The sequence below is a fragment of the Pagrus pagrus genome (assembly GCF_965226575.1).
Source record: "Pagrus pagrus genome assembly, chromosome: 15".
Classification (NCBI taxonomy): domain Eukaryota; kingdom Metazoa; phylum Chordata; class Actinopteri; order Spariformes; family Sparidae; genus Pagrus; species Pagrus pagrus.
This window is the reverse complement of record NC_140199.1, coordinates 22,618,046-22,678,993: the sequence shown is the minus strand read 5'-3', so window position 1 is coordinate 22,678,993 and position 60,948 is coordinate 22,618,046. Positions and strand designations below refer to the sequence as shown.

General features: G+C 42.7%; 4 protein-coding genes across 5 annotated transcripts; all 4 read right to left on the bottom strand.

Annotated features, from left to right (window-relative positions):
• Positions 1–1,044: 1,044 nt before the first annotated feature.
• Positions 1,045–10,033, bottom strand: vstm4a (V-set and transmembrane domain containing 4a). The gene is made up of 8 exons (XM_084374751.1): positions 9,866–10,033; positions 8,198–8,650; positions 4,379–4,432; positions 4,192–4,299; positions 3,747–3,780; positions 3,254–3,402; positions 2,425–2,492; positions 1,045–1,648 (listed from the first exon to the last, which is right to left on the bottom strand). Exons 1-8 carry the CDS (start codon positions 9,912–9,914, stop codon positions 1,496–1,498), a joined length of 1,068 nt encoding a protein of 355 aa, XP_084230877.1. The 5' UTR covers positions 9,915–10,033; the 3' UTR covers positions 1,045–1,495.
• Positions 10,034–11,219: 1,186 nt separating this feature from the next.
• Positions 11,220–26,408, bottom strand: cUnh10orf71 (chromosome Un C10orf71 homolog). Its single transcript, XM_084375898.1, has 2 exons — positions 25,947–26,408; positions 11,220–23,902 (listed from the first exon to the last, which is right to left on the bottom strand). The coding sequence occupies exon 2, from the start codon at positions 23,691–23,693 to the stop codon at positions 12,168–12,170; it is 11,526 nt and encodes a 3,841-aa protein (XP_084232024.1). The 5' UTR covers positions 23,694–23,902; positions 25,947–26,408; the 3' UTR covers positions 11,220–12,167.
• A 2,540-nt stretch (positions 26,409–28,948) lies between these two features.
• On the bottom strand, positions 28,949–35,047 carry drgx (dorsal root ganglia homeobox). Its single transcript, XM_084375427.1, has 7 exons — positions 34,998–35,047; positions 34,750–34,838; positions 33,871–33,971; positions 33,057–33,158; positions 31,258–31,430; positions 30,804–30,916; positions 28,949–30,717 (listed from the first exon to the last, which is right to left on the bottom strand). Exons 2-7 carry the CDS (start codon positions 34,805–34,807, stop codon positions 30,365–30,367), a joined length of 900 nt encoding a protein of 299 aa, XP_084231553.1. The 5' UTR covers positions 34,808–34,838; positions 34,998–35,047; the 3' UTR covers positions 28,949–30,364.
• Positions 35,048–36,686: 1,639 nt separating this feature from the next.
• ercc6 (excision repair cross-complementation group 6) lies at positions 36,687–52,813 on the bottom strand. 2 transcript variants are annotated; one of them, XM_084374713.1, is made up of 22 exons: positions 52,743–52,813; positions 51,985–52,190; positions 51,658–51,886; positions 51,307–51,427; positions 51,009–51,123; positions 49,082–49,799; positions 47,539–47,670; positions 46,957–47,115; positions 45,899–46,034; positions 45,493–45,663; positions 45,025–45,201; positions 43,010–43,126; positions 42,447–42,542; positions 41,457–41,675; positions 40,959–41,069; positions 40,115–40,234; positions 39,759–39,853; positions 39,105–39,250; positions 38,411–39,013; positions 38,142–38,313; positions 37,969–38,047; positions 36,687–37,870 (listed from the first exon to the last, which is right to left on the bottom strand). In XM_084374713.1, the coding sequence occupies exons 2-22, from the start codon at positions 52,178–52,180 to the stop codon at positions 37,421–37,423; spliced, it is 4,362 nt and encodes a 1,453-aa protein (XP_084230839.1). In that variant the 5' UTR covers positions 52,181–52,190; positions 52,743–52,813; the 3' UTR covers positions 36,687–37,420. The 2 variants fall into 2 exon arrangements, with proteins under 2 accessions (XP_084230839.1, XP_084230840.1); XM_084374714.1 differs by lacking the exon at positions 52,743–52,813 and having other exon boundaries at positions 51,985–52,730.
• Between the last annotated feature and the right edge of the window lie 8,135 nt (positions 52,814–60,948).

The following is a 60,948-nucleotide window of genomic DNA, read 5'->3' as shown; positions in this document are numbered from 1 at the left end:
ATAATAAAGGAGACTTATTAGGCTTTTTTGGTATTTTCCGTTCCTTCAGCGTGTTGTATAGGTTCTTGTGCATGTAAAAGTTCTTGAAAGTTAAAAGCCAATAGTCCACGCCAGCAGGCGCTCCTCTCACTCACAAGAAACACTGCTCCTGAAACGCCTCATCAGTAGTCCCGCCTTTAATTCCGTGACTTCTTGACATCATATCACCATGTCAAACATTTGCATAATTTATGCATATATTCACGGTAGAAGTGAAGCTAAGTGCAGGGTGGTGCTGGCTCAGACATGTGTGAGCTGACCAGTCAGAGCAGACTTCATACTCAGGAGGCGGGCCTTAAAGAGACAGGAGCTAAAAACAGAATATCCCTGACAGGGGGTATACAGTGCTGCAGAATGAGAAAGCCGATGTGTTTTTTGAGCATTAAAACATGGAAACCTATTCTACTCGTAACCCAAAATAAAATTATGAACCTGGAAATGAGCATAATATGTCTCCTTTAACATATCAGTTAACTGGTGAGCTTGAGATGTGCCAGTAGGCAGAATATGTTACCTTTGGACAGAGCCAAGCTAGCTGATTCCATCTGCTTCTGGTTTTTGTGCTAAGCTAAGCTAACTGGCTGCAGATTGTATACTTATCTTTACCTGATAGATATGAAAGTGGTAGCAACCTCCTTATTGAACTCTCCACCAGAGAACAAAAAAAGTGGATTTTTGTCAATTTTGAGCTTTTAACATGTTAGAGAGCTAATTCATTTCTAATGATTTAATCTGTCGAATGTATTAAAAGAAACAGTCAGCTTCTCAATGGGCCAGAGAAGATGTGATGTTTGTGTTCTGCAACCTATGCTGCTATAATGTATCTCAGACACTGGATGCTTTGCAGCTGTTTGTAATACTCGGTTGGTTTTGACTTATGTCATGTAAAACAGATTTTGCATGGTACCCCAGAACAATTATAGACAAATCAATGCATTCCAATCCACTTTAAAGAGATAATTGGAAACAGTATGTTTCATAAATCAAAGACTGTATTCTTAAACGTCAGACCCAGGCATATATTTATTCATTTGGTGTATTAGTACTGAAATTATAAATGCAGTTGAAATGTGTTACAATGCCTTATGACACTGCAGTTTAGAGAGCCTGGACCACAGTTTCTTTCCACACACGGTCTCCTGAGTTTATACACAATAGTCAACAGTAAGAGCATTCTTATAAACATCTGGCTCACAGGCCGGCGATGCCAACAAACAAAACAAGAGAATTATAAGACCCAAAAACTGCTGTGCTGGAATGGAACCGCGCCGAGGAAACACAAAAACGCTCATTTACCAACAGTCGTAGCGTACTTACAGCCAAAAAACAAATGCTAAAGCCATACTGATAGTTCATAAATATAGTCCTTTGGATGCCACTCAGTACAGTCTGGAGAGCTGAATCTCTGCCCTCACCAGGAGGCACCATGACATCCAGGTGTCCAGAGCTGCTGTGTTTACAGCTGTTTTTCCTGGAAGAGGATCTGAGCGTACACAGTGTCCGGGCTGGAGGGTGCAGGGTCGGGAGTGGAGGAGGCTGGGGGCTCTGGCCTCGGTCTGACCAGCTCCAGCTCTGCATATGTCAGACTATCCTCATGTGATACTCGAGGCTGGAGGAGGGAGTGAAAGAGTGAGGCAAACTTGAAGGAATTTAGCCCGAAGATAAAGCAAGAGAGAAATGTATAAAAATATCTATAATGAACATGGACATCTCAGAAAAAAGAAGAATGCGAGTGGTGTCTGCTTTTAATTGTTTTCAGCAAACGGTAGTGTTCTTCCACAGTGCATGGTAAACACCCCTTCGTGCTTTTCAGCTGCAGAAAGTATGTGTTTACTGGATTTGCAGGACCTCTTGGAACATTCAGTTTACTCTGAAAAACATTCGGTACAACGGGAGGCTTATCCAGCATCCTCAGATCCTCCTAGTTGCACTAATCCAATCAGTATGTTTGTGCAAATAAACAAAACCTCACTTCTCCTGAGCTTCATTTCACTACAAAATCACAAGAACGCCATTAGTAGAAAATAGCGATGATCCTTAGTTTGAGTAGTTTTCTTCTGCGTGTACTTGTTTGACATTTTTATTGTAGGAATAAAACCAATGAAGCAGTCTAAATAAATAATTGTGTTTGAGAAGCAATAAAACTAAATAGAATTATCAAGCTCATAACTGAATGAAGAGACGGCAATAAACTCCTGTAGACAATCACGCAGTCGTGGGACAAATTCCCTCTTGCATGTGTCTCAATAACAACTCTGAGCGTGAAAGAAAACGATCTTTTCAAAATGTTAATAAATACCTTTGAACAGATATAAGTGCACTTGTTTGAGAAATGATTTAGATGAAGTGGATGTAGGTCTTGTGCTTGAGAATGAGGAGACTTACAGTGGCAGAGCTCCTTAGATGATGCTTTAACCGTCTGGGCTTCTGAGGTCTCTTTGCAGCAACAGGCACTGAAACAGAGTCATAATTGACTCAAACAGCCAGGAGGAATCATCACAGAAACGACCGTGTTGTTAAGAGAAAATCATCCTTCACAAACACTTTATAAACCCAGTCAAGGTGTAGTTTATAACAGAAGTAAGAGCTTTATTTGGTCATATTCAGACGAGACAGCCAAGACACTCATTCTCAGTTTCATTCTCAGACTGTTTCTGGTAGTCTCTCAAACGCTCCTGTTTGCGTCATGGAGATTGAATTATGCAAGAGATATCTTTTTCTGCTTTTGTACTGGCTGGATACCTTCATTTATGGTTGTTTTCGTTACCCACTAAATCCCTTTATTGGGGCTGGAGCCCATCTCCCTGAGTCTCTAATGTCTCCCGTGTGTCTGGAATTTGAGAGGAAACTCAGACTCAGACACATAAAGATGAGGACTGGGAATTCAACTCCATACTGTGCGATGACACTGAGCCCCTGTGCCTCCCCTCCACTATAAGATTAGACTGAAAAAATGTAGTTAGTGAAATTTGTTTGACACTTAAACACCTTTACCTCTCCGGACTATAAAACTCAAAATTTCAAATTAAACAATCTTGAAAAAAATAATCTTCAACAGCTCTTACTTCATGTCCACACTGAAGACTTAGCCTGAGGGATCACAAGTAGGCGCTGCTTTGTTTTTAAAGGTCATGAGCCAAAAAGGCCAAATAGAGCTTTCAAAGAATTTAACCTTTCCAAGAGGTGACATCCTGCCCTCCAAATATCACTTTACCTTTGGCTGGTATGTGTGGCGGAGGCTCCTCGGGTAGTTTAGGTGGTGTTACGATTACTCTTCTGTCAGTTTTCTGCCTTGTGTCTTTCCTTTGGGCTCTCGGGGAGGAACTGGAGGAGCTGCTGGAGCTGGTTACGGTCTCTCCTGAGCTGCATGGAACAGAGCAGAGTATTTTAAGGTCTAATTACAGGTGAAACTAGCGGTAATCTAGATTATTAATTAATCTTAATATAAAAGCATTATAATATTAGTTAACGTGGATTATTTTGCAAATGATCAATTGATAATTAACTGCATTGTCTGAAAGTAGTATAAAAAGTTAAACCAGCAATCCAAAACCAAAGAGTCAATGATATAAAACAGAAAAGTAGCAAATTCTCAAATTTGAGAAAATAGAACAAGCACATTTCCATCAGTGTTTTAGGATAAATTTTCTGTCAGTTAACTTATCTATTAATCAATTTCTTGTTTCAACACTAGTAAACTGCTGTACCTGCTCTCGGGACACTTCACCAGAAGGTAACTGCCTGTGGAGAAGGTAGCAGGAAACATCATGTTGACTTGACAGTGTAAAGGTTATCCAGGTGTTATTTTTTTAAAGGAAACTGAAAGTTAAAGGAGACCTATTATGCTCTTTACTTTTCTTCCTTGCCTTCAGCATTTACATACGTTCTTGTGCATGTAAAAGCTCTTAAAAGTTAAAAAGGTCAAAGTCCGCACCAACAGAAGCTCCTCTCTCCCACAGAAAACACTGCTCCTGAGCGCCACCTGCAAATGTATTTAGCACATCTGCTCTGTCTGAAAACTGATGTGTCTTTTGAGCACTGAAGCATGTAAACCCATTCTAGTAGTGACCAAAAATAAAAAATGATGAACCTGGAAATGAGCATAATACGTCTCCTTTAAAGTTACTGTCAGAAAACAAATGATTGTTTTACTTTTGAGCCTGTGTCTTCTGTGAAGGTACTGGCAAGTGAGAACCAGAGTGAACAGGAAGATGGACAGCAGGCCCAGTGAGCAAATCAGCACAGCGCACAGATACACATCTACAAAACAAACAGGCATCAGAAAAGTGGCATTATCAAAGTAAGACTTGTGGTAAAGGAGTAAAGACAAAAACAGTACCTGCAAATAAACGCCACAGTCCTTCACTGGTACCATCGTCAAGAGTTAAGTGCACTGGGGGAAAAAAGTTTAAAAAGTCAGCAAATGCAGTCGGAGGGAAGGAAACTGTGCCCAGACTGAGTATCTCTGTAAATTGCTGTTGTCTGAGGAAACTGACCGAATACAGCAGACAGCCTCAGTGGCTTCCAGAAATATCAAAACTGCTGTCAAGACAGGAGATTCTGCTGCTGCATCAGCCAAACCCACCACACACACACACACACACACACACACACACACACACACACACACACACACACACACACACACACACACACACACACACACACAGGCCTGGTTTGGCTGTATTGCTGTTCTTGGACAGTGTTTGGGGGTTCCCCTCTACTCTGCATCTCCTCTTCCTTTAGGTGGTCGCTTCTCAGCTGTTTAATGATACACTTTTCTTTGTGTGCTCATGAGTGTGAAAAGAGGAACGAGTAAGAAAGTTGTTGTCAGTCTGTGCCAGTGTCTGTGAATGATGGGTTGTGTGTAGGTCAGGGGTATTTAGCATGAGGTTGAGGAGAGTTAAAAAGAGGCTGTGTACATAAATTACTTAGTCTCTGCTCCACATAATGAGTTTTTAATATGTCTTTTAAACACAGGTTGATAAACATATTAATAAGAAATGATAAGATATTAACTCTAATTGACTTCTAGCCTGTTTCCAGACTGCTGAACTGCCTGCAATGTTGTCAAATCTGGTCTTGGCTGCTCGGTCTGAATATCACGGTAATTAATGTCAACACAACAGCGTTTGTGTTGTGACCAAACATGAAAAATGGCAGTAGATGTATCGGAAAGTAAAGGCAGGAGAAGATATGCTTTAGAAAACTTCACACAAGTGCGGGGTTGGACATTTATGGATGGATGTTGTTTTTCTTGGATGTTTAATCCAAGAAAAACAACTTAAAAAAAACAACTTTACAACAATGCAGTGCCCTGTATTATGCTATTTTTCTAAATCCTTAATGTACAGTATGAGTTTGCTGAAACCACGAAAAGTGTTAATTCAATGCTTTTGTAATTAATGAGTTCCAGTCTATGATGTTTTGTCAGACTGAATTTAATTGAATGGTGTTCCTGTTATTTTGTCCACCCACTGTTTAACAGAAAACGAAAAGTAACGACAGCCAGGGGAAAAAGACGTGTTTGGATGACATATTGTAGGTGTGACATGCTACATATAACAGGCATCTCTCATCAATGTGAGCAGTTAACAGTTAATGTAAGTAAACCACATATCTAACCTTCACGCTGTGGTTAACCACATGCTAAACCTCACGTCTGATCAGTGCACACAGCCCCAGGTTAACAGGTTGGCTGTTAGGGAGTTATTACAGTACACACTCTGTGCAGATGTGTTGAAGCTGTTGCACACCCAACAGAGCCAGATTTGTGGGGGGAGAAAAAAAACATACAGCTTAAAGCCAAAAACATCAGGTACAGATTTAGGCTCATCTGCTTTCCTTCAGTCCAGCTGTGAAGACGGGGCACAGAAAAACGAACCATCCGCTCAAAGTGTGAAGGTTAGAAACCCGAAGCCCTAACCCAGGGAGCAGCATTTGATCAAATTAAACCGTGCGGATTGTGTGCTCATTTTCTTTTTTAGAAGAGCAGCAGCAGCAGAAATCACTTAAGCTGAAGGTCTGACTTTGGGAGTTTAGAGACGTGGGAGAGGACAACATGCGTGCAAAATGTTTCGAAGAAAAGTAGTCAGATTATCTCAGTGGGGTGTAGCCTTTGTTCTGAAATCAGCAGGCTGAGGGGTTCCCCAGAATACAGTTACAACTTACTGTAGTTTTGTCTTTGTTTATCCTCATAATGTCAGCTCTTGTGTTTGTGGTTCTGTGGTCAATGCATGTCGGAGATGCCTGAGGTTGCGTGGCTTCCTTAGTGGGACATTGCCCTGAATATAGGGCAGGGCGTTGTCAGATGGCTCAGTCTGGCTCAAACCTCTACGCTTTTTTCTGCCCTGAAACTAGTGAAAGGTAAACTGTGCAACAGTGTCAGGTGTAGCCACACCTATAGCATGGAATAACAGCATTTTAAAGCCCTACTGAGCCCCTTTAACCAGCGCATCCCACACTGACTGACGGTGTCCCTGCTGATCAGTCCACCTAACTCTGACATCATGCTGTATTATTTATTCTTAACCTGATTTGTTCATGTTGTTTATTGTAGAATATTGGCATGGACTAAATTAGTTCCACTGCAACTGAATTCTCCAGTGGATTTTCTCCTGAGGCGTGCAGAAACTGTACTCGGTACTGACGTCATGAGTGTTTGAACGTAGCCAGCTCAGCAACACTCTACCTTTTTTACTCCTCACACTCACACACACACACAGAGTGATATTGTTGAGTGTGGTTTGGCTGTGTGAGCTCATTGTTTTGAGATGGAAATGCCAGAGGACTGGGGTCACGCTCAAACATACATCTGCACAACTTAAAGCAAATAGAGCAGCTGGAGTCAGAGAATACATGCATGCACATTTCTATTTGCCCTTTATCCTCTAATAAAAACTATTACCCCTCCTTTATTTGCTCATTTCCATCGCCAGATAACATGGACAGCATGTCTCAGTTGACTGTGTGCGGCTGGAAGGGAATTCCTTGGAAACGAATATTCCATGGAAACATTTCACAGTACTAACACCAGAAATCCCCTTTGTGTTTGATCCTCTCTTGTCAAAAAAAAAAAAAAATGCTTTCTTCGCCTCCTGTTTAAGGCCTAATAGATGCAGATTTGACTTTTTTTACCAGGTGGCGATGAGAGGTAGTTTTGTTTGATCTGCCGTTAATACTATCTGAATCCCAAGGCTGCTAGAAATGGTGTCCTTTTTTTAATGTTTTTTGAAACACTTTTGGATTCCTCTCCACCAGGGGATCGCTTAGGTGCTGTAGGGCATTCACATCTTGCTCAAAGGACACCTAGTCAAGGAGGATGCTTGCAAAGAAACGGTCTCACACCCCTAACCACTTGGCTAACATGCTTAAAGGGACAATTCACCCCAAAATCAAAAATACATATTTCTCCTCTTACATGCAGTGCTATTTACCCATTTAGATTATTTTGTTGTGAGTGTCCGATTTTTCGAGATTGACCATAGAGATGCCTGCCTTCTCTTAAATATAATGGAACTAGATGGCACTCAGGTTGTGGTGCTCAAAGTGTCAAAAAATACATTTGAAAAACTCAACAGCAATGTCTCTTTCCAGAAATTATGACCAAGTTACTCAAACTAATCAAGAGAACTTGTGGTGAGCAGTTTCATGTAGGGAATATTTTCTTTCACCGTGTAGAGGGAAGCATGCATCCACTTATGAACTAAAAAGGCTAGCTTACAGTAACAGCCGAGGAGGACGCCATTAATGTTTACATCTCCTGCTGTCACAAGCACCAGCATCTCGTCTATGAGTAGATGCTTCCGTCTGCGTGGTGATACGATTGGAGGGTGTAGTTTGGAAGAAAGAAAATAGTTCTACGTGAAACTGCTCACAACAAGGTCTGTGGATTACCTTGAGTCTTATCTAATTCCTTTGTATTTGAGAGAAGGGAGACATCCTTTACAGCCAGTATCTCAAAACATAGCTAATTACACCAATCTAGATGAATAAATATTACTACTTTCTTTGAATTTGGGATGAACTGTCACTTTAATTAAAAATGCATAAAAACAGCTGCTCAAAGGCCCTCTATATCTCAACTTTCAGCCAAAATGGGGCCCACAGACAGATGTGACATGAAGAGCAGAGTGTATTAAAGTCCAGCTTTAGTTACCTGTTAGCTGTGTGGTGCTGGTACCATTGGACGAGGCCCTCCATGTGTTCCTGTGTCTGCGGATCTCCTGAACTCTACAGCTGTAGAAACCCTGGTCCCTCCCTGACACATTGAGAATCCACAGCCGGTACATCTCTCCTTCCGTCTCCTCGAACAGACGAAACTTTGGCTGGGGGAAACCGCGGGTGTAGTTCCCGTATAGCTTCATTTTCTTTATGCCCATCTTCACAATGAGAAACTGAGAGGGCTCGAGTGCAGGAGGAGAGGGGGATGGAGAGGAGGGAGGAGGCGCGAGAGTGGGAGCAGCGAGAGGGGAGAAGAACCAGCGTAGGATGAGGACACTGCCGCTCCTCTTCCTCTGAGATACCAGGCAGGAGAGTGTCAAGTTGTCTCTCTCTGTTACCATGACGACAGGCCCAGGGGTCACTGTCACATTCAGGGCGTGACATACCTCTGATGACAAAAGACACAGACAGATGTTACATACAGCTGTCTTTTTTTTTTTTTGGCATACACAAATTGGTGAATATGTTCTGCATGTAGTCTTTTGTGACAGAAACGTCAAACCAAACCCTAAAATGTTTGAAAACATAAGAACACTGTCAGATCAGGAGGCTTGTGTGACTCCTCCCTGCTTTTTAAATTAGTCATTAACTGGAGCTGGTAATGCGCCCCACATGGAAAAAGTCTTCAGTTCATTTTTGCAAGATGTTTGATTTCCTGCCAATTAAACATAATTGTAGCATTTAGACAAAGTAAGTTTATTTGCACACCCACAGTGGCTGCTTGAATTTATGGTGTTAGAGCTCAGACTATCACTGGTTCTACTTATATCTGTCATTCCATCACTGGATGGGAATTCAGTCGGTAATGGCTAGAAAGCGTACTGAGAACACACTTCATGCGTCCCTATTTTGCTTCCCTGGAGGTACTTGTGTTTTATCCTGCTGCCAGCTGGGTCAGGTCTGTCTAGAGGAGACATGAAGTCTGGACACAAGATGTGTGATCAGACAGGCACAGAGTGTCTACAGGTGGGGAATGTTCATCTTCAGTACGCCCTGAACCAAGCAGAGAGAAACACGACAAGATAACGGAGACCATCTGGGATGCATTGCCTCTTTTTTTTTGTTGTTGTTGTTGCTGTGTTAGTTGGGGAATCTCCCCCAGGGTCCGTCCTACACTGTTTAATGTGACAACAAAAGCAGCAACAGGCACTCAAACCAAACACAAAACCGAACATAGTCAAAAGATTATAGGGCAAGAAATATGAAGTATGACTTGAGTTGTAAGTCTACTTTATGTCAGTTTATAGAATGCAAATTATACAGCGGTTTTTCTCTGGTCACAGAGAACTTGTTTAACTCTGCAACTGGTTTGATTTTTAACAATTTCAAGTTTACAAAACAGTTTTTGCTACTTTAGTATTAACTATAATGCAATAATGATTAATGCACTTGCAACTTTTGGTTGTTGTAGAAACAATAACTAAAATGCAGTGTGTTTCTTGCATGTTTGACCTTATTTTCATGCGAAGTTCCGTACTAAACTCAAAATGCATGGTTTCACAGTGGCATATGTTAGATGATAGATCAAGTTACAACTTTAGACGCATTCATTCCGTGCTCGCTTTCTTACTGGTTTATATTGCTGTAAACAAGGTAAACTTACCTGTGACCAGAGCCTTAGTCAGGACAAGGACCACTATAGAGAAGTACATTTTCCACAGTCAGCGAATCCATAAACCCAGACAACTGCACAGCACTCACATAAGCAGCTACATTGAAAACAGAGCCTGGCTGCACAACCCACCAGAGCCCTTACCCACCATTAACTCTTCTCCTCTTTCTCCTCTTTTCTGTGTAATATGAAACAGTAAATGCTCTGTTCCCACTTAGAAACTCCCACTCACTCTCCAAGCTCTCTCTCTCTCTCTCTCTCTCACTCTCTCTCCCTCTCTCCACCTCTCTCTCTCTTTTTCTCTGTGTGTCCTGCAAAACGTAGGAAATGTCATTTCCTGTGTTCCTGTGAGGAGTTTTGGACCGTGGCCCAAAACCCCAGACCTCTAAAGCGATGGTCAAGTCTCGTGGTTTGTGTGTGTCACACTGTGTGTCATTTTGAGAAGCATATACTACAAAGCGCTTAACATGCATTTCCATCGCCCAAGTTGCTCTAAAAAACATAGGGGTTATCCTCATTTTGCATCACAAAGAGCAATCGTGTGTGAGCTCTGTGTTTCTGTGTCTGCATACATGTGTTGATGCATTTATGTGGATTTGCGTGTGTGTGTGCTGCGACCTCTCCCTGTCTGGCTGTTGGACAGAGTGGCATGGGCTTGTCTCTGGCTGTGGTTGTCAGACTGTCCCAGCGGTATGAAGCCTGCTGCTTTATTGGGCAGGCTAAACTGCTGAGGCAGGGCTTCTACTGGAGCTTCGAGCTCAGCCAAAGCCAAATGGAATTACACAACAGATTTAACCCTTCAGGTCTTATATGTCGATTCTCTTGAAAAGCATGGACGGATCAAGTGGAAAAAATATACTGCCCTGGTTGAAAGGTCGGTTTAATCTTTTCTAAAATATTTTATTTTGAAAATATGAGATAAGTTTGAGCCTTGGTGCAAGTTCTATCAATTGAGATGCATGTGTAGAAGTGCCAAAATTATAGTTCTGGTGACTGTGGAGAAGTATTCTGTCCTCTTAACTACATCTTTCACTTGGGGTTTCCCTCAACTTTTCCTTTACATAAGTCTTAAGTTCAAGTCTTTGCTCCAGTGGAGGATTCGCTCTCCTCTGCCCTGCAGTGGTCAAAGCAGGTTACTGCTTCTCAGGGGATCAACAATACCTCAGTTTACTATGAAACTGGGGAGTATAAGCAGGCACTCTCACCACAGCAGTGTACATTTAATCTGAATCAAGGAAAATAAAAAAGACATTTTCACACTGTATATAATCTCTATAATCATTGGATCCCATTGGTATAGTATGCATATTGATTCATACAGCAAAAAAGGACACAAAGACACAAATGTCATCAACAAAATGTAATTTTCTTTTTTTATGTTTATGAACTCTCTCAGGACACATTATTTTGCTCTTTCAATAACACATAATTGTCTTATGCACTCAGTGAAAAGACTCTTCATTTTGAGTCACTCAGACCCAGGGTGCATTTCAAGAGTCAGAACAGGATGCCAGTGACGTTAACTTTGTATTGTTATTGCAGTATTTTGAGTCATAAAATGAAATCAACCTTTTTTTTTCCCTTTTGTTTTTTCATTATGGTGAGAAATGATTTGGTTGAATGAAGTGTGGTTTTATTGTCCATGTCACACTAATCTGTTTCACAGCAACACAGAAACATTCTCATAAACTTCCAACTTTAAAAATGGACTACTATCTCATCACAATGTTTGCACTTTGACACAGTGGTTGAATAGACACACTATGTTTTCACCATCTGCAGATCTTTGGTTGACGCTGTGGGTTTAACAATACTTCATGCATCACAAAATGGCAAAAGTCTCCCAACAAGAAAAAAATAAATAAATTAAAACTTAAGCAGGACTGGCAGCGTTCATAGCAGAAACCAATTACTCCAAACTATTAAACACTATCGACATACTGTTGCTGTTTGTTTGTATGTTTAGGAGGCAATTATAATACTGTATACACAAGAAACATGTCTTAGCTTCTCACATTCAAAAGTCAAATGGAATGGTGAACTTCTCTGTAACACAATAAAAAGCTTTACAGTGAATCTTCAAAATCAACAGCAGCAATTTAACAGCACGTCACAGGGACTTTTGACACTACAAACCAAAAACATTCTGCGACTATTCAAACCCATTTACAAACACTTAAAGTACTGCATATTATGATCCATTCATACTGTGCTTTGTGACATCTTTATATCTCACTACTTTCAATTTTCAATTTTTCAACCCCTTTTGAGTCAAAGCTACCAGTCTTTGTTCTCACCAGTCAGACAAGTCCATAAAATCCTCCAGTTCACTCATGGTTATTATATCTCGGGGCTGACATCGTGAGTGGGCTGGGTTACCATTTTCACAAACTGAGCTTCCTGCAAGCTGGCTGTTTGTGTCACACTCATGTGTGTTGTAAACTGTGTCACATGTTTTGTCTTTATCATTAACCGTGTCCATGTATGGAGTCTTCTCTGGGCTGTAGCGATGCCCTTCAGAGTTCTGTCCCATTTCAGGGGCTGGATATCCGTAGATGTGGCTCTCCTGTTGGTCTGCGTGGAGGTTCACAGGGGCTGATGACCTGTTGTGGGAACCAGAGTTGACAGCCGCAGGTTGGTTGCCTTGAGGATAACCATGGAAGCCTTGACAAAGCACATGGGGCTTGCTGGCTGGAGAGTTCTGAGAGGGGGGTTGTTGTTGTTGTGGCTTGACATGAATTTGGGGTTGGAGCTGAGGCTGTAGGTATGTTTGCTGGGGCTGGGATCGTGATGTGGTCTTTGCAGACTCGCGCACATTCAGCTGAACATACTTTCCAGTCTCTGGGTCAAAGAAAGTCTTTGTTTTGACTTGAACTGGCACATCCACTACAAAATACTGCCCAGAGCCGAGGTCTTGCAGCACCTTACGCTGGGTCAGGGGGTAGGCCTGGGGATAGCCTGACTCTACATGGTACTGGGTCACTGGAGCTGGATGGTTGGCATGATGGAGAGTGGGAGAAGAAGGAACATCAGCAACTATCTTAGCAGAAGGGTGGGAAGCAGGGCCAGTCACATGAGGAGAGGCAACAGGGAGGGAAACGGGGGCAGTAGCATGAGGTGAGGCAACAGGGAGGGAGATAGGGCCAGTGGCATGAGGGGAAGCATAGAAAGAGCTGTGAGAAGACTGGTGCTCTGGCAAGCTAGACCCCAGTGCTGGAGCATGAGCAAGGGAGACAGGTGGGGAAAAATGTGGGGAAGCCACAGCATGGCGGTTGGAGGAGCATACCTCGGTGGAGGAGGAGGAAGGAGTACTTGAGACTTCTTGAAGTGGTTTCTTTATTCCAGCAGTGCTGTCTGCTACACCTTTGGACAACTCCTTCTTGATTCTCCGAGTAGTCAACCTCTGTGCCCTGCGCAATGCTTTCTCACTCTTTGGGGGAACAGCTGGAGGCTTGCCCAAAGAACGGGACACGTCACTGCTGAAGCTACAGGCTGACTCTGGCCTGTCATAGTCATACAGGCCTCGTAGCTCTGCCAGGTCTGCTGCACTGGTGGCAAAACTCTCTACATCTTCTGATATGTTGCTGATGATAGACCGGGAGTCGTCGTCATCCAGAGCTAAGCTCCTCCTGGAGTAAGGCCTATGATGTTGGGGAGGGGCTGAGTGATCCTGCAATGAAGATCCTGGCTGAAAAGTTGAGGATTCTTTGATAGCAGCAAGTCTGTTTAACCCTGTGTCAGGATGGACGGGAGTTCCAGCACTGCGTCTTATTGTCTCTTGCTCTTCCTCTCCCCTCTCTGACCCCATGGGTGAACCCACTCGGAAATCATCTCCAAAGTTCTTATGGAAGCGTGGTTTGACTGACTTGGTGAACGAACCTCTCATAGTGTTATCCTTCACCCTGAACATTAAGGGCTTGACTCCGAGAGCAGGTGAGGAGGTGTTGGAGCGGGGCAGAGATGGAGCTGGAGATACAGGGGCGTGTGGTCTATAAGACCTACTGTAGTGGTCCTCAGTTGCCTCAAGCCCTGGTGTATTGTTTCTTCGTTGGGAAGGTAAAGGGGAGCAAGGTGGTCTTTCTCTGGGTTTCCTTTCCGATTCTGTTGAGGTGATAGCATAGTACTGGAGAGCTTCCATCTTCTGTGCTTCTCTTTTCTGCTCCTCCATCTGAGCGACTCTTTCTTTCTCTCTGTAGGCTGCTAACTTTTCCTCCTCCTCTCTTTTTTTTGCCCTGATCTTATCCTCTCTTTGAGCAAGCATCCGTTCGTGTGCCACTCTCTTCTGCTCTATCAGTGCTACTCGACTCTCCTCGAGGAGCCTGGTACTCTCCTCTTTGGCTTGCTTTTCTTCTCTTTGGTTTGTGATTGTTTTCTCCCCTTGAACAATTTTCCTCTCTGCCTCTTCTCTCCGAGTTCTCATCCATTCTTCTCTCCTCTGTCTTTCGCCCCTCTGCTCTTCAATCAAGTGCTCTGCTTGCTTTTGCTCCTGGGTCTCTTTGATACTTTCTTTCTTGGAGAGTTGAGCAGCTTTCTCCTCCTCTTTCTGTTTTCTTTTCTTTTCCTCCTCAATATCAACGAGTATCTCCTCAATCTGTTTAGCCCGCCTTTGCTCCTCAATCAGAGCAGCTCTCCTTTGTTGCTCCTCTTGTGCAGCTCTCTTCTGCTGCTCCTCTTGAGCTGCTCTCCTCTGCTGCTCCTCTTGTGCAGCTCTCTTCTGCTGCTCCTCCTGTGCTGCTCTCCTCTGCTGCTCCTCCTGTGCTGCTCTCCTGTGCTGCTCCTCTTGTGCAGCTCTCATTTGCTGCTCCTCAATTAGAGCAGCACTCGTCTGTTGCTCCTCTTGGGCTGCTCTCCTTTGCTGCTCCTCTTGAGCTGCTTTCCTTTGCTGCTCCTCAATTAGAGCAGCTCTCCTCTGCTGCTCCTCTTGAGCTGCTCTCCTTTGCTGCTCCTCTTGAGCCGCTCTCCTTTGCTGCTCCTCTTGAGCTGCTCTCCTCTGCTGCTCCTCTTGTTCGGCCTGTCTTTGCTGCTCCTCTTGAGCTGCTCTCCTCTGCTGCTCCTCCTGTGCAGCTCTCCTTTGCTGCTCCTCTTGAGCCGCTCTCCTTTGCTTCTCCTCTTGAGCTGCTTTCTTTTGCTGCTCCTCAATTAGAGCAGCCCTCCTCTGCTGCTCCTCTTGTTCGGCCTGTCTTTGCTGCTCCTCTTGAGCTGCTCTCCTCTGCTGCTCCTCCTGTGCAGCTCTCCTCTGCTGCTCCTCCTGTGCAGCTCTCCTTTGCTGCTCCTCTTGTGCAGCTCTCCTCTGCTGCTCCTCTAGAGCAGCTCTCCTCTGCTGCTCCTCTTGAGCTGCTCTCCTCTGCTGCTCCTTACGGGCAGCTCTCTCGTCCTCTTTCTGCTTCTCCCTCCTCTTCTCCTCATCCTCTCTAATCCGCTCTTCCTCCTCTCGGAGTTTCACTCTCCTCTCCTCCTCCATCTTTATTCTCCTCTTCTCCTCAGTTTCTTTCATTCTCCTTTCTTCCTCTCTTTGCTTTGCTCTCCTCTCCTCTTCTTCTTGGGCAGCTCTCTCCTCCTCTATTTGTTTTGCTTTTCTTTCCTCCTCTGCTCTTCTCTCTGCTTCTCTCTGTTTTTGGCGCTTCTCCTTGATTTTACTAGCTATGGCCTCCCGCTCTCTTGCTCTCCTCTCCTCCTCTCTCTGAGCAGCTCTTCTCTCTTCTTCAGCCAGAGAAGCTCTGCTCTCTTCTAGCATGTGTCTTATTTTCATGCCTTCTGTCCTTTTCTTCACTTCTTTCCCCGAAGCTTGTTCTTCCTCCGGCTTTTTTGCTCTGCTCTGCTTTGCTGTGGTTTCTTCATGGCGAGGTGCAAGCCCTTCTTTTCTCAGTTTTTCTTGTTGTTGATTGTCCTCTATGTTATACATTTGCCCCAAAGTGGACCGTGGATGAGAGTTTTTATCCAAATATGGTAATTTTTCAGCTTTTGAGGAACAGTCTTCAACTCTTTCATGTGGATTGGAGTTATCGACTGGTTTTAGGTGTTGTGACCCAGGAGTGTTTCTTGGCCTGTTGACTGCAGAAGATGAAGTTGGTGCGTACAAGGAAGAGCTTGGCTGATGAAGACTTTGATCTACTTGAAGAAGTCTTTGGGTATCAGCTCCAGCCCCTTGTTCTTCACTTCCCTGGTTCTTGAGATGAGTTATTGGAGACTTGTTTCTTTCTTTGAGATCATCATTGGCTTTGGCGTCTAAAAGCATTTTCTCTTGTCTTTCTTTGTCCCCCAGTTTGAACATCCCAGTTCTTTGGTGTTCTTTCTCTGTAATAGGAAATACTAGGGGTTTGGGCTCTTTGTTCACTTTGGAGGTGACTTTTGTCTTATTTGGAAAGCTTTTCTCTTTCACAGAGAGGTCTTGAGGGTCAGCCGTGAACACTGGGCGTCTGCTATGACGAGTCTGTATGAGTGGAAAGAATCCTTCCTTTTTGTTGGGTGGGAATTCCTGAATTTCATTAGCTCGGTCTTCTGATACAATGACTTTTAACCTTGCATAGTCTGCAAGGGCTGATATTTCAGGTATTGTGGATGCTCTTTCTTGTGGTCTTGGTTTATCTTCAGGTTTTGTTTTAACAGTTATTTCCCCTGTTGGATGGGAATTTTTAGAGCTCTGTCTTTCCCTTGCTGATAAACTGAGCTGGTTCTCTGTATGTTGTTTTCTGATATGAATAGCCTGACCTGCCTCTGTCTTCTCATTTTTATTACTCTGTCTCTCTGTGGGAGCATTACTCTGTTTTGAAGCCAAATTATCTCCTGCTTCCCTGTTTTTCCTTTTCATGTTCTCATCTTGAACACTTCCTGTGCTTGATTCTGCTGTTTTACTTTGATCCAATACAAGGACTTCATTTCCCCCCTCATTGTGTGATCCATTGCTGGAAGCTGCCTTGTTCGGTAGTAATCCTGGAAGTTCCCCTCCCTTTGAAACAGCATCTGATGTATATGGGACATTTGCACTGTTGTCTGTTTCTGTTACTCCCTGTACTTGAAAGTAATCTGTCTCCATTTGTTGTATCTTTGATTCATCCGCTGATTTCCCACTTTGATTATCTTTTTCAAGCTTTTCAGTTGCAGCTTGAGTATTTTCACTGGTTGCCTTTGTGTCGCTCTTTTGATCGCTGATTTTCAATGAATCAGGCAGTTGTTTTCCCAATTTGTGATCTGAACTGTCTTTCGTCTGCAGGTTTTTGGTTCTGTCTTCATTGTTTAAAGTTTTCACCTTTTCACCATGACTAGTTGACGCATCCAATTTGTGTTCATTGGCTGTAATCTCATCAGAAGGGACAGTTGTGACATGATGTTTTTCCACCATTTTCAGGTTTTCCTTCTCAGTTACTGCTGGCACAACTCTGATGGCAATACTGTCTATATGCACATTATCGTCCACAAGTTTTAGAGACACATGCATGTTTTCATTCTCAGTTGAATGGTTAGATTTACTGGCTTTGTTGAATGGTTTTGGTGGTGTTGTGTCATGTCTCTTTTCCTCCACTAGGGGTGCATTCTTGCCATCTATGCTCTTGCTTTTGGATGAATTTATGACCGTTGTCATATCTTCTTTCATTGATGGCTGAGGGTCATGTTTTCTAAGAGTTTCAGCATGACTTCTGTTTGAATCATCTGTGCTGTAGACTCCTGTGTTTGCCATTTTGGCCACTGGGTTCCCATTGCTATGTGCTGTTTGCATGTTTTGTGGATTTTTCTCTTCTGTATCACTCTTCCCTTCATCTTTCCTTACGCTCTTTGCTGAGTTCTCATTTGTCGTTTTATTTGTGTAGTCTTTGGTTTCTCTTGCTATCGTGTCCCGTTTGTAGAGAAGGGGTTGAGTTTCAGCGGACATTTTATTTTTAGCAGGTACAGTGACTGTGGGGGGTTGTGTTTCCCTTTGGGATCTTGTATTTGTAGATGTGCACACCTGCTGGAAATTAGTCTTTTTCACAGTGACATCCCCAGACACATTGTTCTGTCTTGTCTCATGGGTTAAAGTTTCTTGCACATTTTCAGGATGATTATCCACACTAACTTTATTTTGATCCTCCTTCAGAGTGTTCTGTACAACTCTGTCCCCGGCCTTTACTCTGCTAACTTCCTTTGGAGATTTATTTCCTTCACTTATTTCTACACCTGAGCTGGGATGACATTTATCCAGCTCTGAATTACTGCACTCCTTCTCTTTTGCATTAATTTGTTCTTGAGTGCTCTTACAACTGCTCTCAGATGGCTCTCTCTCTCGTACAGTTACCATTATTCCCATGATCTGCAAATTGTCATCAGCCACAGGGGTCTCGTTCTGACCAAAGCAAAGACTTAGTGATGATGCTGAGTCCTCTGCTCCATGTTTACTCTCAGCCTTTTCTGTGGTCATAAGTTTGGAGCTTTGAGCCTCCACCAGAACTGTAGCCTGTGATGGATTCTCTTTCTTCTTGTTGAGATGATCTGTGTTTACAGCAGGGTTCTCTTTAAGTCTCTCTTTTTGTTTTCCAGAGATTTCTCCTTGATTTGCTTCCTGTTTTCCTTGCTTGTTCTTGAGTGCCAGCTCTTTACTTTGGATTTGGGACTCAATTCCAGACTTATTCTCTTTCTTTTGGTTTTCTTTCAAACCCTCATCTGTGCTCATGATATAACTTCCTGCCTGTTTTTCTTCTCTGGGTGGTTTTGGCTCGTTGTTGTTGCTCTTTTTTGGTTCTTTGGGAACTTGTTTCTGTGAATGATCTACTAAATGAGTGATGGTTGCTGCAGATTTAACTGGTATTGTAGCTGAACTGAGAGCTGAAACAGACTTGACTGGTTCGGTTTGTATTCCTGAAGGCTCTGTCTGATGCTTTGCTATAATATTACTGGAGCTTTCATGCTTTTTAGGCACTTCCTGAGATGGAGGCCGCTGTCGTATATTTATACTCTGACTACCTACTAATGACTTGGTAGCGGATTTAGACATGAAGCCATCTCGTATGACAAAACCCTTTTCTTTAATTGCTGAAATCTCCTTTTCAGCATGAGCTTTTATCTTGGAAGTCAGAATCTCTTGCTTGGTTTGAGCTCTCTCTTTATTGGTCAATGCTCTGGGAGGGGTAAAATGTGGATCTTTACCTTTGTTGTGCTCACTTGACTTGGTTTTTCTTTCAACGCTAAGTAGTTTAGTCAAATCAGAATCTCTGTGCTGTGAAACATCAGTGTGTTTTAGAGGATCACGTTTTCCCAAATGTTCAACTCTGTTATCCTTCACTTTAGCAGTAGCAGTGTCACCAGTTGCTCTATCTACATTGCTATGTAAATAATCAGCACCAGATAATTTGAATTCTTTGGATGACTCGCTGTAAACATAGTGACTTTCTGTCACCTCACTGGCTTTAAAGACACTTCCTTCCTTCCCATTGTCTGTGTTAGCTGTTGCCATTGTAGGACTACGTTTATCTTTTGATTTCTCGTCATTCGGTGGCTCCACTTTATCAAGAGGTAAAGCTGGTGTTTCACTGGCTGCAAGTGAAGAAATGTTTCCTGCAGCTGACAATTTGTTTCTGTTTGTTGAAGTTGTATCTATGAAACCATATTTCTCTCTGAGGCGCTCATACTCATTAGCTCCTATATTTGATAGATCTGTGTTCTGTCTGCTGACAACAGCTGATTCTTCCCTCTGCGTTGCCTGATCTTTGTGCTCTTCATTTTGATTTGTATCTGCCCTCGAAGGAACATCTTTCTTTTTCCCATCTTCTCTTGTGGGAATTGTACTTCTGGCTTTCTCTTTTTGCTCTCCCCTCATTTTCTCCTTGATTTTAGCTAACTCTGCTTTAGCTTTAGCTAACTCTGTCTTAACTTGCTCAACTTTATCTGGCTCAATTTTCACCTGTTGTGTTAGTTTTGCTGCAGGTTTAGCGAATCTTTCCTGCATGTTCTCTGTTTTTGCGCGCTCTGCTTTAGCTAGCTCCAATTTGGTTTGTTCCAACTTTGGGTGCTCTGCCTTTTTCTCGACAATGTTTTCCTCTTTGGCTTTACTGATCTGTGTTGTAGGTTGCTCTGCATTGACTTGACTCCCTTGAATTGAGATGTCCTCCACTACTTCAGTCTTCTCTTTTTCTGCTTTAGCTTGTTGCTCCTTCATCTGCTCCAGTTTAGCTTGTTCTGCCCTTCTATGCTCTGCTTCAGCCTGGTCTGCTTTAACCTTTTCTGTTCTGATTTGTTCAGCCTCCATCTGCTCTCTTTCAACTTGTGCTGCCCTTACCTTTTCTTCCTCAAGCTGCTCTGCTTTGAGCTTTTCTCTTCTGGCCTGTTCGGTTTCAGCTTGCTTAATTCTTGCCTGCTCGGCCTGCTCAGTCTCAGCCAGCTCAGTTTTTATGTGTTCTTCTTTTAGCCTCTCTGCTTCAGCTTGTTCTGCTTTGACCTGCTCACCCTGCACCTCTCTCATGGGCATGACTCCTGCTTCCTCTGTAATATTTTTTGGCTCTTCTGTTACCGTCTGTTTTCTGGTCTGCTCAGCCTTTGTCTGTTCCCGCTCTGATTGTTTTTCCCTGGGCGGTTCTGTCTCCTCCCCTTTTGTCGTCTTATCTTTAATATGTTCTGCGCTCGCCTGGTTTACTCGATCGTGCTCTGTTACTTCTGCTTTGGCCTGTTCTGCTTTGACTTTCTCTGAACCAGTCTGCCCTGCTAAAATTAACCTGGCCGACTCCACTTTGGGCTGCTCCACTTGAGCCCAGCGCTGAGCCTTTGCCAGCTCTGCTTGGGCGTGTTGTGCTTTCATATGTTCTGCGCTGGCCAGTTCGGCCTTGACCTCAGCAAACTGTCTACGCTCTACCTCGTTTCCCATTGTGGGGGCAGATGCATTGTTGGGGTTAGATAATGAATTTTTCTGTTTATTATGTTCAAACTGCGGCTTAGCTTCTATTGTCTGGAGACTTTGCAGTTCATGCCCCTTGGGAAGTGGCTTTCTCGAACCTGTTTCTTGCATTAGCATTGTTTTGTCTTTATTAGAGTAAAGGCAGTGTTGGTTTCCGTATTCTTGATCCGTGTATCTGTTAGAATTTTGTGTCAATTGATTGTCTTTAATTTCATTTTCCTTACTGTGTCCGTAATAATTGTGAGGTACATATTTGTCCTCAATTGCTCCAGGTTGATGCTGTCCATAGTATGCGGGACTTTGGACAGTGGCATTACTAAATGGAGCATATTGTGGCAGCTGGTTTGACATGTTAGGATTGACCAACTCAGCCTTTTTGTGAGAAAATGTTCCAACACCAAAACTTTCCCTCAGCTCTTTTTTCTCGAGTTCTTTATTTATACTTTGCTGATTTTCTCCTCTGTATCTGTCTCTCGTTAAATTTGGTTCCTCCTTTATTGTGGCTGCTCTTTGGTAAGCCTGTGCATGTTGGTCTTTTTCCATAGATGCAGTAATCTCTTGTTTCCATGGAGAGATAGCTGTTTTCAGACTGAGATTTTCTGTGTCTTGGCTGTTTGTCTGTCTCCACCTATCCGGCGAGGACACATTACTGTAATCATGTTTGTTGTCTGTGAGCTGCTGATATCTATCCACCTTTGTGGATTCCCTTCCCGCTGTTTCATTAAAATGTTGCTCAGTATTTGCCTTACTTATTAAATATTCTCTGGTTTGAGTGTTGTCAGCATTTAGCCTTGGTGTTTCTGCAGCTGTATACGATGGTTTAAGCCTGTGTGCATCTCCTCCCTGAGTTTCTACATAGTCTAACATGCCTTGCTTACAGGGAGTGAATGACGATAAGTCTTCATGGAGATACTGTCCATTAGCCAGCTGATTGGTGGGGTAATTTTCAGGTATGAAGCCAGTCCCAGAGTGATGAACCATCTCACCTTGCATCTTAGCTGTCTGATAATCACTTGAAGTGTATTCTGAATACTGGCCTGTATGTGTTGTTACGGGTTGAGAATTTACTGTTGTAAGTGGCAATCCAGGGTTATGATACTGGTTTACATATTGATGTGAGGCGGCTTCTACCTGGGTAAATTGAATGTCTTGATCTGGAAAATCAGGGATGTCTATCACAGTGTCTCTAGGCTCCTGCATAATGTGCTGCTTGTTTTTCTCAGGTGTCTCCAAGCCTTTAAATTTGGGAGGACTGTAGGTGCTTTTGACTCTTTTCCTGTTGTCTTTAAGATTGAAGAGCAGGCTTGTGGCTCTGGATTTGTAGCTGGACATCCTAATGTCAGGAGTGGCTCCCCTGCTCTCTGCTCGCACTGGAGGATGTTCAACAGGTTGAGGGGAAGCTGCATACTGCTGGACCTCTGATGTCTCTGCTTCTTGGTGTGCGTGGACTGAAGGTGTGAGCAGCTGGCTGATGTTGAAGGGAGTTGTGCTTGTGTTGCTGCTGACAATGTTTGGTGCCACTGTTGGTGCATTGTTGCCAAAGGGAACTGAATTATCGTTGCTATAAAGTACTCCTTGTTGATTTGCTGTCATCCCTGCTGAGATATTTTGCTCTGTCATCATTTTGATTTTTTGCTGGAGGGCTTTGACGGAGCTGATTGTTTCCTGGACACGTCGTGACATCTCGACGGTAGGCGATGCAGTTGACGGGCGTTGGGATGCGAACCTGTTAGCTCCTAGGCTCTGAGTCCGCTTCCTGTGAGGATAATGACCTATCAGCTCTGACTCACACCGCTTCTCCACAGACAAAGCTTTCTGCAACATTGTGGAAGTTGAGGTGGACCGTGAAGGAGTCGCCGGAACCATAGGCGCCATGGTATTCCTCTGGTGTCTGATACCCCTCTCATCAAACCTGTACGGACCCTGTGGTTGGGCCTCCAGTGAAAGCTCCTTGTACATTGGTGTCTCATACCATTTTGGGAACTCTGAACAGTGCATAAACCCTGAGACGTCTCCTTGTTGGAAGGGAAACCTGTTATGGTCCCTCCATACCTTGAAGGGACTGAACTCACTGTGTATAAAGAAGTTAGAGTTACAGTTGACCTGCGCGGACATGCTGTGTTTACTGTGGGAAGATCTCATAAAAGAAGATGAAGAATTCATGTTAGCCACTGCAGCGGAGTAGAAGTTGGTGTCTCGGGCAGGGAATGGACTAGCAGAGGGGAAATGACCACTGTTAAAGTTTGGCTGGTATGGTGTTGAGAATTCAGAAAGTTCCCTCTGGATGCTCATCAGAGCTGATTTGTCCCAGCTTGTCTCGTCATTCCACTCTCTGGGTTTACCATCCATCCCTGCTCCATCCCTTTGTCCCTCTGAGTTAAAAGCTCGGATGAGAGAGGAAACTCTCGATCGACTTCTGCGCTGCTGCGAACTCAACTCTGTGGCTCCATTGCTGAAGAAGGACAGCTGCTCTTCCCTCAGAGATTCCTCCTGTTGAGAGGTTTCCACAAAGGAGTGCTGGAATGTGGCAGAAACCCTCCCCTGTGTCCTTTCCCCATAAACCTCCCACTGTGGATCTCTGTGGATCTTCGCCCCGTACATTCCTCCATGGATCAAGTCTTGTCCATACTGCTGCACCCTGAGGCTGAAGCTCTCATGTGCAGCTCTCTTGAGTTCCTCCCTCTCTCTCTCCTCTCTGTCTCTGTCCTGTTCACTCTGGCTAAAGGCCAGCTGTCTGTCTCTCTGGATGCAGGGTGACGATGAACAGAGGTCTGAGTCATTATAAACAGCCTCATCTCCGATGCAGAGACTCCTGAATGCTCGATCTGTCAGATTGCTTACCTCGCGGTCAGTCTCGTCCAGAAAGGACCCACCGCTGGAGGTGTCGCTGTAGCCTCCATCGCTGTGCTTTCGATGCCCGCCGCTCTTTCGGCCTGAGCGGCGCTTCTCAACTGAGGTCATGATGCAGGCTCGCTAACAAAGAGCTCCGTCCTGGTTGTTTAGTCATTCATGCAAACGCAGACCTCAAAATTATAGACTCTGCCTGCTGCTGAAGTTACAGGCCCCAGAGTTTGGGGTCCAAGTCAGGATTTTGTACAGCCAGTAGCTCCTAAGGCATTATGCCTTTTAGTTGGTCTTTGTCTGAACAAATCCTGGATTTTGTTGACTTCCTAAAGGAGAAAAGAAACAAGAATTAGTGTTTATGTTACCATTCATCTTTAAAGAAACAGTTTTACAGAAGTGTTTGTAGGCTCTCGCATGTCTCATGTAACTAATCTGTTGTGTTGCTTAATTTATGATAGCAGCCGTGTAAGATGCTTTTTTTTCCCTTTTGCATTAAGCAGCAATGTACTGAATGTGTTTCTGAAAACAGCTCTGTAAAGCCTTCAGTCAATCACTATGACCTTCAGAGACATGTTGTGAATAAAAGTACACTGTTGCTAGGCACAGTAAGGACAGCCTCACGTGAGTTATTTTCGGAAAGCAGGACGCATCCACACAAACTTGACCACACACGGGCACAGACACACACACACACACACACACACACACACACACACACACACACACACGCACACACACACACATGCACACACACACACACACACACACACACACACACACACAGAGAGAGAGAGAGAGAGAGAGAGAGAGAGAGAGAGATATTAAAAACTTGAAAGTGAAATTGTTTAAACAAGTAACTAAAACATAATGTCACATTATCAGTTTGTTAATGTTGATAAGACAATTTAGCAAATTAGACTTTCATGAAGATGTTTCTCTTTGAATCAAAGTGTCAAAAAGTCAGAGTAGGACCGGTGAATTGAAACATTACACTGGCAACTAATCTTTTTTGGAAAACCCCCTTTGGTTTTACTACAGTACGGGAGAGCAGGTGGAAAGCAGATAATAATATCCTTACGTAGACATGCTGCTAAATTGAGATTTGAGAGATAAAATAAGGTTTATTGCTGGTTCAAGTACTTAATCCATCATCGCAGATGTTAAAATGTGACATTTAAGTTAATAAAAAAACTGTTTTTTTAACAAGAATATAAAAACATTTATGTTATAAAATGAGTCTGTACATTTTTTTAAAATAAATACAATTAGTTTTTTCTGATCTGTAAATCTGAAACAGGCAAGGCCAAGGGTGAGTGCTGTGACATATGTGTATCTGTTGACACCATAACTTCTCCTGGCCTCGTTACTCTCACTCATCACTCACAGTAAGCTGGCTGTTGTACATTGTCAGTGAAGGGCCTTTAAAACTGTGCTCGTAATTAACTGGATCTAAAATGCATGTTATATGATGCAAAACATCAACATCAAAAATAATAATTTCTTTCTTCCAACCTGGGGACGGAGCTGTCTTGTAGCCTTCTTATACTCGTACTCCCTCTGTTGTACTTGTTAAATAAAACAATCTGCACATTTAGATGCAACAAGGTAACGTCATGGTTATGTTCTGATTTAATTTACTGCAGCTGTCACCTCTCTCAGAATATCCAGTAGTTCATTAATATCTTCTGACCTGGAGGCCACCCATGTCATACGCATCCACAGATCAGCTACACACCAAAATGTTGTACTGACTGGCAAGGTCAGTGTCGGAAGAAACTGGTGCAGAAATGAAGGAAAGTTGAAACACCTTTTTCCTTAAAACAACAGCAATGCTTATGTCACTCTATTAACACCCAAGCAACACATTCTGTCCACCGGACAAATCTACATACATCAAGAAAGAAGCATCAAAAATCATGCACAATTATGGTAACTGTCCCTTAATTGTGTTCCTCTCATATCAAACTGTCATCGTGATTTCTCTTCATTCTTGCATGTGATGTGGTTTATTTTTGTCTAGTGACAGGCCCCCGGCTCTAAAACCTGACACCAAAGAGGCCTCGTTTTCAGAGGTCCAAAACGAAGACTGAGCAGCAGCAAATCTGTCACTTCTGAGAGCAGAAAGGATACGACTAAATGTTTATTAAATGTCAGCAACTGTGGAATAAAATACAGTCCTGTCAGTCAATACCTTTAGTAGGTGAATGTGTGTTTTCTCAGTTGGATATTGTTTGTCATGTCTTTTATTTATCTGCATGAAAATGTCCTCTCTTACTTGAGACAGCATGCATGTGTGGAAGGTTTAACTTTTATCGTTTTTAAGTGTCTCCTTCAACACGAACAAAAGTGAAGAACGAGCTCTTGTCTTACCTTCCAGTTTTGTAATCCATAATTTGGACCTTCTTCTAAACTCTTCAAAAGGCTCCGTCTCCCCTCTGCTGATCTGATCCTGCACCGTCACCTCATTCGATCCCTCTTTCTATTGACAACAATCCAAAGCAAAAACCTTTACGTAGTCCACAGTCAGATCTTTGAGCATCTGACCAGAGGCAGGCAGCGGGGCTCGGGGCTGGAGACCAGACAGAAATAGAGGAGTTGTCCCAGAGAGAGTCCACCATGGGGGTACAGAATGAGGGCTTGAGCTTGCATGCGGATCTGTGAGATCCTTCGGTGTCGAGTGTCAGACGGATGAAACAAACAGCCTCTAAACTATTTATAAATCTGGACAGCTAACTGCCTGCCATTAGCAGCTAGAACTAGCTGTCACAGATTGGGTTAAGTGTTACAACTGGTTAAGGAGGCTGTTGGGTTGAAGCCGGGAGAAAAACCTAATTTCCTGGAGATTGCTAGAGTGGTTGTGGTTCATGGGGGGGTCTGTAGTTTGTAGTTTGGATGCTCCTTTGGGAGACATAAATAACTCAATTTGCTCACACCCTCTTCGGTGTACAGCACTGACAAGCACTATATGGAGTGTCAACAAGTGGCTCTTGGTCACCACCCACCTGCTATCATCAACACACACTTGACAGTAGCTTTCGCTTGACTCTAAAACCAGAAACAGAAACTTTTTTGGCAGATTTGTCTTATTTCTCATTCATTTTCCTCCTGAGGAGGTTTTCATTTGATGTCACACGCCCAGACGGTTTGTTTCACTGTGAATTTTAGCACTCACTTATTACAGCAATACAAGTCTAATCTCCCTGGCTACAGCCTCACTCACCCCCCAGCAGAAAAGGCCATAAGGCAGGGGAAGGGGAGGAACTGTACCTCCCTCCTCGACCCCCCTCTCGCCCTCCCCTCCTGCAGCCTGCTGCTATAATAGGAGATTGCTGTAGCAGATAGTTTCCTGGGATTCTTGGCGGCGGGTGCAGGGCCGGCCTGGCAAGTTGATGGACACACACACATGGGCCTTAATGGAGACGCACTCCTCCACATATGCCCGCATACACACACACACACACACACACACACACACACACACACGGTTTTGTATACAGCTCACTTAACTATGAGAAAGGCTGAGGTAATCCCTTTTTAACTAATCTCTTTCCTCCCCTCTAAACAACCTCCACCCACACCCACACGGCCTTCACATCCACCATTTTTCCCTCCACGCCGGACTCTTGTCATTCAGCAACATCCGTCTTTGGAGTTCTTCCATGTAGATGAGATAATTATCTTCAGTGATCTCAATCATCCAGAATTTGCAGCTTGCTGCTACATCATCTTGTTTATCTTCTCACTTTTGGGCCTTCAATACTCAGCACTTATTAAAAAATGTTTTGATTAATGAAATTTAATTTGCAAAAGCCTCCCTCAGCAAGACTTGCTCAGTGTGAGTTTCTACAAAACGCTCAATTCTCCCACTGAAGTTTGAAGCCCTGCTGTGGGGAGTCAGGACAAGTTTCCTGCTCACTAAGTCCCTCTAGTGGACAAACTGAGAACAGGCGTTCAATTCCTTTTGATTTGTACTGAAATGTTTGCCTTTTTTGATACAAATCATTGTGTGATGCATTGTTTTTTGCACAGTGCAACTTTTCTTCATCATAGTTGTGTTGTGAAGCTACAGAGGGCTGTAAGCATTGATCACAAACGCTGAGGATGCTCTTCTTCCCTGTGCTGAGTAAGGAGGAGCAGAGCTGTGGTTATGTGGCAGACAGCAGACAGGCACATTACTCGCTGCATTAAGATATGCTTTGTTTGTATTATGTCCATTTAGAGATTCGCTTAATTGATTCTAATTGATTGGGTTATTGATCAGCTCTACTGCAGAGATGATACTGGCTGTTTTGGCTCTTCAGTGGACCGGCCTTGAATTCACTTTATGCCTGACTTTGGGAGCTAAGTCCATGAATAGTAAAAATTTTAGGTGTTGCTCCCAATGTCAAGCAAAAGAATTGTATGTATATGCCAGACTTTCTTGGGCATACTGTCTCTTTCTATGTGCCTTATATTGTCTGTGGATGGGTGCATGTGCACAGCGTCTCCCTGTTTCAGGACATATTTCCCCACATCCCTGCAAAATATTTCATTACCGCAACAAAAGAAGCCCATTAACTGCACTGTAAGAACAGAGTTCAACTGCTGTCCCCCATATTCACCATGTTTGTCTGCTTTTCTGGCTGCTCTCCAGCTAATTTGATATAACAATGCTCCACAAAACCGCCTCAGGACTTTTTTTAGGTGACAGAAAATTATCAATGATGCCACATGCACAGCTGAATGTCAACACCAACTTGACTTGTTTATCAAATATTAAAGCAGTGAATTATGGGCACCATGCAGAACTTAATGATGATCGGAGTCATTATAACTTCAGCATCCTTTGTTTTGGCTAATGATTAAATTCCACAACTACTGTATTCAATTTTGGAGAGATTGAATGTGTTTTTCCACGTCTTTTGTATGAGTTGGCTGGATTCCGTCGTCCATATTGGTACATTTTTGGAAAAGGAGCTGATTTGTATAAGGATATTGTGTTATCATTAGCTGCCATGTCAGGGGGCTTAACATCTTTGCTCTGGAGCTCTCTCATGCACTTAAAGCAAAATCATTATATTAGGACATGATGTTTTTGGTAATATTATTTAGGGCTTGAATGGATACAGTACCTGCTATACAACAATATTATGAGACACAATATATTATAAAAATAGGTTCTGATTTTCAAACTTTGTTTTGATTGCATTTGGACTTTTTTTTGTCTCCAATTTATTTGTATGGTAATGTTTGGGGTTTTTTTCCGTAAATATGTTCCAATAAAATAAAATCCCATCAAACCCTAAAAAGTGTTAATGTCACAAGAGGGTGGTTCATAGTCAGTGAAAGCATCACTTTATTGGAATATTTGTAGGGTATTTACAACATGCACACATAATGGTGTAAAAAAAAAAAAAAAGGAAAAAGAAAAGAGGATGTGAGTGCTGTGTACTCTGTGTACAACCTGGCACGACTTCTGACATTATCTCCCTCTTCTGTGTCACCGGGGTGTCGCCTCATCAATTATTGAACCAGTACTTCGTGGTAATACATAATTTCTTATCAATTATTCATGATAATGTGTGTGTAGTTTACTTAATTGTGTTATTGACTATCAAAAGTAATTTCCTGAAAATCCTCAAGGACGCAAATTGAATCAGGCCAACTACTGGTCGTGTGCTCGGCGGTTAAGTATTCTCAATCTGATCAGCTGATCCTTTATTCAGGAGTCATTCTGGTGAGGAGAGATATTTAGGAGCGATAAATCAACAAACGTATTGCCTACAGCGTGAGGAGCCCTGAGGTGATGAGAAGATGATGTTTTTTAAAATGGAAATTCAACATTAATAAATAGCATATATCATGTTTAATGGGGGTTTATTAAAATAATGCTCAGGGAGAGGAAGAGAAAAGAGGAAGAGCGTTCCTAAAAGTAAATAAATAATAAGAGCCACGGTTGCTCTCCTCTCCCGGCTTTAAGGGAAACTGATAAATAATGTATCAGAACAGATGGCTGGAGCGAGAGGCAACAGGAGAGGAACATGAGCGACTACATCTTTAATTGTTTTAAAGAACATGTCACAACAGGACCGGTGTGTTCCCTGTCTGCTGACGCTACAGATGTGCTAACAGAGTGGAAGGGACAACCAGCGCTCCGTCACTGGGTCTGCTTCAGCCTGCCTGGGCTTCACACATGAACATACTGTATTCTGGCACATGTACACATTTACACTGAAAATGGCTGATTAATATTAAAGTGCACTTTCACTCTAAAAATCAAAAAGAAGGAGAGATTGTTTGAGCCCATTTACTGACCTGACGGCATAAACATTATATTGCCAAAAATCCTCACAGCCCCGCCACCAGTTCTACACTTTACAGTTTACATGCATGAACGTTCACAATGTAAGCATCTGTCCTCTTTATGAAAAAATGTATCAGGATTATTTAAATTCACATTATCAAGTAGGTCTTTGTTGCACACACGTTGTAATCTATGTTAGTCCATCAAATAGAGTCCAAGAGTGCACGAAGACACATATAGATCCAAAACCACACTTGTGCTTCTATGGGGTTAACAAGGCCCCAAATATTCAGCATTTCTCACAAACAATAATAATTTACTGTCAAATAAATATTTCAATGTTTGCATCCATACATTGTCATATAAAGTCTCTCCAAGGCCTTTTCTGGAGTCAGTCAGTAGTTGTGCTTAGTTGCTCGTAGGACCAGAGTAGAGTAGAGTAGTAACGACAGGCACGATCACACAGATTTAGAGTATCAGTACATCCACGTTTGAGTCCGGCGCCTCACTTTTTCTCCAGTGGGTCCTTGGAGCAGTGAGGGTGTTTGTCAGGACTGCTGCCCAGCACCTTGCTGGCCGGGCTGGGACTGGAGCTGTCTCCTCCTCTTCCCACGGCGCCGGGCACCTCGATGGCAGGGCCCACAGCGGGCCTGGCCACCCCGGACAGGACTCCCACGCCGGTGCCGGGCCCGGTCGCCGCGCCGAGCAGGTTGGCGGACTGCAGCACGGCCTCCGAGTGCTCACGGGCCTTCATGCGCAGGGCGGCCACGCTGGCTGTGCGGTTACCCTGACAACCATAGGGCGGCAGGAAGGACAGGCCCATGGGGTCGGAGACGCAGCAGGAGCACAAACCATTACCTGGGAAATAATAAAAGAGGGTCCCGTCATCATCATCTTCATTAACACTATCTTTATTTGCAAAATGACTGAAAAATCGTATTTACCTTTCAGTGTGGCGACCTGTGAGAGGGCCTGGGCGTAGGTGGCAGAGTTGAGGAGGGTGCCTGGTATACAAGACGGGAAGAAGGGACCACTTGGACCCACTGTCCTGTTGATACTGGAAACAACAGACAAACTGTATCCAATCATCTAGTGAAATGTTAACAAATGGTTCTTTAGGTACACCTTTTCTAGAAATATCTATTTTCTAACTTTCTGCACTGCTGAGCTGGTTTTCTCTGTTGCTTTTATTGTTTCATAGTCAATTTATTTGAAAGCGTTTATTAAAGACAATTGGCAGAAATGATCTACGTGGCTGTCAGAGTTTTGTGGCGTCAGTTATTGACGGGAAGGATATTGCCTCTTATTTATTTCCGTCACAGTCTGCAAATCTGGACCAGCAACCTTTTCTGTCACAAATTTCTCCCACAGCTACAAAAATCATCCGTCTCCTCTCACCTCTGCTGCATCTCCAGCGGCTCTTTCTGTTTCCTGCTGTGGTCCACCGGGGACTGAGAGTTGATGCTGCGGGATGGAGGAGTGCCCTCGCTCATCTGCTCTTTGCCACCGTCAGGATCTGTGCTACCTCGCTCCGTCTTCCTCCACTTTGCTCTGCGGTTCTGAAACCAAACCTGCGTGAGAATAAAAAAAATGAAAAAAGGGAAGACAGAAAGAGAAAACAATTAAATTAAATGACTAATTAGATCTGGATATCGCGCACACATTAGCAGTTTGCAACCATTAGTTTTATGTATTGAAAGCAGCTTTATAACCGAGACAAATTTTCTGAATTTCTCTCCTTTTTGAGAAACAGACTCAAACTCAAGTTCCTCTGATTGCTTTGTTTTGTCTCCTACACCAAAAAGGTGTGTTGAACGCGTCACACCAGCGCTCTAACGTCCCACAGTCCCTGACTTATCCCCCCAAAAACTTCCCCATCCACCCAGCTGAGAACATATAGCCAAGTTCTGGTGTCTTAATCGAATGAAGGTCACTGCCTATAACAACATTTAATTGAGCAATTTTTCATTATCATATTTTAATGACTTCCCACTGACAGTTGTGCTGCCCGAGAGAGAGGCGGCCATGATGAAGTCGTTTATTTCCCTATTTAGTGATTGTTTGACAACATCAGATTCGATTAGGACTTGGTTCTAGCAGGCATTAATCATGATGTGTGAATGGAGGTTAGAGTCGGTGTGCATGTGCTCTGCATCCCTCCCATTGTACCCGAGGTACAAATGATGTCAACAGCCAAACAAAACACATGCATTCATTCGGCATAAAGAAAGGACAACATTTTGGTGGCAGGACAACAATACAACCAATGGACTTATCTCACCCCTGCACCTTCCAGCTAGAAGTCGCGCCCCCCCCATACACACACCCTCTCTGAATGGGCTATAATTGCTCCATTAATCTCAATTTGCGGCGTGCTCTTAATGCGGGGGAGGCCCATTGACACTTTACAAAAAGGGGGGCACCAACACTACAACAGAAAGGAAATTTATTTTCTAATAATAATGTAAGTTTAATATCCCTGCATACTGCGGTGGATTCATGTTCAGATTTAATAATAGGAATGTGGTAATCGGATTAGGAGGGGAATAATTTGTTTACAATCCCTAATTTACAGCGCCGGATTCCATTATCAACCCCGCCATTGGGTTTAAGCGATAGTAAGATGACCCTGGGGAACAAAAGGCAAACTATTATATTTCCCACAATTAGATCTGCGCGCACAACAAAACCCAAAAGCAAATCCGGAATGCAGGAAATTACATACAGGACACATAACTTAATTACATCTGGCCAAGTTTATAACGGCGCATATGTGCAGGGCAGGAGCGGAATATAAATTGCCAAATTTAAGGTGTGTGTTTCTTTTCGGTGTGTTTTAAAGTGTGTGCGTGTGACAGAGAGAGAGAGAGGTAGTGTGTGTGTGTGTGAGAGAGAGAGAGAGAGAGAGAGTGAGAGCTGCAGGCTTTGCCCTCTTTTAAAAGCACATATCGCTTTCTGTCTGCGTCACGGCGGAGGGATCTGCACGGATGATGTATTCCTACCTTTGAGACGCGGACAAATTAGTGAGGAACATTATCGCTGGTTAATTATGAATGACCGATTAATCAGGCTAATCTAATATTCACCATTATGTTGATGTTATTAAAGTGCATCGCCGGAATGACAGAGTGGCTTAATTTACCCTCTCTCCCGCCTGGTCAAACGTGCCCAGGACGCACGACGCTGCTGCAGCCTACCTGCACCCTGGCCTCCGTCAGGTTGATCTTCATGGCCAGCTCCTCCCGGGTGAACACGTCCGGGTAGTGAGTCTGAGCGAAGACAGCCTCCAAAGCCTCCAGCTGCATGGACACAACACACCAGTTAGGATGGACTGTCAATAAGTTTGTTTTGCACTGCTGGACTAATATGTTATTTTATATTTGCTTTCTTTGTCTTTCTTTCTTTCTTTCTTTCTTTCTTTCTTTTTGTCTGTCTCCCTTTGCTCTTCCGGTATGGGTTAAATGCAGGGAACCAGTTTCACTACATTATATAATTGTTGACTTCTTCATCACCTTTCTTTCTTTCTTTCTTTCTTTCTTTCTTTCTTTCTATTACCCTGATTAGTTCTATAAACTATAAAACGTATAGACTGAAACATTTAACAGGGATAACAGACTACAATAAATGGCCCCATTAGATTAAATAAGTAAAGTAAAGCCTGAAATAGGCGTAAATACTGGCCTAACATCAGAATGGCTGCTGCTCACAGAGGGCAATTTTACAGTTAAACCCACGCATGATCTTCAAAAGGATAAATGTTTATTCAAAGAGGTTTCCTAATCTTGTATGTTTATTTTCATATGTCTTTTCTTTAAGGTTGTTATCAATTATAAAGGCTTTTATTTTATTTTATTTTATTGTCTGGCACAACTCTCCGCCAAAGTCCTTTATTTTGAAAACTTCACCAATTGTTTTATTCTCTTCCTGGATATTAAACACGTGCCTGTTTCGCCCCTGAGCGAGGTCTCAGATATTTCTTGCTCTCTGTTTCTTCCCCTGTAAAATATTTACCTGTTGCAAAGTGAATGTTGTTCTGTTTCTGCGCTGTTTTCTGCGGAGAAATCCATCATCAAAATCAGCCGGGGCGTGGTTGCCAAACCCGCTTGAATTCACTGGAAAAATAGAAGGAAAATAAGTTTATTAGGGAAAATCATGTGTTCATTTAAATTAATTCAGTAAATGTGTTAGAAATAAAACTTGTAAGATTCCTTGTCTAGAATATAAACGCGGACAAAAAACCTACACATATTGGCCAAAGCAGAAATGATTAGGGAGTTTATTCTCTGGCACATTTTCTGTTTCCATTAGTTGCATGAAACATTGATGTCGGGTGTCTGAGGGGAACCATGACGGACTAAGAGGCATGACACCCAACATCTGTGCCCGGGACAAAACGCCCCTTCTGCCCCGGGGCCAAACCACCAGCGCTTTTCACCAAAACAGCCAGCAGATTGACATCGCAGAGGGGGAATCTGACTTAACCCTTTATATCCACCTTTGAGTGTGTGGGAAATAGAAAATACCCGCTGATTTAGACTGACAAATGTTGATTTATAATCACTCAGCGCCGAAGCTATTGAAGTTTTAATTCTTAAAGATTTTAAATATCTGTTTGGATGAGAATATATTTCAATTTATCACTGCATAAAAATAAGTTTCACTTTCGCTCTCATTTGAATGTGATCATAAAAAAAAAAACAGACGGAAGAAAACATCTGCTCGGGCCTTTTGTCGCTCCTCCGACAACGCAACACACACTTTGTGCGCGCAAGTGCGCAGCCCGAACATCGCCAAACTTTTCTTTAGCTTTAAATAACAGACACCTGATTAGCTCTATAAAATAATAACGGCAGCTAAAACTGAAATCTATGTGCGGAAGAGGAAACTTACATGTGTTGGAGCGACAGCACTCTCCGTCCAGCTGAGGCGGACAGTGAAAGTAGAACATCCTGGCGCGTCTCCGAGCTGCGAAACTGAACCTGGAACAGAGACAAAAGTTTCAGCGCGAAGCCTCGGATGTGTGTGGAGGGAACATTTTAACACATACAGTCGTCCTGAGAGGAGGCGGAAACGGTCCGACACTTGGAGAGATTCAAAGTTGATGCGAGAGATGGACAGACAGAGAGGGAGCATCCTACCTGCAGTGTGAGGATGCTGATGTGACTGACTTCCCGCTGGAGAGAGGAGGAGGCTGCTGCACTTCCTCTGACTCTCTGACTCTCTGTCTGGGAGTGTCCACATCTCCCTCCCTCCCTCCCTCCCTCTCCTGCACACACACACACACACACACACACACACACACACACACACCACTCACATCTCTCTGTCTCTCTCTGGGAGTGTCCAGATGTCTCTATAACTGTATAACTGTCTACAGAGTGTTAAGGCTTTCAGCTAGTGTCGCAGAATCTCACGCCTAATTGGTCCTAATCGGATTATCACGGCTTTGTCTCTCTCACCCCCAACCCCTGGTGTGTGTGTGTGTGTGTGTGTGTGTGTGTGTGTGTGTATGTGTGTGTGTCAGGGAAAGATAGAAAAAGAAAGAGATGGGGAGAGGGGAGATATACCCAGGGTGGCAAACGGCAACTCTGCTCTGGTGCCAAAAAAATTCATCACAAGTGATTGTTATTCCAGAGTCAAGCATATTCCCTAACCATAAACATGCACACATACCCGCTGCACTTTTTATTTGGTTCTTTCATATATTAAAAAAAGGAGGATGACTGCTTTTGGGTTTTAGATTGACTGTCGGGTGGGTTAATTGCTCGTCAGGGTGTGTTAGGGGGTCCACTTTACAAGGGGTTGCGCATGTAGAACACTCACAAGGCCAAATTTTTGATTTTGTTCACAGCAAGGGGTCCTGCGATTTATTTCGCTTCCTCAGATAAATGATCTGCTGCGGGACCCTTTCAATTAGTTTTAAAGCGCATCTGGGACGGCAGAGCGCAGACGCCATGCGTCTCTGAGGTGGAGGCAAAATGAGGCTTCGAGAAGCAGCTGAAATTTAGAAGAGGAGTGCGGGATTGGACTAAACCACATAAAGTGCAGAAAATCCCTTCTAATGGCGCGTAATTGGTTCTGTAATATCATTACAGGCGGATAATGGCCAGTTACAGGGCCCCGCGCTATTAAGGGTTTCCCTGGCGTGCAGCGTTTATGTTATTAAAGGGGGAATATAATGATATTTTAGTTATTAAATGCGCGTAATTAATTTATGCACCACTGAAAATAAAGTTGTTATTATGACCTCGGCGAGGTGCGTGGAGAAAATTGAAATCAAATAACGGTTGATAACTTTATCCCAATATTTGGTCTAGACAACTCTGACAAGAGTGCAGGCCTGAAGTGTGTGTCTGTGTGTGTGTGTGCTTCCTGTCAGCGACTTTCCTCTCCAGCCTCTCATGGTGGCTTAAATGGCTAAATGAAATTACACTCTCATCTGCGTTGGTGTGAAACAATTTTACAAGTAGATTGAACAAGGTTTTTACATTTGGGGACACATGTTCGCTTTATTTTTTTTCCCGTCGGACCACATTTCAGGACCCTGGTCAGCGACACACTTTTATACTCAAATAAAAACTTCATAGTGGTCCTTTTTCTGGGACAGTGAGCTTTATTATACCACATTTATATATATCAAATTATATCAAAACGTCCATATACAGCAGCATTAAGGGTTAATATGGAAAATTGAACATTTGTTTATGGGAAGATCATCCACTAAGTACGATTATTTTCTGGAATTATTTCAGAGTAATTCAATAAGTCATCCTTTATCATACGCACATTTCAAATAATCAAACAGAAAAACGCAGTTACAGACAATATACAACACATTCAGAGTTTTTTATTTTTATAAAATATAAAAAGAAATGACACAACTTTCCTTTTGTTCACAAATTACTGGAGGTAGATGTTTGAATCTTATTTTGAAGCTCTGCCCACCCTCCACCCCAACTATAATTGCACATAGTTTCAAAAAACGTCAACATTATAAAAATGTACCAAAATTGTGATTTGGCTTTATTTACAAAATGACAAACTACTCCCCATATTATATTTCACAGAATGTGACACAAGAGAGACTGTTCTGAGACATCCTGAAAGCAATACATCTCCGAGTAAGTCATTACTCACTGTAATATACAGTCTTAACTTTCAGGCAGAACAAGTGAATTCAAGTATAACCAAACAACAATGGAACAAAACAGAAGCAATGGCAACAACGCTTGAATGAGCACCAACGTTCCCCCTGCAGCTGAAACACATTATAAACTAGCTGCAATGGACTTTCCTTCAAGAGTTAGTTAACTCATAATTAACAGATAATCATGAGTTTATCAGCTAAGCCAATAGTCCATTGTAGAGACAAATGGCTTTCCTACAACATGGTCCTTTAATTACAAACTGTAATAATGTGAAGTTATCAATTTTGAGTGCGACAGATGTGTTTTTGTTAGAAATTCTCAGTTTGACAGTAAACATCATACAAAGTGATAAAAAACAAGCGGATATCACAGGCTCGAACACTGACGTATGTATCACGGTTCAGTCTGAGCACTCAGCGGAAGTGCTCCTTCAGTTTCCAGATGCCCTCCTGACCAGAAGTCCTGTGGAAGTCACAGATGCTCCTGAGCAGCTCTCTGAACACAGGCGCCTGCTCCTTGGTCAGTCTTGGCTTGAAATATTCCAGCACTTCGTGGGTGGAGGCCTGTCCGTCCACATGCGCCTGGAAGGCTACGAAGTTGCGCAGATCCACCAGCAGCTCGTCGTGCTCGGTGGGCGGAGCTGGGGAGGAGCTCCTTCCTGGAGCTCCAGAGCCAGCCTCCTCTTCCTCCACGTCTTCTCTTTGGCTGGAGGGCAGGCTGACGTAATTACGGGCTTTCATCTTGGCCAGCAGGGAGGAGGAGGAGAGTGGGGCGGAGTCTGGCTCAGTTTCGATTCCCTCCCCACTGAAATGAGCTAATGAGCCAGGCTTCTTTGACACGGACTTCTTAATAATAGCAGCATCCTAAAGAGACACAAATTAATTTACACAAAATGGCATCACACATGTAAAATAGTTTCTATAATTATACTGCATTTCTTTCACAACAACGATGCTGTTACCTTGCATTTGTTCGGAGTAGGGACAGTTTGAACAGCAGGCGCAACCAAGAGAGAATTCTTCTTTTGTCCAAACCGTTTCCTGAGAGAGCAAACGAGGGAAAAAGTAAGACATTTCTGTTTTAAATGAGATGAGTGAAGCTCTAAACCAGTCTAAATCTAGACCAAGTGTGTACCTTGCAGGCGGAGGAGGAGGAGGTCTATTGTAGGGCAGCCTGCACTGCTGGCGTGAAACCTTAAGGGCTTTCATGGCATCTTTGGCCACTCTGTTGGCCTCTGCCTCCACAAGAACATAGTCAGGGTTGGAGGACTCCATGATGGTGTCATGCTGCATCACGCTGTGGATACCTGGAGAAGACAGAGGAGGATGAGATGCAAAAACAGTCAACAAAGCAGCTCATTATTTTTTTACATAAACCACATCTGATATGGCTGACGGGCCTACCAGATTTCTTGAAGAGCTTTGCCAAGACGTAATCATCAGATTTCTTCTGCTGATCTCCCTCATTGTCTCCACTCTCCTCTTTATTAAAGCTCCTCTTTTTCACCAAGTGAGAGATGCGGTGGCCTTCAAACCGAGCATCCTTGGTGTGTTTGCGTTTCTTGTGTTTGTGTTTGTCTGAGTCAGATGTGTTGCAGTGCTTCCTCTTTTCCCTGTGTTTCTGTGGGCTCATCAGGGGAGAGTCTTTGTCTCTGTGTTGGTGAGAGCTGTTTGAGTTTTTCGCTGCTGGCCTGTCTGCATCCCAGTCTATATTATTTTGTCCTGTAGGTTGTGTATTTGCTGAAATATTTGGCTCTACGTCTACGCCATTTTGATTGGTGCTTTGACTGTCCGTCGGGACATTGGGTATACCCTGAGAGTTTTTACTGCACGGAGAGGTGTTTCCGTCACTTAATACAGGAATGTTTGTTGAGGAGTGTCTGCTGTCTGCACCAGTTTCATTCTGGTTTACAGTGGAGTGTTTATGTACACGGCTGCCGTGGTTTAATGTGTGTGGCGGCCTTGGCCTCTCAGGTTTCTTGGGTGCCTTGACATCAGAGCCTGTACCTGTATGAGAATCAAAACAAAACCTGGGATGAGATTCAGATAATCTAATGACAGAACAATGAAATGCTTCTCTGATGAGAACAAAACAGACCTGCAAATATGGCACTGGTCTCTGTTCCCTGAGCTCCATCAGGGTCAGACAGGGTGAAGAGCTCGTAAATGTCGTTAGATTTGAAGAAGCGTCTTTGTTTGGGGTCCTTCAGAACACGATTGGTCAAAAACTGTTTGAAGATTTGCCTAATTTGCAACAGATAAAATACAGAATTAGATACTTGTTTGTAATTCAGCATTTTACCTCAGCAGGCAACCCCAATCCTCTGTCACCACAGAGTAGTTTGGCTGATGGATGAGAAAATTAGTTAACCGCTCTACTGTAGGTACCAAAATAGAATCCCTGCAGTTCTTCCAACCTGCTTTTTTAAAGCACTTTACAGAGCCGAACCAAACAGAGCAACACTTTAGAAGTCCTAGATTGGCCATTTAATAATGCAGGAAAGCTTTTCAATTACTGAGAACTGGGATAGTGCAAGTGGTAATACAGCAGTGATGTGAGCAATTAGTCATGTTATTACCAACATTCATGAACACGTGAAGTCAATGGCAAGACAACTAAAATGCCAGACAATGCGAGAGAAAGCACTAAAGACAGTGCAGGATTTTCTAAATCTGTTTTTTATTGAGTTCTGTGATTGAATGTGACATGTAGAGAAGTGATTATGGTCGAAGATAAAAACGACGCTCCGACCTGTGGTAGATTTTCTCCTCGATGGTGCCGGCAGTCAGCAGCCTGTAGATCGTCACTTGCTGCGTCTGACCGATCCTCCATGCCCGCTCCCTCGCCTATGAACAACATAAGATTTAAATAAATTATTAAGGTTAATTATCTGAAATGCATAATCAAGGTTATAATAGATTTAAACTTAACAAGGTAAAAATAGTGAGAAGTAGGAAAAGTTGGTGTCCAACTACAATTTTCATTTTAAGTCGAAAACACATACAATAATACACATACATAAGTAGAAGAATAAAAATCCATGAGAAATAAAGCGCCTGGTAAATGTTTAATTTGAATTATTGAGTGTGTGTGTGTATCCGTCCAACCTGTGTGTCGGTACTGGGGTTCCAGTCTGGGTCATAGATGATGACTCTGTTGGCTCCAGTCAGATTGACTCCCAGACCTCCGACTTTAGTGGTCAACAAGAAGATAAAAATGGATTTGTCCTGTAAGAAAAATAACACGAGGGAAAAATATAAATGTCACTAATCCATGAAAATCATGTCCACAATTTAACAAATGTCTTGATAATCTCTTCAGGTTACAATTGAATGAATAAATATCATTAGTAAATTGTTAACTATTATTTAGTGTAATATTTAATGTGACAACAACATCCTGTTCTTTTAAATTAAATTTATAAATTTAAAAAGTTGGGATGTTTCGACTGATAGACTTTATTTATCATTAAGCATTAGATGCCTGCAAACACCAAAGTGAGATGTGAGAGTGCGACAGCATCCCAACATTTTTGGAACTGGGGTTGTATTTAAAGAGAATCAAACCGCTTAATCTAAACTGTGCTTTTGGTTACTTTATTCTCTGTGCAGAGAAGAAAACAATCATTTCAAGTCGCCTTAAAAAAATGTCAATCCTGATCACACTTTGCATTAGATATAAACAAATTAATTCTAAAGTACTGATATTGTTTTCTTTGGAATATAAAGAGAAACAGGTTTGATCACTTTTCATTAGCTATAGATTTTAAATTTCCTCTGAAGATACACCCACATTGACAGAGACAACACGCTACATCCAGTTTGAACAACAGATTGTCATCAATTAGTGTTTCCACCTCAGGGTGTGCAGAGTTCCACTGAAGCATTGTGTCCCCCAGGACGGGATTTTCATGGGAAACACTCAAAGCCATTAGGGATGACTAATCCTTACCTCGTTGTAGCGAGCGATGAGGGGCTGTCGGGAAGCTATTGTGGTAGTACCGTCCATTTTCAGGTATGAGTAGTTATTCTCCGTCACAAACGCCTCCAAGATGTGCAACATCTGGAAAGGGGGGAGAAGATAAAGACGCCAGAGAGGCAGTGAGAAACGGAAGACAGGGAGAGAAACACAGAGAGAGGGGAAAAGAGTGGCTGAGGTTTGGATTATCTCTAAAAGGATTAGAGCAGATTAATATTACATGGACAGAGATACCGACAGGGAGGGTCTCAGGTTCCCTCTGAGGTATAATCTCATTGGTATTGACTGCAACAGCTGGGGCCTCTCTCACATACACACTTTGTCTCTCTCTCACTCACACACATGCAATTTTACAAGCACAGGGGTTGTATGAACACAACAACAAATGCAGAGACGACATTTACAAGTTGGCAATTAATTGGAAAAGTGATCGGTCGGTGAATCTGACAGTCGGAGCGATGTGTTCCTCACCTGTCTAGACTGAGTGAAGAGCAGGACTCTATGGCCCTGTTTGTGCCAGAGACGCAGCAGAGACTCCACCACTATCAGCTTTCCTGAGCGTTTCCAAAAGCCAAAGTGTTCCTCCTCAGTGAGCTGGTCCTCTGGGATTCCCCTCAATAGCCGGGGGCCGCCAGAGAAAAGGTCCGGGTGGTTACAGATCTTACGCAGCGCTATCAAACCTGAGAACACCTAAATGACACAAGAACAGAAAGGTTTTTTAAATAGTTATTTCATTCAGGAACACAACATTGGTTGACAGGTGACAAAACTGGTGTACAAGGTTGGTAGAGTTCGCTGCAGTTTACAGCGTTGCACCTTTAAACAAATAAACACATTTACTTTAGTCTACAGGAATGAGTTACATAATTTATTTACGGACAATAAAGGCTGTGTTTCTTGATGAAGGCCCAACGGTCACTGCATTAGTAATGGTGGTTAATGGACCGAGAGTGACCACTGAATATGTCTATGAGAGCATATGTGTGTGTGTGTTTGTGTGTTTATGCACAATCTGCTGTGGTCACTCGTGGCTCTCCAACCACGTCCATTTGGTCAGTAGTGATAAATGGTCCAGTCTCTCTCTCCAGGGTCTGACTAATGTGAAAAGACCAACTGCACAGCATCCTTAAAGAAAGCATCTTAAAGAATGCTTGAGTCAAGCTATTAAGGGTTTAACAAAATTTACATGGCAAAAAAAAATTAATTCCACTGATGCCACTTCAAGGTGTTGTTCTTTAAGTACACAGGAGTGTATAAAAACCCACACAAGTGCCTGTGAGTGAGCAAAGTGAACTGATATTCATCAGTTAAGAGGTTAAATAATGAATAAGGAAAGTCTTGTTCCTGGAAGTCTCCACCGAGAGTTTTGCCCTCCTTCTCCTTATGTTGAGAGTGCCAACACAATGAAAAAGCATAAAACAAATGCAGTGATCCTGCTTAAACTATGGTAGCCAGGCTTACCTGCATGTCCCCGTTTAGTATCTGGTAGACCTCTTTGGAATCTAGGAAGCTCTGATACACCTGCCGCTGTTCCTGTGTTAATCTGCAAAACAGAACCTACACACACACGCACACACACACACACACACACACACACACACACACACACACGGCAGTGTAAGAGTGTGTAATGAGCAGTGAACATCCACTTTAAAGCCCCTTGATGAAGTGCAGTGTGTGAGAAGAGAAATTAGAGGGAAGCAAGGTGTTTTTTGGAGCCACTGCTGTCCTGAGGGACTGACTTAATGAGCTGAAGTGGACTGAGGAGTCAACCAGCGTCAGCCGCGAGGACAGACCAGGGACTGGCCACCTTAATGAATACCTGCTCCTTTTACTTTACCAAGACTTTATTAGCTGGCTTCACCTGACAAGGGCCATGCACATTCATCAAATACTCCTTAGACGTGGCACATACAGTCACATCCAATCAGATAAACACCTCCCCGGTTAAGAGATCAAGGCGTGAGAGGCTGTTCGATACTTCAACAGGAGAGGGTCAAATGTCTTGAGAGTATGATGAATACCTGTTCGTTTTTGTCAGGTAAGGAGAGGTTGTCCTTGACGTCTGCCTTCATTCTTCTGAGCAGGTAAGGATTTATGGTGTCCCTCAGTACGCTGGCGCACTTAAAAGCAGTCTGCACCTGAAAAACAAGAATTAAACCTTTCAGCACAAACAAAAGCAACACTCAGTTCACCGTGTCAACACTCACACCCGTCAGTGTTTCCTGAGGCATGGTCCTCATTCAGCCCCTCCCGCCCTCTCTCATCACCTCCCTCATGTTGCTGTCCCTCTCAGCAGTACGAGCCATTAAACATTGATCATAGTGCTGCTGGTCTCAGGAGACAGAGCCCTCCTCTTTCATCTACCACTACATCTACTACTGGCCAGCTCCACTGGAAACAGAGCGGAGAGCTTGAGAATCACTCGGTCCCACCCCGCACCAGGAACCCCACTGCAAATGTGCTGCTTCAACTCATCCAGAGTCGGTGCTAAAGGGCAGTTAACCTTTAAAACATTAACTCACTGGGGGTCCACTGAGGGATCAAAGACACTCTGCAAAGCTGGAGGGGACAATAACACGATGGGATTTAGGGCTGGATGGAGATGAGAGTGGAAAAGAAGAAGAGGAGGGAAGCAGATGATCCAGTGATCTATGCTCAAGCTGCTGAGTGGATTCACATGGGGGTGTCTTCAGTAACAGATCCCACATCCACATGCTCATCCAACCCCACCCCACGCTCATACATTTTTACATACATCTGTCTGTACGTACAAATGAACATCAGCTGAGGACCTGCTCAGCTGCTCCGAGAATTTCGAGAACAGGATAAGGCAGCAGAGCTTAGCCCTCTCTGACCATTTAATAACATTAATAATTAGTAAAGGTTTTTATTATCGACAGCGGAAGAAGCATCAATAGCAAGCTTAAATAATTAAATCCATACAGTCAGTGGGTTATTAACGACTGAACACTAATGACAAAGGGCTACAATTTAGCTCACTGGCTCTCCACTTTAGCCTCTCCCTCTCTCTCGCACACACTAGGGATGTACTGAAGTTCCTTTGCATGGACCTACATTATCCTGTACTGCACTTAAGGGCTCCATCGCTCCACTATCTCTCTTTCCGACTTGCTTCCATGTAGCTCTCCAAAATTGCACGTACATGCATGAGTGTGACTGATATTGTCAAATGACACTTAAGCCCTTCATCGGTCTCTCCCTATGCTATGGTTTCAGGCAGGGCAATATATCCATATTATATCTTTATCGTGATATGAGACTGTATATCATATTAAATTCATTATATACGATATGGCTAAAGTGTTGTCTTTTCCTGGTTTTAAAGGCTGCATTACGTTTAATAAATGTATTTTTTTTCAATTTACCAGACTAATTTACTTGTTCTGATACTTGCATAGTCATTATTTCCACATTACCGATGAATATTTATCAAAAATGTAATTTTACTTTGCTATTTTATGTACCAATAGTCATACCTACAATATTGTTGCAATATCGATAGAGGCATTTGGTCAGAATATTGTGATATATGATTTTGTTGGCAAGTTTCAGCATTTATGAAGTGATTTTAAGGAGATTTCAGAATATCTATCTATCTATCTATATATATATATATATATATATATATCACATAGCCCTACTACAGTTATAGGTTTATTTATCAGGTTGCAGGATTAACTGAGTACCTTTTTTTGTATGCATGCTTCCCATTCACTTTAAACCACAAGAGCAATAAGCCTTATGGCTTTGTGTTGTACTTATTCTATTTTCAAAGTAATTGTGCTCCTTTAAAAACTGAATCTGTTCTATAATTTTATGAAAACATTAAAAATCTCATTTTAAAAAAAACAGAAAAGTAGAATGACATCCCCTGGTCAGCCTTAACACCGGGTTTTATTCTGCTCTTATCTTCTCAAATGTGTTTTAAGACTCAAAAATGAGGAGAACGATCAAGGAGCAGAATTTAAACAAATTCTAACTGTGCATTTGTGTTTGTGTATGTTTGTTTCAGTACCTGTACAGGTGAGGCATTGCTGTATCCTCCCATGGTGATCGGCACAGAGAACTGCTCCATGAAGACAGGTAATGTCCCCAGCTTGCCGGGGAAGACAAAGTCAAACAGGGACCACAGCTCCTTCAAATTGTTCTGCATTGGAGAGCCTGACAGGATGAACCTGTGGGGAGTGCGAAACTAGAGAGAGGAAGGAGAAAATGAATGTTATGTATTCCTAAAGATCGATGTGAAGCTCTAAAACGCTTAATGTTGCTGTACAAGAATGAATGGAGGCATAGAGCTTCTTAAAAGGTCCGAACATAAACTCTGATGATGTTTAGGAAAGTGGAGAGGGAGAATCTAGATAACTGACACAGATTAAAAAGGCCTGTATTACTTTTTCAATCCTACAATGTTTAATTGTATTCAAGAAGAGCTCTGTATAGCCACTTTAAATGAGTGTGGTCATGAATGTGTCTGAAACAATACCTGTTTGCAGGCAGTAGTAACTCCAGCGTTTGGATTCCTGATCTTATGGCCCTCATCCAGTATAACGTAGTGCCAATCCCAGCGCTGCAAGGTGTCCTGCATATTCCTCACAGCTGAATATGAGGTTATCAGAATACCGTGACATGATGCTATCTCTGGAATAAGCTTTTCCTGCAACAGAGAAACAAAAAGGTTTTCATCAGTGCAATTCCTAACCATCTCTGGTCGCTTGAGCGTCGATGTAGGGCATCTCCTTTAATGTGGTTTGAGGAGAGAGGGGAGAAGGTTAGGAGATAATGCTGCATAAACAGACCTCTAGTGCCCCCCAGAGGAAAAAAGACCCTGTGGAAAACTTTCTAACTGAATTATGAATATGAAAAACCAACACACATTAACAAACAATTACCTTGTTGCTAGTGAAAGAGCCAGTTTCGTGTAGAACGGCCACCCTGAAAGGAGGCCACCAGGTGTGAAACTCCTTTACCCACTGGTGCATGACTGTAGCTGGGCACACGATGATGGTCGGACCCAAGCCGACATACCTGCAACCACACACACAGTACAGAGATGTTTAATCTCAAAACTACAATTAAGATGGGCAACACGGGAAATCGAGGTTCATTTAACTTTGGATAACCTCAGCAAATTTCATAAGCAAATTTTAGTCATCATTTCTATACCAAATTATAGAAAACTAAGGCTTTTTCCCATTAAGTGGGAAATTAATATGTGCTTTCATTAGTTTAGAATGTGTAATGCATTCAGGAATAAAGGAAATAGAGGAAGCCGAGTGTCCAGGTACGATGATGGAGCAGAATGATCTTACTACAAAGATCTACTCACTAGCTGCACCTTACAAATGAATGAAAAAAGGTGTGTGGGACACATGCTCAGCTCATCTGTGAAGACTTACAAGTGCTTTGTCAAACACACACACACACACACTCACACACAGACACACACAAAGATACACTAATGGGCTGGTATGAACCTCTGCCTGGTGGAAGCTATTGATACTTGGCCATAATTGAGTTTGCAAGCAATCAATTTGTGGGCGTCTATAGTAGACAGAGTATTGACCATCAGGGAAGCTCCACCCTCTAAATGCATGAGTGAAGTTTGTGCAGTAAAGCAGATTATCACCATGTTCTCCATGCTTGGTGTGTTGTCCCACACTAGTCCACACCCACTTCATGAGTCCAAAATTCATTTTAAGTGATCATAAAGACACTCCACTCTCACACACTCTCTCTCCAACACATGCACACACATACTGAGTGTCAGTGTTTTCTCTGATGTCTGCAGTAAGAAAGTGAAGAGTCTGATAATTGAAACATGTTTAATAATTCAGATGAACACTCTCAAGCAGAAATCCCCCTAATCAAATATTCATACAATACAGACACACAGTCTCTGGCCACAGTTTGCTTGTGTGTGTGTGTGTGTGTGTGTGTGTGTGCGTACCTGTAGTTGGATCCTCTGGTCCTCAGTTTGCTGTAGCTCAGCCCGGCCAGAAAGCTGATGACCTGGATGGTTTTACCCAATCCCATCTCGTCTCCCAGGATGCCACCTGCCTGCTGACAGTGGAGTTCCCACATCCACCGCACACCTGTCTGCTGGTACCTGATAATATGGTGTATATGTATGCAAAATCTTAAAACACCTGCCAAACGGCATATGAGAAGTTCTGAACAATAGAAATCAGATGTGAGCTTGTCAAACCTTTATTTATGAACACAGCTTGCCTGCCTAAGTGATGCCACACTTCCTCTTTAGTGTTAAGGTTTTTAAAACTGACATAACAATGAATAACAGTGACCTACAGTAGCATTGAATCAAGTTTATGGTGTCTTAATTAAATAATCTTTGGTTAATTATTATCATTTCAGGACAAAGGTTGTTAGGAGACAAAGTATTCAATGTTCACATATCTTTTAATACTCTAATTGTTTTATAGCTACTGGTCAAATGTTACTGCTGTCTAAGTTGAGGGTTAAAAACATTTGTAACAGTGGAGATGTTGAAATAACTCTCAACTGAACTTACTTGAAAAGTTTTTTCCAGAGGAAGCCAGGCATCTTGAAGCCTTCGTCAAATTCTTCATCACTGTCGTCTGTAAGCTCCTCACCCATTTCTCTCTTCTCCTCCCTTTCTCGAAGACGTTGCCGCTTCCATCTCCTAGTAAGAGAATGAGTAAAACACCAATGAGGTTCGAGTACATCTCATGGGAAAAAGCAGTTATCTATTTTACTGTGAAGATCTCAATTTTACTTAATGGTCAACTTACTGATTTAGAAGTCAGAGAATAAACCCTGCTTCACCTTTAAACTTTTAACACCGTCAGTTCAACCTTTGAGTGTTTGATATTCTGTTACACATCCTAAATGGTAATCATTTCATGATCCAAGATCAAAAATGAGCGAGATGTTTAAATTAATTCCTTTTCATTTTGGATTTCTCCGTCTCTGTATTGGCATGTGACAGACAAGTGACGTGTCCAGGTTGTATCCTGCCACCTCATGCATGCGGGGATAGTTTCAGCTACATTCAACACTAAACGGAGTGAGCCGGTACAGAGAATGGATGGATGGATGTTCCATTTGCACCTCGTGTACTCAGTGGTTTATTTAAAGACTTGCCTACACAGGTGTGTGGATAGCAAATGTTTTGAGTTGTGGGTATTTCCCTTGAGCGGTAGAACATCTACAGTAAAAAGGGAAATGTAAAGGAGAAGAGTTTTAATGGTGCAGGAGAGAGGGCAGTTAGAGGCACAGTCGTCGCACAGCAAATGAAGATTGATACAGACAATTAGTAGTGCGAGTTCCCCAGAAAGGTGTGAGGTGGAGAGGATAAGAATCCATCTTCATTTGGGCCTGGTCCTGTCACCCTGCCACAAAACTGGTCCTTTAGCTGGGCCTGGGAGACCACACTCTCTAATTAAGTCAAGACTAAGCATTGGTTCAGTTAATTACACTTTTCTGCCCCCACCCCACTACAAATACCGCCCGCTCTAATAATATCATTCCTCATATAAGCTAGCCTCACCATCCATGCCGTGTCTATGCTGTTGAATTGACATTCAATCACTGCAGTGTAGAAAAAGGACACATGCCAACACAATTTATTTGGCAGCTATAAATATGAAATCTCATTAGGGCTGCTCTTCCATTAATTTGAGCATTAGAGTGAGTGAGTGTATAAAACCATGTGCAGGAGGATAATTAGGCCAGTGTGAGAGCAGAGAGAGAAGAAGAGCAGGGAGTGAATTTGCTTAGTCAAGAAACAGCTGCCAATCTCATCTGGGATTAACTCTCCTTCTGCACTATGGAGCCAGCAGAAACCGACTGCTTTCTCCTTAACTAAAGGGAATAACAATAGCACATTTGCACCGCTGCCATCGCAAATGTGATGCAAAGTTAAAAGCTCAATCTGGTGTTTGTTGAGCATGTCATTTGCAGGCGCTGATGTAAAGACTTGCTGATGAAAACTTTCTTTTCACACCGTTGCATCCAACCTTAACCACAACAAATTGCAGGCCAAAATAATCAATAATCTATAAAAGTTTTTAGCAGCAAGTAGACAATCATACCTTATCCGCTGTCTGTAGTATTCCACATCTCCATCATCTTTGCATTTTTTGTCTTTAACCTTCTCTTCCACCTCTTCATCTGAACTCTCAGGGATGTATTCCTCCTCACTCTCCTCTTTTCTCTTTACTTTCTTCCTCCCCTTCCCTTCAGTTTTTCTCTTGTATGGTTTCAACTCATACTCCTCTCCATCATCCTCCCCGAAGCCCTCCTCCATGGCTTCTCTTTCCTCTTGGTCAAGATCTACACCTTCATCACTGGGCAAGTATTCTGACGCCTCGCTGTCAGTCTCCTCTCCCTCAGCGCGATGCCTCCTCTTGGGCTTAGGGAGCTGTGGCTCAGCCTTAGGCCGAGCCTTAGGATGGGCCTTAAGAGCAGTTATCTGGAGCTTTCGCATGCACTTCTTCATTTTTTTATCCTTGGAAGAGGATTTAGGTCTCTTTGCTTTTCCCCTGGCCTCCTCATCAGGGCTGAGTCCGGAGCCTCTCTTCTTCTTCAGAAGAGGGCCTCTCTTCCTCTCAGTAGCTAGCTTGGCCTGGTCATTCAAGTACTGGTCAAAAGCTGAGTTCTCAGCAAGCATCACTTTTCGAGGCTCCTTCTTTACCTCCTTCTGTGGGATTCGTGTTCCGAAAGGAGTCATTTGTCCTGTCCGGATGAGCTCCTCCCATTCAGTCTCCTGTGAGGGCATGAGCATGCTGCCCAGGGTGGACGGCCCAGCTTCTGGACAACATACAAGCACAGGGCAGGGTTAGATATAGAACTGAAGACAATTGGTTCTGAAAAGGTACCTTGTGGAGTTTTTTTTTTTTTTAACCACTTCTAGCACTATGGAGTAATGTTTTGATTTGGAGGATGAAGATGCATGAGTGCAAGCAGGTTTCTGCTTATGTTTTATAAGGAGGGGAATACACTGAACACATCTGTTAGGCCTAAAGGATGCAGTCAATAGATTTTGTTTAGAAACCACAAATGACAACATCACTGTTATGTTTAGAAGAAAACACAACAGGGTACCTTTAAGTGTGCAGCTACAATATATTTGCATATGTTTGCTCACGCTGACAGGAAGCAACTGCTGTTCTGCACCAAATCACACTCGGCAAGAGACACCTGCAACACTGCTCTTTTAGGCTAAAACTTTTAAATATGTTGCCCTAATAGATGTCAAGGTGGTTTTGATTTAGTCCACGCTCAGTTCTGCCAAAACAGAAACAATGTGCCCGTTTGAGAGAACGTTTAAAAATGCCTACTGACAGCTGTTTTGGTAGGTTTGATGTTTCACAGTTCTGTGGGTTTGCACAACAGATGTACCAAACCAGCCAATAATCAGAATCAGAAATGATTATTGATCCCTGTGGGCGAAATTGCGTGACAATAAATGAATAGGAACAAACCGATTTCAAAAGCTGCTGACAAGTAGTACACAGTGCTGAGTAGCAACAAATACACTGGAGAAAAAAAAGTTTCAACAATAAATATAACACAGCTGTGACAAGGAAAAAAAATCAGGGGAGAGTTCAATGTGAAAATGTGTCTCACAAATTTCTGGCATTTATCTAACTAGAGTTGACATCTGTAATCAGAAGATGTAACATATATTAACATCTTGATATTCCAAACAACCATCACAGCACCGTCGCGTGTATGTATTTGTATTTACCATCTTCTCTGACAATTTCTCAGTCAAGGAATGCCACAGAATCGCCTTCTTGGCGACAATAACTGCACTGGTATTAATGCTTTGCATTGTTCTTTGTGTGCTTTGTTTTGCTACACTTTGGCCAGCACTGAACATGACCCACATGACCCACCCAACACTTTTTTTTTTGCCTCATGTGACCCACTATTGATTCCCCCATTAACGAGTGGACAATGCTTTCATTCAATAAACTGTACAGGAATCACAGGTTAACAATAAAGACATCTCACCTTCCTCTCCATCATCCTCTGCCAAGAGCTCAGCCTCCACTCGTAGGGTGTCCTCTCCTCCCAGAATGGCCTGCAGTCGCTTTTGTTTGGCTCTGACTTTTTTCAGCTGTTTCTCCTGAAGTAAAATGCATTTTCATCATCACCACAGTCACTAATATTATGTTTAAATAACATTATACAGTGTACAAGGCAATTTATTGGTCATTACAAAATTCATGGGTTGCATAACGAAATGAAAGAAATTATCGTGTTTATCATATCATTTGAAATAAATGGTTTCACATGATGAATATTTTACCTTATTTTCTTTCTGGCGTTTGACTGATTCAATCTTCCGACTGACGTCTTTGCTAGAGGCAGCATATGGAGTCAGCTGTTCGATAATCTTGTTGATATGTTTCAGAGATGTTGTAACGGATCTGAAACACACATCATTAAAAAACAAAGTAAGATTTCTATCCCAATGCTATTGTAACATTTCATCAAACGCATATATAAAGCACATGTAAAATACTTATATCAGGACAAATTATGATGACTTGGATTGAAGGACTTTCACAGGAACCCTTTAACACAATACAATAATTTTGCCAAGAGGAAAACTCAGACCATCTCAGGCCTTTCTTTCATCGCAGCTATTGTCCTTTACCTGACATCATCGAGCACAGACTGGTATTCCTTCTCAGCCTCCGCTTTAGCAGCAGCCTGACCGGCCTCGTGGATTGCCTCGTCCACTTGCTGCAGGACACCTTGCTCAAGGACATCCTGGTCATACACAGCCACACCAAGACCCTGAAGTTCATCAGCTCCAGAACTGGCAGCTGAGGCTTGGATACGCTGTCGGTTGATCTGCAGCAAGGCTCCAGACCTCTTACCACCTGTACCACACCACAGATGACAACATGTGTACGTAGCCAGGAGTGACTCTTTATCATGTTTCCGTCTCTCTTTTAGTGTAAAGAGATGCATAGCTCACCAGTGCTGCCCTCCTCGGGTCCAGTGTTGGCAGGATACGCTGCCGCTGCCTCGGAGCCCTGGCTGTTTTCAGGGAAGGAGCTGACTGCTGAGCCTCCTGTAGCCCCATCTTCCTCTGTCCCTCCAGGGGTAAGGGCAGCACTGGTAGGGCTGGAGAGAGAGGAGGGCACCTGGTCCTCTGAACCGTCTACAGGCATGGTGATGCAGCTGCAAACAGAGCCAGTCAGTGTGTTATCCTTATGTAAGCAGGTGATGTAGTCCCCATGCTTCGTCTAAGCCCTGGCAGCATTTCAATAAAGGGGATAACGTTAACTAAACATTGCCACTGTGGGCTAACTTAATCTAGCTTCTAGAAAAGGAAACGCTGACTGTGAACTTAATCACCGTTAGCTTGCAGCTTATTAAACATACATCATGCTAATTAACGTGTGAAAGAGCAAGTGTGGAAAGGGAAAATGATACGTTTCAAAACCTGTCTCTAACCAAAGAATATACTATAAGAAGCGGCTATTTAGACCGTAATAACATTCATTGTCAAGACAAGTCTCTCTCAGCTGTCCATTGTTTACGTGGCTAGGCTTGCCTGCTAAGCTAACAGCCGAAAATCATCAGCTGTCTCCGAGACCGGCTTGAATGAAACTACCCCAAAATACAGATTAATACGACAGGCAGTTAACGTAACTACACTATTATTATTGTCTGAATGAGGCTGTGTACGTTAAACCGAGTGTTGAAGCAACAATGACAGACATTACTCACAAACCGTGCGGTTACACAACATCACTGGCTCGGTTTATGTCATGTTGCTGCTCCAGCCTCCTGGTTTCCGGTGCCAGGCAGAGAGCTGCTCTCTGTGTGATGATTAACTTGTGGGACAGCGCCCCCTGCTGGTTCACACACGCAGCCGCTCTGTACCTCTAGAGGGCGCCATGAAACCACTTATGCTCCTAGCGATTAACCATGGAGGATGTCATTGAACCACCCCCGATCCTATAAAAATGTGCAGCCGGACCACGTTTTGGCATGTTATCCATTGTATTTGAGTTTTGCATAACCAGCCTGGGAACTAGTTAGATGTATGACGAGCGACCAAGAAAGTTTGGGAGTTTTTGTGTTGCAATCAGGGTGCAATCCAGCCAAACCTTGCATAATGGCACCGTCCAGTAAACCAGACTCTCAGAACTTCTAGTCCTCTGCAAGGTATCGGATCCTTTTTTAAAGGTTAAGTTTACCGGAAAATTAAAATTCAGCCAATATCAACTTTCAAGCCAGTAGAAAGTCGTGGGAAGTTTTGTAGTCCACAAAACATTTTCTGCACCTTCACAGCAACACAGCATTGTAGCATTCCCCTGAACAACTTAAACAGATTACAGAATAGAATAGGGTTAGAGTTCAATACATAAAGAAAACAACTGAAAAGAACATTAATATTGAGCTAAAAGTGTTGGCATGCACCCCGTCTGAGGTGGGTGCATAAGCCCAATGTAATATCTTTTCAAATTAATTTTGGATCTATGGGGCTTTTGGAGACTTTGACTATGCAGGACAAGCTCTATGGAGACATTATATTTTTATTTACACTTTAAAATAAGTCCCCATCCACCTCTACATCTTTTTGGACTACAAAACTTCACTTGACTTTTCATCAGCATGAGGGTGAGTAGATTATGACTAATTTTTCATTTTTGGTTAAACTTAGACTTTTAATGTCATTTTCTTCCAAAGGTTTAGAAAGCCTGCACTTCATGGATGTCACAAACGTGAGCAGTGCCAAGTTCTTGCATCTCAGAGGAAGTTTATTTCCAGTGTCTTGCAACAATAAATGAAGGATTTAATTAAATAACCTCTCTGCCTCGCACCGCGGTGCCTGAGCAAAGGCCAGCAAGCTTTCCAAACAGTGTTATTTGTGTAAGCAGAAATATCTATATAGGGATAGATATTGCCGTCGCCCTCGGCTCAAAAACTGTAGAAAGATGGAGACACTGATCTATTTTATTTGCTTAACTAGCAAATGTGGGTCACCTTCAGTGAAACCTCTCCAGAGACACTGGAGGGGATTTGAATTTAAAAAGTTCTGAACCAAAAGGAAAGTGTGTCACAGTAAGAAGTAGGACTTTGCTTGTAGTTTAATTAGTAGAAGTCATGCAGGGTGCAGAGCGTGATCAGGTAGCCAAAAGACACAGTGTTGGATTTGTTGGTTTTCGTCTGGATAGTTGATATAAAGGCCCACAGATAGGAGTCAGAACAAGTTAAATAAACTATCAGGCTGCTGATGAATCACCTATGGTGGGAAATAAATGATATATTCACGCGATGTTGTGACTGTAAGGTTGAGCTGCAGAGAAGAATGTAAACCCTGTCTGTCTTCGACCTCCATCTTGTGTTTATTTAAGTAATACTTGACAAGTTTTATCACAGAGGAGGAGGAGGAGATAGTATGGATGTATACGGCCGTGTTTTCTGCACATCATAATTTAGGGGAAAGTTATTGACCATACCGAGCTCGCAGGATTTAGTGGGTGGCGAAGCTGTTCATCTTGACTTTATGTATAGGCATGACTTCATGTGTGATCATGAGCGTATGTTACGAACCCTGCTTCTTTGTATGCGAGGGGGTTAGAAGATTTATAGGGTGTAGGAGGGTAGAGTGCAAATCCCAGAGGGTGCGGCGGTGTGATGTTAACACTGCTGCTCTGTGCTGCTTTGCATTCTGACAGTAGCATAACAAGTGGAGTGAGATTTAAAAAGAAAACATTACACGTGCAAAGCATGGCGGTGCTTGCTTTTGAGAGACTTACTGCAGAGTTATGGTTCCACAGCACGAGTGTTTATGTGCATTAAGGGGTAAGTGAGGTAACATTAGGCAGTCTAGCACACTTCCACAGGTGGTGCGTGGTGTATGGAGTTGTGTTTCTTCCGTTATCTCCTGCATGCTGTCCTCCTCGCTATGATGAAGTGTGTTTTACTCTGAATGGCCTTCATCAGCTGCTTGTGACATGATGAATGTCTGGAGGATGAGATCATTTACAAATTATTTTGTGAGAGAGGAGTTGTTGTCCTTGCTTTTACAGGCTACAACAGGATTGTCTTTTGCCTGAGATGAACCAGCTGCATATTAGGTCCTAGTCAAAGACCGACTCCTCTCGTTGCTGCATTTCATTGTGGTAAACAGTTATGGGAGGGTCTTGTCTGATGTGGGCCGGCTCAGCACTGACCATTTTTAACTGCATTGTTTAATTTCATTTGTTCTTCGTCCCGATACTTTTACATTTTCAGCGTTCTATAAACACTTTTGTTTGCTGAAATTCTCTTGTGTTTTGTGGTGCGTGCCCCAGTAAAAAATGAAATGTGAGGATTTTTTATGGTCAATTTCTCCCTCAAAATTTGCATGTGCATTGTAATTCTTGTCAATTCTTGTAGCTGCACTGGATTTTATTTTTTTTCTGGCTCCATACTCCAAACAAAAAAATCCACTGCTGAAGGGCATCATTTTTCCCTCACAATCTGTTTCTCAAGTGAATTCAAGAGAGCTGTTACTGGGTTTTCTTCTCAGGGAAGGCATTTACACATGCAAATGATATAATTCAATGTTATTCGATGTTTGTAGAAAAAAATATTAAAAACTATTTTAAACTAGAATGACACTCAGTACATACCTCTGCCAAGGCCCAACATTCCCTTTTAATTCCATCAAGCTTAATCTAAAATCAAACCCATATCTGCTTAACCATAATTTACACTCACCAGATCTAGGATCCATATCAAACTGGACTTACTCATGGATACCAGCCACCTGAATATGCCCAATCCATGCATTATTCCCTGAGAAGTTAATGAAAATGTCTTATATGTCAAATATGATAATTTGCTGCTTTTTTCACTCTTTTATGTCAGTGTAAATTGAATCTCTTTGGTTTTGGACTGTTGGTCAGACAATACAAGCAACTTGAAGATGTCATCTCGCCTTTTTTCCACTATGTTTTCATGATTCATAGATGACAAATCAAAAAAATAAATGGCGGATTAAATAATAATACAAATGTTTATTTGTTCAATTGAATGCAAAACTAGATATAACTGTACGTATAGAAACATATGTATTCATTTAGGGTACAGAAAGAGATATGCATATCTTGCTTCCATGTTGTCACGTTACACACACACACACACACACACACACACACACACACACACACACACACACACACACACACACACACAATCAATCACTGCATTTCTACAGGTGATGGTACACTATTGTGCAGTCAAGTGGAACACTTGGTTCCTATTTCTTGGTTGAGTAAACCCTTTAGGGTCTAACTGGGAAGAGACAAGAACCATGATGTTTTCTTAAGCTGGTGACTGGTTAATAAATCAACATGAGTAAAGCATCATCACGTCTATATTAATGTATATCCAGGCCATATTCCACTTTACATGTGTGTGGCCATACTGTCAGTGCTAATGCCTCCCATGTGTTCCCCTGTCCCAGTTAGTACATGTCTGTGTGTGCGCCTGATAGTAATTACAGGGGTGGGCTGGGTTGTCATCCGGGTGCATCAGACCTCTGCCATGCTACAATAGATGTAATCCATCTGCTTGCGATTTCGCTCAGCAGCAGGTGTGTGTTAATGTACGTTTGCGGGCAAATAACAACAACAACTGTACACTACTGTGCTCCTATAAATATCTTGATGGAAACTAGTTTCGGAGGTGAACTGTTCAAAACGGTGAGCTCGATGGAATGGGCTTTTTTATCTCCCTATAAAGGTTTTAGAGCGATTCCTAGAGTGCACAGGAAAACACCTGCATGCAAACTGGTTCTGATCAGGACCGAGCACGTTTTCACATGTGCCTACCTGTTCTAGGTCAGGTTGTGCCGACACTGGGAGGTCACACAGAACTGTGTATTTAGCAGACCTCAAACTCAGCTGGAACCAACCACACCAGAAAGATTCAGGACGAGGTCTGTGTGGTACAGTGACACATCACACGAAACCGCCAGAACCGCAATGTGGGTTTAGTTTACTTGTGTGTACAGTACATGCATCTGACCTTGTGTATGTGTGTGTTTCAGTGTGAGAGCCAGCTCGGGTATGCAGTGACAAATATAGTCTTTTCTTTAGATGTGGCTTGGAGGACTCCAGCCATTGATAGTGTAGACCACAACAATGGGATCAGGGCTGTGTCGGTGATATACAGTGGCAGGAGTGTCCTGACACAGAGCCTGGCCTGTAACATGAGCAAACACAGACAGAGACAATACAATGCAACAGATGTAGAAATGACCAGATTGATATCTTAACATTCTAAATATTTACTCGGGGACTGTTTTGTCAGCGTTTGTTCACAAATTGTTAAAACGTACCAAACCAGTCGCCAAGCTGATGATCGATGCAGTGTGGGTATGTGTCCCCTGTGAAAACAGCAGTTCATCCGTGAGGTCTTGAAGACAGGGGGGTGATAGGTAGGTTCCATGGGAGAGAAGATGAATGGGCATCTAAGTAAGGAAAACTTCCTACCACAGGAAAACTTCCAGTGGACTAGGTTTTGTCGAACCTCCCCACAGTTTAAACTGAGTTATGTCTCTCCCTTGCCTTCCTACCTGACAGGCAGCAGAGCATTCAGCTTTTGTCAACCTAAATGATCACTATCAGTTATTATAGTTTCATTTTCATTCTTATTTCGTTTTTAAATTGTGTTTAGTTGCCAGATAGGGTTTGATCGTTCCAGTCTAGTTGTTATTGTTTTAGAAATGTTTAGTTTCAGTTGAACTTTTATTAGTTTCACTTTAAGTTTTGTGGGTTTTTTTTTTTATAATAGGAGCGAGATTCAAGAAGTCCCGAATTGGAAATACAATACAAACACTTTATGAGGTCTACTCACTCAGTCTTCGACATCCCAGTCTCAATAAACATATTCACCACTGTGTCCTCATGCTTGTTGTTTTGACACATTTGACCAAACTGACAATTTCTTGTATTTTAGATTTAACAATAATGTTTCAGTTAGTTTTCATTTTTTTGTAAAGTCTAGTTTTTATTTTTATTTCAGTTAAAGCAGTTACAAGGGACTACAAGGATTCTCATGTAGTCATTGAAATTCATCAATTCATCCTCAGCACTCTGCTGTAAAATTTAGTTTTAATCTTCTGAATTCAACCTGGGGACAGGCATTAAGATTAACTATATAATCGGTCTTCTATGCAGCCTTTCCACTGGCTGCACTGATTTGCTTTTCCATCACCAGTTTTATTGCACTGAGTTAAGCCAAGCCATATCCAGGATAGACCCTCTCTGGAGTAGGGCAAAGGCGTGCCCGCCCTGCCTCCAAGCGGGCTGTGGTGATGTCCAGAGGGAAAGATGTTTCTAAAAAGTGTTCAACTCTCAGTACTTTTCTTGCTTCTAACTGAATCTCTTGAGTGTCTCTCCTGCATCCCTGATTGTACTATCAGGCATGAGGCTTATTTTACTGTTTCAACATGTTCGCTTTCAGCTGTTTCGGGAGTTGCGGGGCTTTTAATGTGGAGAATTTATAGGAAATGCAACGTCTTTAACAGCTAATTAGCAGAGCTTTGTTGGCAGCTATTCTTCTTCTGCGAGGAGGAAGAGTATTTACAGCTGCTCCGCTGACCAATATTCAATACAAGTGCGTCATTAGTTAAAGGCACACCTTTATGCAGGCACCGAATGCGAATCCCTGCCACGCTAGACTGACGTGCCAAGTCTAACAGAGGCATGCCAGGCCAGCACATGTGTATGGAAAAGCCCCGAAAGATGATGGCCTTGTTTGATTCTGTCATGGCTCCAGTATTAAATGTTCCTTGTTGTACGTTTAAAGGTCCAGTGTGTAGAATTTAGGAGGATCTATTGGCAGAAATGGATAATATTCACAATTATGTTTTCAATTGGAACAATAATCACCTGAAACTAAGAATCATTGTGATTTTGTTACCTCAGAATAAAGCTTTTACATCTACAGAGGGAGCTGGTCCACCACAGCAGCCCAGAATAGACAAACAAAATACTGGCTCTAGAGAGGGCTAATGGCGTTTTTTGTGATTGTAGCGGCCACTGTGGGAGAGAGTGAGATGAGGGGTATTTAATTTGTTGCTATCTGCAACTACACACTGGTCCTTTGACTTACATGTTTTTTTCACACTTAGTTTTAGTGTGTAATTATCATTGTGTAGTTACCATAATAACCTTGGTACTCAGATATCTAAATAAAGCCTAAACACTTCCACAAATAAGTGTGTCTGAATGTGTGGGTGTTGTAATCCCACTTAAAGTGATGTATGACCACTTGTTCTATGCTGGGCTGCCCTCTAACGCTTCGTCTGCAAAACACAGAGAAGTTACCACCATCATCCTCACCTCCGCTAACCCTATCTTATTTCTCTCCAGCCGTCTTTCTGTCATTACACTGTCTGATATCTTTATTCTTATAATACGTACTAGTAGCATAGTAGTGTGTAAAGGGGCCTTTTTAAACCGCACAAGAATCAAGGTAAATAAATACTGACAGAGTCCATCACCAGAGTTTGGACCTATATTTTTCACTTTATTAACTGTCACAACTAAACTGTTTCCAAATGTCAGATGCAATAGTGCTCAGTTTCTTTCAGTTTCTTGACTTATTTGGCTGTGAGCTGTGATTTTCCATGCCTTTCAGCGCCAGCCAGTCACTGTCAGATTCTTTGCATTTTCTCTGCGCCGCTACCCTGTGGTGCTAGATAGGTTTGATGCTATTTAGCCCACATGGGTTACATCTACTGTACAGAGAACATTTGAACGGCTCTATTGTTTGTTGTGTGTTTGTTCTCTCCGTCTAATCAGAAACATGTGTACTGTCATCAGAAATGTGTGCTGACACACAGAACTTTAAATGGGGGACCTCTGCACACCAGGGCCTCGCCCACTGGGCAATTAGCTTCATGGGTAAAATAACAGATTTGCCGTAAACTCAAGTGATAAAGTTCAGAACAACAGGAATCAGGGATTATGATGATGTGAACATTGCTGAAGTAATCAAACTCAGGTTCATAAGGGGACAAACAATAATGCAGGGAGATAAACTTTTTATTCAAAATCTGGCGTGAGTCTGCGTATTTCTGGAAAAAGGGTGAAAAGATTAAGATTAATTCTTTTCATAACTCTGATTCAAAGTTGGGACAACAAGGTCTGGGCCAACAGGATCAGTGAGTGGGACAAAGCTGGGTGCCAAATGTTAAGTCAAGTTCCAAGTTCAGAGCCCTCTCTTCCTGTCAGCATTGAGACACCCTCTAGATGTACTTGGGAACAGGAAGCAACGCACCATTTCTCGCCAACTCCACACTTACATGATGTACAGTAGATGGAATCCCTGGAGTGTTTAATGATGGTGTCAAATAAAGGGTTTCCACGATGACATAAATAAATGACTTACAGCAGCAGAAATGAATTTTGGCTGTTTGCAGGAATGTGCTCTTTCACAGCTTATATATCATAAGAAACCCGTTGTAAAAGCATTTGTCTCGTCTTAGGGAACTTTCATTGAGTTCATCATGGCTGTCAGACCCAAATGCCAACTTTTCATGAGCTATAAGAGGTGGCCTGTCATGTTTCTGTCATTCCAGTGTCATGTTGTCATGTGTTCTATGTGTTTTCTGGGTTTCTGTGGTGTCTTTTGCTCTGTTTCCCTCCTGTGTTTCTGTGCTCCTCTTCAGTCTGCTTTCCTTCCAAACCCTGCACTACATCACCTTAATTAGCCTGGCCCTGTTCCCTGCAAGGAAGAACGAAGGGTCAATACGTCCCTGAATCTTGCTTTGGTTTCAGACAGTGGTGCAAGCTGTATTAAACTCAGTGGGAGATACTTGGAGTATCACACTAAAACCCGACATCTATGCGGTATGGCTTCTGATGAAATGCCAGAGAATTAAAGACCACACTTCAGAGAGTAACCACTGATTTTTCCCTCCAAATGA

Excerpts from the sequence above, each read along its gene's own strand:
- ercc6 (XM_084374713.1), bottom strand. The coding sequence starts at position 52,180 with ATGCCTGTAGACGGTTCAGAGGACCAGGTGCCCTCCTCTCTCTCCAGC. Across the intron at positions 39,854-40,114 it reads ACCCCAGTACCGACACACAG|GCGAGGGAGCGGGCATGGAG; the intron begins GTTGGACGGATA and ends TGTTGTTCATAG. Across the intron at positions 39,251-39,758 it reads GAGGAGAAAATCTACCACAG|GCAAATCTTCAAACAGTTTT; the intron begins GTCGGAGCGTCG and ends GTTGCAAATTAG.
- vstm4a (XM_084374751.1), bottom strand. The coding sequence starts at position 9,914 with ATGTACTTCTCTATAGTGGTCCTTGTCCTGACTAAGGCTCTGGTCACA. Across the intron at positions 4,433-8,197 it reads CAGCACCACACAGCTAACAG|TGCACTTAACTCTTGACGAT; the intron begins GTAACTAAAGCT and ends TTTTTCCCCCAG. Across the intron at positions 1,649-2,424 it reads ATCTAAGGAGCTCTGCCACT|CCTCGAGTATCACATGAGGA; the intron begins GTAAGTCTCCTC and ends TCCCTCCTCCAG.
- cUnh10orf71 (XM_084375898.1), bottom strand. The coding sequence starts at position 23,693 with ATGACCTCAGTTGAGAAGCGCCGCTCAGGCCGAAAGAGCGGCGGGCAT.
- drgx (XM_084375427.1), bottom strand. The coding sequence starts at position 34,807 with ATGTTCTACTTTCACTGTCCGCCTCAGCTGGACGGAGAGTGCTGTCGC. Across the intron at positions 31,431-33,056 it reads TGACGGAGGCCAGGGTGCAG|GTTTGGTTTCAGAACCGCAG; the intron begins GTAGGCTGCAGC and ends ATTCTCACGCAG. Across the intron at positions 30,718-30,803 it reads ACAGGTCGCCACACTGAAAG|GTAATGGTTTGTGCTCCTGC; the intron begins GTAAATACGATT and ends ATTATTTCCCAG.